Here is a 72,089-nt window from a genome sequence, read left to right as displayed (position 1 = left end):
TGTGGCTGACACTGTTATGGGGGATCTGTGGCTGACACTGTTATGGGGGATCTGTGGCTGACACTGTTATGGGGGATATGTGGATGACACTGTTATGGGGGAATCTGTGGATGGCACTGTTATGGGGGATCTGTGGCTGACACTGTTATGGGGGATATGTGGATGACACTGTTATGGGGGAATCTGTGGATGGCACTGTTATGAGGGCATCTGTGGATGGCACTGTTATGGGGGCATTTGTGGATGGCACTGTTATGGGGGCATTTGTGGATGGCACTGTTATGGGGGCATCTGTGGATGGCACTGTTATGGTGGATCTGTGGATGACACATATAGCATCTTATGCTATGTGTCATCCACAGATCCCCCCCATAACAGTGTCCCTGTGTAGTGTGAATGACCCCCAATACAGAGGGTGGGGGCCGACATCTAGTTTGTAATGGCAGCGGGGCCCGGTGCAGTTACTGTATTCTATTGCACCGGGCCCCGCTCACTGTAGTAATTCTATCTATAACTGTAGGCATTGTTTAACTATAATAATCTTCAGTACAATCCATTAATCTTCACTTACTAACGTCCGTATCAGGCAGGAGGGCGGGCGGGCGGTCACTGGCGCGTAACTCACTACGTCACGCGCCCACGCCTCCTGCTTCATCCATAAAGTGGGCGGAGCAGGCGCGTGACGTAGTGAGTTACGCTGCCAGTGACCGCCTGCCCGCCCTCCTGCCTGATACGGACGTTAGTAAGTGAAGATTATTATAGTTAAACAATGCCTACAGTTATAGATAGAATTACTACAGTGAGCGGGGCCTGGTGCAATAGAATACAGTGACTGCACCGGGCCCCGCTGCCATTCAAAACTAGATGCCGGCCCCCAGCCCCTCCTCCCTCCACACTGATACACCCGCCGACCACGCTTTGCAGCATGCGGTCGCGGGGTATCAGTGTAAACTGCAGCATTCGTCCCATAAGACGCACTGCCATTTTCCCTCCACTTTTGGGGGGAAAAAGTGCATCTTATAGGGCAAAAAATACGGCAAATTGCGTTATGGATTCCGTTACCACGGACCATAACGCAATTCTATGACGGAATGCATAATGGAATGCCTTTAGAGGCATTCCGTTATTCATTCTGTCATAATAATAGAAGTCTATGGGCTGCAAAATGGATCCGTCCCATTTCCGTTATGCAGGTGAGGACTTTGTTATTCGCTCATCTCTAGTAGTGGGAAGTGCATTGGAATTTCTTCATTGTTTATCTTTTTGGATGGTGGATCGCTTCTACAGCCGCTGGCACACCGTAATCATTGGAACCCTGTGCTACTCAAATTATCTTTGTTATCTATCTATCTAATGCTATCTATCTATCTCTCATATCTATCTTTCCTTATCGTCCTACAGGCAGCACAACACAAAGGGTTAATGTCTTGCTCCTCCGATCTAGGACAGAAGATGCATCATTAGTAAATCAGACTAATTAACCCCCCTATAAAGGAGGGCACACCCACTAGGTAGATGTGTTTCTTTCTTCTGTCTAGGATAATTGTAACGCGAACGAGCGGCATTACCACTCCTACGCCCTGCTTCAATCTGTGAATGCTAATATAATGTTATCTTATGTATTTATTTCCAGGTCCCTAGACACTGTGCATTTATAATAATGTTATGTAATTGTTCATGTAATGTGCCTGGTTCACCAGTAGGTGGCAGAAACTATGGCAGAGCTACACTTAGAGAGAATGGAACTCACCATTCCATTCTCACCTTCTTTCTTGGTCAGAAGTGGGCCAGTCCTGTTTTCTACCAGAAGGAGGTAGGCAATTCTGGTTTGTTCTGGTTGAGACTCCATGTTGGAGCTGCCAGGATTCTAATCTATTCCCTGGCATAATCCAGAGTCAGGCTACAGAGAGAAGTTGCAGCATCCTGCAGAAGAAGAGATCCCATTTAAGTTTGTTAGTGCAGCAGAGCCAAAGAGAAACCTATGTAGCAGAGTTGAGATTGTTTGCCTGCCAGAGTTAATGCTAAAACCTGCTGGAACCAAGATAAAGTCTGTAAACCGTTTGGAGAAACGTTTATGCAAAGTAAAGCTGCCATTGAACTTTATCACAAGCTCTGGACTCAAATATTTCTTCAAATCCCTCAATTGTTCACCCTATTTGTTTGCTTCAGAGCCAACGCCGAGGGTTCCAGCATATCCAGATAGGAGCACCGTGACATGTGCACAAAACATTAAGGGACATTATAGGCCACCCTATATCACTCGGCCATTCCTACACCTGGGTACCAACACCATTTCTTAAAGGGACTCCATCCTGTTGTTTCTTCATTGCAACTGGTGTCACAAAACACTTATCTCATCTTAAAGGGACCCCTTGCGGACCTCTGTTGTTGCACAATGAAGCTCACACATACAGAGGCTCCTGCTGCTGTGAAGGTCAGTATGGTTGTTAAGCCTGATATTACATAGCTAGAAGTGGTTTCCAGGATATCATATGAGGTGCTGGGAGAGAGTCCATTGTTATATGCATGTTATAGAGCTGGAGGTGAGCTCCAAAGTTAACTGCAGGTCATTACTGAACTGGAAGTGGGTTCCAGAGTTATATGCATGTTATAGAGCTGAAGGGTTGCTCCAGAATTAACTGCATAACATGACTCATCTGGAAGTGGTTTCCAGGATTTATTTTTCCTATCGGGGGTTTCCATGGGAGGATTGAGCTGAGATTTATCTTGGAGGTTCCTGGTGAGTTTCTCATATGCATCAGGTGTTCCCTGCAAACTTGACGGAGGTATTGGTTATTTGTCACTCGACCCCTCCCCCCACCATCCCAAATACTTAATTGGCCCATGCCTCCCCCACCTGATTCCCACAACCCAGGTTAACTAGCCCCAAGAAGACACGGACTAAATCGGCCACAGCAGCCGTTTTTATTAACATAACATACATATAAATAAATAACCCTTTTAATATTATAACCCAAAAAGTATGTATAACCTATACTCCTCAATCCAGAAGGGGGAGGTCCTTGAAGCCCCAAAATAAATGAGTTACCCCCACCAGCCGTTGACCGCCAGCTCGGAGGCACCACTGACGGCCCCCCAAAATTCAGCCACAACAGACCGCCAACCATAGGAGTCCAGCCCCAAACGTGGAGCCCTCCCATCCTCACCACCTGATAATCTCTCCAACTTCAAGGACCTCCCCCCGCCACCAACGCACAGGCTTGACCTATCAAGCCTGTGCGTCCCTCCACACCCTCAACTTAGTCTCAATACCCTCCTGCAAGGCCAGACACCATATATCTAACCCCACTGCGTTCAGATGAACTCCGTCCGCCCACCAGAAACCACCAGTACCTTTCTCCACGTGCCTCACTGCCACCGCCCCATTCCTCGCCATGAAACGCCTAATTGCCCGATTCACCTTCACCCGGGCCTTGTTCACACCCTCCAACGAACGCGCCCCCCTCCACACCTTCCTCCGACCACACAGTTACCAACTTCGGGAACAGCGCCCACAACCGAAGCAAATCGAATTTTATATCCCGGACTAATTCCCTAAAAGGTCGCGCCCCCAAATCGTTGCCCCCAATATGCAGTACCAGCACATCCGGAGCCCTGTCCTGCTTAACAAACCTGTGGACCTCAGGCAATATCCCGCCCCACACCATTCCCCTGCGACCCAGCCATCTTACCACCGCTACCGAACGAGGAAACCCCAACTGCTCCCCACCGGCCGAACCACTGCCCAGATGGCTCCCCAGAAGACATACGAATGTCCCAGAATCCAAACTAACGCTGGGTCCGCACCTGTAATGAGAGAAACAAAAACACCAAGAAGCAACTCTACCGAATTCAACTCTTTTTTTTATTTTAAATAAACCATTGTTACATACGCTCTGGCCGGATATATGACCTAAACCGAATGGATTCCCATCTGCTAATCCGTTTTATCACATCATCACCCAACCCCCACCGCCCCGCCTCCGTCACCGCCCCAATTTTAAAGGAGTGACTAGAATAACCTGCTTCCCCTATGCCAGTGATAGGCAAACTGCGGCTCTCCAGCTGTTGCAGAACTACAACTCCCAGCATGCAAAGACTGCCTACAGCTTTCAGCCTACAGCAGGGCATGGTGGGAGTTGTAGTTTTGCAACAGCTGGAGAGCAGCAGTTTGCCTATCACTGCCCTATGCCAAACTGAACCAAAAACTTCCTAAAAACCGCTGGAAACTGGAAACAGGAAAGGAAAGACCCATCGCATGAACCAGCAAAGGAGAGACTTCCCCGCGAACCCCCGCTCCATACTCCCGCATACAATGAACCGGACACATTGAGCAACCCTGGATTGCAAACAACACAACCCTGCACCCCTTTCCTTCCACATCAGTTTTTGATCATCTAATGAGAAACTCCACTCGATCTGGAAAAAGGTCCACATCGTCCCCAAACAACCCTTCCCCCCCCCCCCCCCGTCTCCTAACCGTCGGACAGACCAGTTCACCCAGAGGCAAAACGCTCCCAAAAATGCCAGCGAAAAAGCTAGACGAAACAGCCGTAACTCCCACCCTGACCTACAAACACTACCCAACTGTTCCCCCACCCTCAAGAGCAATGCAAACGAAACCGGCCTCCTAGCATCTACCCCCGCCCGCAAACGACGCCAACCTTTTAATGCCCCTACCACTAAAAAAGACTTTGTGACATCCGTCAACTTCTGCAGCCTAAAACCAAACGACAACCCCGAAATATAACAATTAATTTTAGACACTGACCACCCCTCTTCCCTGCAATGCCCTATGAACAGCAACAATGGTATTTCCAAATCATCCGTCTCAACCCCGAACCGAAACCGCCACTCTTCCCAACACTGCAAGGCTTTTAAGTATGTCTCCCACGTACCGGGCGCCAATGAAGACTGGATAAGCCCCGCTACAGTGCCTCCAGAAGTTCCCATAGACAACTCGGGCAGCCAAGCCCAACCTCCTCTGCCTCTGGAGCCAGCCGAGGAAAACGCTCCCACTGTGAACTAGAGAGAGAATGGAGTTGTCAACTGGGTACATGCACAGCTACCACCCACGCATTGAGTGACAGGCACTCCAATACCAACCTTTGTAATAGTCGCACCACTAAAGGCGTCAAGGCCGACAACTCATTGATTGCCTGAACCACTCCCAGGTTGTCACAGTGGAAGCGAAACTTCTTGTTTCGGAATAACTCCCCCCACAACATTACGGCTACTACAATTGGGAACAGCTCCAATAAGGCCAAGTTTTTAACTCAACCTTTTTCTACCCAGCTCTCTGGCCATCTACCCACGAACCATTGACCCCCGCAATAAACACCAAAACCTCCTTCTCCTGCCGCATCGGAAAAAAAGCTAAAAATCAAACAAATCCACCACCTCCCCCATAAACAACGAACGACCATTATAACTCTCCAAATATGAACCCCAAACTTCTAAATCCGCTCCCAATTCCCGCCCTAACCTAATGTAATGATGTGGTGCCGCTATCCCCGCCGTCGCCCCCGCCAGCCTCCTGCTAAAAATCCTACCCATTTGCATTATCCGGCATGCAAAATAAGTTTTCACAGAAGTGACTGGAGCTCCTGCAACTTAATTTTTCTCAACCGCCGCACCCTCGCAACCTCCCCTTTTAAGTCTTCCAGCTTATCCAGGGGGAGCCTACATTCCATTCGCACTGAATCGATCACTATTCCCAAAAAACGTAATTCCGTTGTCGGTCCCACCGTTTTTTCCGCCGCCAAGGGAACTTCAAACGACCCAAACAGCACCCTCAACGTATGCAGCAACAACGAACAAACGCGCGAAGCCGGTGGGCCAATACACAGGAAATCGTCCAAATAGTGAATGATGGATTCACATCCAGACGAGTCCACCAGCGCCCATTCCAGAAAAGAGCTGAACGTTTCAAAATACAACCCATCGGCAAACAACGGTCCACGAAAAAAAAAACACCCCAGCAAATGCAAACTATCAGGATGCACTGGCAATAACCTGAACGCAGACTCAATATCCGTCTTCACCATTAACACCCCTTCCCCGAACCTTTTAATCCACTCCACTTCCGCATCAAATGAGGTATAGACCACTGAACTTAAGCCTGGATCAATACCATCATTGACCGACGATCCTTTCAGGAAAGACAAATGGTGAATAAGACAAAACTCATAAACCTCCTTTTTTGGAACCACCCCCAATGGTGACAACCTCAAATCCGCCAGAGGCGGCTCTAAAAACGGGCCAGGCATCCTTCCTAATTTAACTTCTTTTTTCAACTTCTCCGTAACCACGTCTGGGTGCTCCCTGGCCGACCGCAAATTCTTTTTAACTAACACTGCCCCAGACGGAACAAACAGGATACGAAAAGCCAACGCAAACCCCTCCCGTAACAAATTTGTGGTCCTCTCATCTGGATATCTACCGAGAAACGGTTACATCCTTTCCAGACGGATCGGCGTCTCCCCCCTTGCTATTACCCTCACCCCTTCTCTGCCTGCCCCCCCTGAAGCACCGCATGGCTCCATGGGATCCACCACAAGTGGAGCACTCGTGCTTAAACTTACACTTGGCTCCAAATTTACATCCCCCTCATTAAATAAAAAGCACAATCACCTCTCGGATGCTGTCGCAAAGCCGGATTGCCCCCCGCCTCCTGATTCGCCCCGAAAGGACTGACCCACCCGAACAGGCGCCGTCACCTTCAACCACAAAGAGATGTCTTTGTGATCCCGTCTAATATTCGGGCGAACTGCCTTCCGCTGCCTAAACTGCCCATCATATCGCAGCCAAGCCAGACCCCCATAAACCCGGTAAGCTTCCCTAATGGCACCTAAATAACAAAAAAGCGCTGAGCAACACTCTAGCGATTTTTCCCCTATCAGGCTTGCCAATATCGCAAATGCCTGCAGCCAGTTCTTGAACGTACGCGGTATTAAGTGGTGCCTACGCTTTTCCTCATCTTCCTTGCCCTATCCAATTGAAAAATATCCACATACTCCCCTTTCCAAATCTTCTCTCTCACGTCTTGTTTTAGAGGCGCTCCCAGCGGCCCCTCGAAACAAACATATACTTCTCCCTTCGCTTTATCGTTCACCCGTACAGATTCCTCTTCAACCGAACCCCCCGCCTGCGTTTGAACTGACTTTGTGCTCCCCGCAATCCTAAGATGGCCAAACCTGAACTCCCGGACCCACTAGGGCTTCCCCCTATACCCCATGCCTGTAACGGGGTCGCCCCCCCATGTTCCAATTCGCCAACAGCCCTACCAAACCCCCAAAAACTTCCCTAATCCCCTACTCACGTCCATCTGGGGTCCCCCATCCCCCCACCAGTCGAACCTGCCCCCATCTGAACTAACGGTCCCCATAGCATCTCACCTCCCTGCTGGACGTTCCCCAGCCAAGCAAAGCGAGCCAGCTGGAGCACCTTCAGCTCTGCTGGATATAGAGGCCACAGCTTGGAGCCTCAGAGGCCAGGAAGAAAGTTCCCTGGATTAAGCTAGAGTCAGACTACAGAGAGAAGTTGCAGCATCCTGCAGAAGCATAGATTCTATTTAAGCCTGTCAGCACAGCAGAGCTAGAGAGTGACAGATGTAGCAAAGAGGAGTTTGCCTGCCACAATTTTGTTCATGCTAAAGCCTGCTAGGAGCCAAGATAAAGTCTGCAAATCGTTTGGAGAAATGTTTATTGAAAGTAAAGCTGCTTTTCAACTTCATCACAAGGTCTGGACTGAATTTATTCTTCATCCCCAAGTTAACTTAGCCCCTTTTTCTGCTGTGGAAGACAACGCCTGGGGTCCAGTGTATTCAGGTAGGAGCACCGTGACACGTGCACAAAACATTAAGGGACATTATAGGCCACCCTATACTACTTGGCCATTCCTACACCTGGGTACCACCACAACACCATTTCTTAAAGGGACTCCATCCCGTTGTTGCTTCACTGCAACTGGCATCACAAATATTTCTTATAAAAGGGACCCCCGGTCGCTGTCGGTTGTTGCACATGTTAAGTAAAAAATGACACAAGAGGTTAACTAACTCTTTCAATGTATTTCAATAGTTTGTCAAAATGGTATGAAATAACTCTGTGCCATGTGTTATCAGAGTTGTTTTTATCTCAGCTACATCTGTGGCTCTGCACAGGGTGAGATCATTACTGCAGCAGGGGAATCACAGCAGCTTTAAGGATCCTGTGTCCTGGAACGGCTCATATGTAGCTTGTGTGTATGTGTGAGCGAATTATTATGTTACAATTTCAGAACTCTGCAAAAAATCCCATAAAGCCATAAATGTTAGTGTGTGCACCAAGTGTGGACAATCTAGAAGATGTCTGCACCAACTGTGGACAATGTAGGAAATGTCATCACCAACTGTGGACAATGTAGGAGATGTCTGCACCATTGTCTCCCAGCTGAAGGTCTCCAGTGCAGACATAGTGCAGAGGTTGTGGAATGGTTTACTTCTCAGCGGTCAGAAGCTTTCACTCTCTGGTCTTTTCTGCCCATATATCTATAAGACCTCGCTTATCTACAACTCCTTTACCTTAACTCCTGCCTCATCTCATCTGGATGTGAACTCTCAGTGGCCGGTCTGTCTGGGAAGACTTTTTTTCTGCCTGTCAGGTTATCCCTATGGTCAGAAAGATTGTTTCCTTCTGAAACATGGTAATTCCTTGTCTATAGCGGAGAGCAAAGCTTCTTTGGCTTCAGTTTCCTAGTGTCTTAGGGATTGTTTACCAATGAAGTCTCGCTCAGTCAATAAGATTGGGGGTCCATTCATAGAACCATATCTGAATTTGCGGATCCATAGGACACGGATCTGCAGTACGCAGCCCTGTAGGGTGAGCGAATGTGAGGTCACGGTTAATAGGCAAAACGAGGGTTGTTCTTGGTACTCACAGTTTTTATTTACCCTGGGCAGGCGTACAGCAGTGATGGAGAGGCTGGCACATGAATCCTCTGGGGCACTCTCTGTGTATAGGGACCAGGCCAGGTGGTAGGTGAGGTGCCCTGGGTGTTGTAAATTTAATGTGCTAGTGGCAAGATCCCTTATAGTTCGTGACGCCAGTGCCGGTAACGGTGGCACACCGATTTGTTGTAGGAATAATTGAGGTACACAAAGCTGCAGTGAACCAGAACTTCTTTTTACTGAACAGTTCAACTATATACAGTCCTCAGTTAGTTCCATAGGTATAATGTTGAATACAGGCAGGCTTCATATAAATAGCAGGAAAAGTCAAAAGATACACAGAGGGAATAAACACTTACAGATCAGGCTGTACTTTCCTCAGATCCTGTCTGTCTTCCTCCAAGGCCCATATGCCCTATTGCTGGCTTTATCCTTGGGTAGAGAAACCTTCCTCTGGTATATATCCTCTTGCTGTAAATATCCTTCCGCCCTTCAGCTTTCTATTTGGCTGGGTGAAAATGGCTCTGCTCTGTACTTCTTAAGGTGCTAATTATGTCCTCAGGAGGTAACTTCTTCCCCTGGTGGCAAGCAAGGAGCCTGGGCTATCTAGCTGCATGTCAGAAGCTGCTCCTCAGCTATCCTCTGGCTAAGGTGCACAACTTGGCTTCTGAACACTTCCCCTCTCTCTGGTCTAGACCTGTCTATATATACTAGGGGGTTCCCTAGCTCCCTCTACTGCCTAGGAGGAGGAACTACACCCCTAACAGGCCTGGTACACAGGAGATAACATAAATAACATGACAATATACATTAAAATGCAATACAAAATACAATGACCATGTTCCACAGGAGGTGGGGAACAACGTGACCCAGTTGACCTTTGTGTAGTGCCCACCCTTACGTAGTGAGACTACAGATCCGCCGTGTGCATTCTGCATTGCGGTTCAGAACTTCCTGCCCTATATGGTAATGCACATTCTTGTCGGCAATATGGAAAAGTGTGGGACATTTTCTATCTCTTTAAGGGCCGCAAAATGGATGTGCGGATGTGGTCGACACACTGTGTGCTGAATGGAAATTTGGAACAGGGAAACATCAAATTTAGGACACCAGGCTTCCAGTGGAATTACAGAACCTTTTCTCAAATTGGGCAAGGATTACGTCAGACTCCTAGATAGAATCTTGTACCCAGGTCACTCCCTCAGGTTAAAGAAGTTGCCCCCTAAGGCAAAATGGTCAACCCTTCACAAAGCCTCATATGGTGGTTGTTTCAGGACTTCACAGGAAAATCTTGACCTCTTTCCCAGGAAATCTCTGGGGTCTTTTCAAGAGTGTATGCAGTGCCAAAGCCACAGGTAAGATGGAGGTTAGATCTGACGTGTTTAAATAAATACCTTCTGTAACGCCCCAGAGTGGAATTACCACTTCTTCACCGTGCTACTTTCTTTATTGGTTAACATCATGTCATCTTGTACATTTATTCCAAGTCCTTCACAATGTGCATTCCTATTTCTATGTAACTGTTATGTTCAAATGTAATATGCCTGGTTCACCAGCAGGTGGCAGCAAACACAGCAGAGCTACAGTTAGGTAGAATGTAGCTTTCCATTCCATTCTAACACCCTCTCTGTGGAGGATTGGGCAAATCCCACTTCCTGCAGGAAGGGTGGGGACCAGTTTCTAAAGCAGTCTAGCTTACCCCCTGCTAGGGGAAGGAAGCAAGTGCTGGGCACATCTCTGCTGGACGAGCCCAGGCCAAGCCAGCCAGAGCACCTTCAGCTCTGCTGGATGTGGAGGCCTCAGCTTAGAGCCTCAGGAGCCAGAAGGAGAGTTCCCTGGCATAATTAAGAGACAGACTACCAAGAGAGAAGTTGCAGCATAAAGAAGAAGCTAAGTTACACAGCAAGCCTGTCAGAAAAGCAGACCCAGAGAGCAACAGATGTAGCAGGGTTGAGTTTTCCTGCCAGAGTTTTAATGTTAAAGCCTGCTGGGACCAAGACAAAGTTTTTGAGGAACATTTATTCAAGAAAAGCTGCTATTGAACTTCATACAAGGTCTGGACTCAAGTTACTTCTTTTATCCCTCAAATACTACCCCCTATTTGTCTGCTTCGGAGCCAACGCCTGGGGTTCCAGCTGTATCCAGGTAGAAGCACCGTGACACTCATAGAAAACATTAAGGGACCTTCTAGGCCACCCTATACTACTCGGCCATTCCTATACCTGGGTACCACCACCAATTACAAAAGGGGCCGTGGCCGTTGCCGCTGCGTTGCACTTCTCACAATTTAATTATGTAACATTCACCAGCAGGACAATTTTATATTGCCAACCCATCAGAAGTTCTCAGGTTGGCCATCACTCACCAGGATATCTCATCTTCAATTCAATGGCCGTTGGTTTCATCGCCTGGTGATTTTACTAAGTAGTGGCACTAACTAAGCTTTTAGCTTCCAGTTAGACTCCAGAAACTGGTTGCTTAAGCTTTCACAGGAGCGGATCCAGAAATCAATATGGATGTGAGTTCTAAGGTGCCATCACCAAGTGCCAGTGCAGTAACTAGAAATAACTGGGCCCCACAGCAAATATTGAACAGGGCTCCCCCGCTCCTGTCGCTAGTCAAGATTGCTATCAGATCAAGCCAGGCAGCCACTCTGTCTACAAATATATACTTTCCTGACCTCTTCGATAGAAGCCTTAACATGGGCATTAGTGTAAATTGCAAACCAGCATTGTTTCAGGAGGAAAACAATGTTTATCAAGTCTGGTTCGTCTTGCGGTGATCAAGCCAGAAACTCGGGAAGACCTGTCTTGATGGCTTCGTCCAAAAAAAACTGAACAAAGTAGATTTTTCTGGCCGTTCTGATAACTCTGGTCTGGAAGTACACTTCCACATTCTTTGAGTTCGGGGGAGATTGTCTCCTCAAGAGATGTATCTGTGATCCAATATCAGAGACCTGGGAGCAATATATCTAACTCTTCATTTAGGGCAGGCTTAAGAATCAGTCAGTGGGAGAGCAAACAGATAATCTCCACCATGTGCTATATCAACAATTGGCACAGGACTCGCTCTGATCCACGGTACAGTCAATGCAGTAAAATTATGACTTGGGCAGTGGAATGTCAAACCATAGACAGCCATCCACATTCAAGGTATTCTAAATATTCAGACGGATCTGTTAAGTAGGTCACAGTTGAAGTCTCAGCGACTGTATTTTTAACAGATTGTGTGCAGATGGGGTACCCCATTTAAAGGCAATGGGGACAGCTTCCAATAAAAAGTTCAAGAAGTTCTGCTCCCTGAATCCAGTGGATCTACCAGAAAGAATAGATTTTCCTCAATTTCCTCTCATATCCTGAGTGCTCAGGAAAATAAGACAAGAATCGAAGCCATAGCCATAGTGCTCATCTGGCCAGGAAGGCATGATCCCTCACTTGCTACAACTTTCCAGAGGAAATTATTGGAGATATAGTCCCGCTGAACCTTCTTGTTCAAGCAGGCCTACAGAATCCACCGGAGATGTTTAACCACCTCCCGTCCGCACGTTGACTATAAACGTCCGGGAGGTGGTTCTCTATTTCTGAATGGACGTTCCAGAATGTCCGTTCAGAAACTGCAGCTGCACGCTAATCGTGCAGCTGCTGATCGGGTTGCCCGCTGTCAGTGACAGCAGGGAAACCCAGAGAGAAGGCAGGGACAGGCAGGGACAGTGCCCAGTTGTCCCTGCCTTCTGGATCGCTGCATACACAGTGCTCACCGAGCCCGGCGGTCATGTGAGAGTGCAGGATGTGTGTGAGGTCTTCTACAGACCTCGATCAGCCCTGCAATGAGGCTGTACAGCGCTGTATTGCGCTGTACAGCCTCTCTGGGGGGTGCATTTCTCCTGTAACTGGGGCTACTATGTCAGCCCCAGTTACAGGAGAAATCAACAGTGAAAAAAAAAAGTGAAGTAAATGTCCCCCAGAGGTCTTGTATGACCTTATGGGGGACGAAAAAATAAAATAAAAAAAAGGTTTCACATGTAAAAAAAAAAATCCTCAATTAAGGAATAAAAAAAAAATGTTAAAAATAGAAAAAATAAAATAGACATATTTGGTATTGCCGCGTCCGTGACGATGGGCTCTATAAATATATCACATAATCGACCCAGTCCAATAGACGCCATAAAAAATAAAAATAAATAATGAGCCCCTACATAAGAAATTCTCTCAAAAAATTAAAAAAAATATAGCTCTTAGAACATGGAGACACTAAAACATCATTTCTTTGGTTTAAAAAATGCTATTATTGTGTTAAAGTGAAATAAATTTAAAAAAGTATACATATTAGGTATTTACGCGTCCATAAAAACCAGCTCTATAAAAATATGACATGACCTAACCCCTCGGGTGAACACCGTAAAAAAAAAAAAAAAACGGTGTCAAAACAAGAAATTTTTGTCACTTTACATCACAAAAAGTGCAACTCCAAGTGATCAAAAAGGCGTATGTCCCACAAAATGGTACCAATAAAACCGTCACCTCATCCCGAAAAAAATGAGCCCCTACATAAGAAAATCTCTCAAAAAATAAAAAAACTATAGCTCTCAGAGCATGGACACATTAAAACATAATTTTTTTGTTTCAAAAATTCTATTATTGTGTAAAACTTAAATAAATAAGAAAAAGTATACATATTAGGTATCGCCACGTCCGTAACAATCTGCTCTATAAAAATGTCACTTGACCGAACCCCTCAGGTGAACACTGTAAAAATAAATAAATAAAAACTGTGCTAAAACAACCAATTTTTTGGTCATCTTGCCCCATAAAGTGCTATAATGAATGATCAAAAAATCATATGTATCCAAAAATAGTACCAATAAAACTGGCACCTTATCCCCTAGTTTCCAAAATGGGGTCACTTCTTGGGAGTTTCTACTGTAAGGGTGCATCAGGGGGGCTTCAAATGGGACATGGCATCTAAAAACTATGTGGAGTTCCTTTTCTTCTGCGCCCTGCCGTGTGCCCATACAGCAGTTTATGACCACATGTGGGGTGTTCCTGTAGACCGCAGAATCTGGGTAATAAAAAATATTGAGTTTTGTTTGGCTGTTAACCATCGATGTGTTAAAGAAAAAATTGGATTAAAATGGAAAATCTGCCAAAAAAGTGAAATTTAAAAATTTGATCGCCATTTTCCTTTAATTCTTGTGGAACGCCTAAAGGGTTAAAAAAGTTTGTAAAATCGGTTTAAAAGTAACTTGAGGGGTGTAGTTTCTACAATAAGGTCATTTATGGGGGTATCCACTATGTAGGCCCCACAAAGTGACTTCCGACCTGAACTGGTCCTTAAAAAGTGGGTTTTGGCAATTTTCTTAAAAATTTGAAGAATTGCTTCTAAAATTCTAAGCCTTCTAACGTCCTAAAAAACAAAAATGACATTTCCAAAATGATGCCAACATAAAGTAGACATATGGGGAATGTTAAGTAATAAATATTTTATGAGGTATTACTATATATTATAGAAGTAGAGAAATTGAAATTTAGATTCAACATTTTTGGTAAATTTGGGATTTTTTCATAAATAGAGGTGAAATATATTGACTCAAATTTATCACTATTATGAAGTACAATGTGTCACGAGAAAACAATCTCTGAATGACTTGGATAAGTAAAGGCGTTCCAAAGTTATTACCACATAAAGTGAGATATGTCAGTTTTGCAAAATTAGGCCTGGTCAGGAAGGGGGCAAATGGCCCAGATGGGAAGTGGTTAGGTTTATAGCCTGGAATCTGACAGTTCAGGTCTGGAGAAGGGCTTGTAGGGTGTGGTGGAGGAAACTTTGCAGAATCCTGATCGGTCTGAAGTCTTAGGCCCCTTTCACACAGGCGAGATTTTGGCGCGGGTGCGATGCGTGAGGTGAACTCATTGCACCCGCACTGAATCCGGACCCATTCACTTCTATGGGGCTGTGTACATGAGCGGTGTTTTTCACGCATCACTTGTGCGTTGCGTGAAAATCGCAGCATGCTCCTCTTTGTGCGTTTTCCACGCAACGCAGGCCCCATAGAAGTGAATGGGGCTGCGTGAAAATCGCAAACATCTGCAAGCAAGTGCGGACGCGGTGGGATTTTCACGCACGGTTGCTAGGAGACGATCGGGATGGAGACCCGATCATTATTATTTTTCCTTATAACATGGTTATAAGGGAAAATAATAGCATTCTGAATACAGAATGCATAGTACAATAGGGCTGGAGGGGTTAAAAAATAAATAAAAAATTATTTAACTCACCTTAATCCACTTGCTCGCGCAGCCGGCATCTCTTCTGTCTTTATCTTTGCTGTGCACAGGAAAAGGACCTGTGATGATGTTACTGCGCTCATCACATGGTCTGTCACATGATCCATCACCATGGTGATGGGTCATGTGATGGACCGTGTGATGAGCACAGTGACGTCATCAAAGGTCCTATTCCTCAAAGAAGAAGACAGAAGAGAAGCCGGGCTAAGCGATCAAGTGGATTAAGGTGAGTTAAATATATATACAGTACAGACCAAAAGTTTGGACACACCTTCTCATTCAAAGAGTTTTCTTTATTTTCATGACTATGAAAATTGTAGATTCACACTGAAGGCAGCAAAACTATGAATTAGCACATGTGGAATTATATACATAACAAACAAGTGTGAAACAACTGAAAATATGTAATATTCTAGGTTCTTCAAAGTAGCCACCTTTTGCTTTGATTACTGCTTTGCACACTCTTGGCATTCTCTTGATGAGCTTCAAGAGGTAGTCCCCTGAAATGGTTTTCACTTCACAGGTGTGCCCTGTCAGGTTTAATAAGTGGGATTTCTTGCCTTATAAATGGGGTTGGGACCATCAGTTGCGTTGAGGAGAAGTCAGGTGGATACACAGCTGATAGTCCTACTGAATAGACTGTTAGAATTTGTATTATGGCAAGAAAATAGCAGCTAAGTAAAGAAAAACGAGTGGCCATCATTACTTTAAGAAATGAAGGTCAGTCAGTCAGCCGAAAAATTGGAAAACTTTGAAAGTAAGGGCTATTTGACCATGAAGGAGAGTGATGGGGTGCTGCGCCAGATGACCTGGCCTCCACAGTCATCGGACCTAAACCCAATCGAGATGGTTTGGCGGGAGCTGGACCGCAGAGTGAAGGAAAAAGGGCCAACAAGTGCTAAGCATCTCTGGGAACTCCTTCAAGACTGTTGGAAGACCATTTCAGGGGACTACCTATTGAAGCTCATCAAGAGAATGCCAAGAGTGTGCAAAGCAGTAATCAAAGCAAAAGGTGGCTACTTTGAAGAACCTAGAATATGACATATTTTCAGTTGTTTCACACTTGTTTGTTATGTATATAATTCCACATGTGTTAATTCATAGTTTTGATGCCTTCATAGTCATGAAAATAAAGAAAACTCTTTGAATGAGAAGGTGTGTCCAAACTTTTGGTCTGTACTGTATATTTTTTTAACCCCTCCAGCCCTATTTTACTATGCATTCTGTATTAAGAATGCTATTATTTTCCCTTATAACCATGTTATAAGGGAAAATAATACATCCTACACAGCACCTAACCCAAACCCGAACTTCTGTGAAGAAGTCCGGGTTCGGGTTTGGGTACCAAACATGCCAATTTTTCTCACGTGCGTGCAAAACGCGCATTTCCCCGCAACGCACCCGCATCTTATGCCAAAAGCATGACGCCAAGTGTGAAAGAGGCCTTACATTTTTTTACAGGAAGGTTTCCAGTTTGGGTTAAAATCCAACACTGTAAGGGTCCATTCACACGTCCACAATTTCGTTCCGCAAAATTGCGACCCCCATTCATTTCTATGGGGCAGCACTTCCGGGTCCGCAATTCCGATCCTGAAAAAAATAGAACAATAGAAGCAATTGCGGACAAGAATAGGCACTTTCTATTAAGTGCCGGCGATGTGCGGTCCGCAAAATCTGTGGATCCGCAAAACACACACGGACGTGTGAATGGACCCTAAGAGTGCATTTCATGACCCCCTCTGCTTGCATAGATGGAGCTTTCGTGCATTCATGCTTTTTTTTCAAGTTCTTTATTCAATTTAATTTAATCGGTTAAGCCTCCTATTCCAGACCGGGATCGGGCTGTTCTCCTCAAGGTTGAATCTCTATTTCAGTCTCTTACAGAAGCACCAGTAAGGTTGGTATCTTAGAAGGTTTTATCTCTGGTGACATGTGCATCAGCCAAGAAGGGGATCAGACTATGCAAGGGCCATATCTGAAAGTACATTAAAAAGACTTGATTTTAAGTTTGATGCCCTATATCCTACTAAAGCTCTCATCTGACATGAATGTAAGTTAAGAAATTAATCTGTCAGAATCCTCAATCAGCTGAACAAGACAAGCTTTATCTACTGGTCATTGGAGAACCAAGGTCCTTCAGGTCGGCTGCGCTATTCTCTCCGTCCAAAATTCTGAATCAGTTGCCGGAATTGCGGATCCGGCACAAATTTACATCGAAATGTATTAGTGCCGGATCCGGCATTTAAAATACCGCAATGCCGGACCCGTCCTTCTGGTCTGCGCATGCGCAGACTGGTAAAAAAGTGAAAAAAATATATAACGAATCCGTTACTCCGGATGACATGCGTAGAGACGGATCCGTTCTAGCAATGCATTTGTAAGACGGATCTGCATTCGGATCTTTCTAGTCCTGAAATTTTGTACGATGTTTTGTACGATTCATCGAAATCAAATAGCCAAAACTTCAGCTTCGTTAGAACATTTCGGAAGTTCATAGCGAATTGAATTCCTTTTAGAATAAATTTGTTCACCTGTAGTCCTGTCCCAAAAATATTGAATGAAGTTTAGGTCTTGACTGAGCTATGAAGTTCTTTCGAGAGGGTTAATTGTGGTCACCAGGTATGCAGTAATGAACTCCTTCTCTACCTCAGACCACCAGGGATGTTGCCCTACCCCATAGTACCAGGGATGTGCAGCGTGCCGGACCGCAGGGGAAAACACGTGAGGCTCACAGTAGGCCGATAGTTCATGTACTCACGGTTAGTAGGGTCAGTGAAGGGGAGAACAGCACTAGATTCTCCGGGGCACACTCCACACTACTCGGGGCTGGCTGTCCTCTGGGTGCTCAATTAACCTTTTTGTGAGCTCCTCAAAGTATATCTTGGTGCGATTTGTTTACTTTATCGCAGCTTCGCAAATTTCAGCCATAAGAGCAGGCCATAAAGGGTTTGGTGGGGCGAACCCTCCTTGCGGTCGTGGTGACGGCGGTTCTCTTGCAATAGGCTCATAGATGCCTTGGTGATACGGTAGTTCCAGGGTCCTTCCCGCGGCCATGGACAAGGGTAGGGCAGCAGTCCTTCACCTGGTTTGTATGCAGGCGGTGCACCCATCTCACACTCTGACCCAGACTGTGTTCACAACGTCTCTCTGCAACTCGTCTAGCAGACTGATCCATTGATCACGCAGGCTCCACCTTTCCTCTTGAACGCCCCCTAGGTTCTCTGGCATAGGGGAGGCGGCGCTCATATTGTAATCCATGGTAATGAGATGATGGTGCAGCAGAAAAACTTATCCCGCTCTTTAAAAAGGGGTGGTGCAGCGTACTCAAGTTGTGTGTAATAGGGGTTTCTGGGTGATGTAGTGCAATAGACACTAACCTGGTACGGCTGACTCTCTGCAAGGGCAGGTGATGATATAGATAGTTTGTGACGCCAGTGCCAAGTAAACGGTGGCACGCCGTTTGCGGATAGCAGGAATAAATTGAGGAACACGTGGTATTAAAGCAGAACTCCAACTTTAGTAGTTTTCATGCAGAGACAATATTGGAATCGCAGTTCCTTGGCATACAGTCGATTTTGTAATACGGTTGATGCAGGCAATTACAGCTTGAGCAAGGTGATTACAGAGTGTTGAACACAGGACTTGCAGTACAGGAGCTTGCACTCTATTTCTGTCTGATCCTGGAATATAGCAAATCTTCTCCAAGGCCCATTAACCTAGTTCTGGCTTTATATCCTTGGTTGTAGCTTTATAAAGTACCTCCTCTGTTCTTTTGAGTACCTCTTGCTTTCCTAATCTTTGCCTCTGTCTCTCTCAGCTTCTGGAAACTTCTGAGCTGTGGTCTAGACTGCTTAGACTAACTTTCCTTTCCCTGTCTGGGCCTTATATAAACTAGGGCTCTCTAGCTCCCTCTAGTGACTAGAAGCTGGAATGACTCCCCTAGCAGGCCTGTACTTGCAAGTTTCATAGTAACAGGGAAATACATGCATTACATTACATGACATTTTATAAAACTGACATATACCAACTTCCCCATAATTAAGGAGGGACGACAGCACACCAAGTGACACTTTGTAGTGACGGGCATTACAGTCCCCGTACACTACATACCCCACTGCTTTAAGCTGAGTACGACCTCGTACTCCATCATGGGTCGCCCAACTGGAATCTCTACCTGAAATAGAAAAAGAGACATGCAGGCATACACTCATGTAATTCATCTGCATTTACATTTACATCAGGTCCAATTGGCAAAGGTGCAGGGTAGTGACAAGGGACGTCGTTCTCTTCTCTCAGGATAGTGAATGGAACGGGGGCGCTGACCTGGCACAGCGTAACATTATAACCAGGATAGTCCATGACAATGAATAAGTCCATAATAGAACAGTAAAATGGATAAAACAGTATAACAACGGAACTACCCAGGGGTTTCCTGTGGGTGTAGCACAGGCAAGGGCTCACGTGGGGGAGTCCATTCTTGCGCACAAATGTCCAACAAGGTATTACCGGTAGCAACGGTTTGGGAGGAGACACCAACAGAATAGTCAAAGTCTCCTAAACGGACTGGCGGGCGTCCCCTGGTCATCCGGGTAGACCTTCTCAATACAGGGGTCTCCTCTTCCCTTAGCAACGAGGTAGAAGAGAGAGGAGCAACAGGAGGGTCTCCATCAATGAGACCTTGGTCAGGAACAACAGGAACAACAGGAACAACAGGAACAACAATATCCACTAGAGGGGGAACTGGATCCGGGGCATCTTGAACCGGCTCTTCTGGAGGTGAAGAAACAGTAGGTGCCGGAGCAGGCACCAGCAAGTTCAACCAAGGTGTCAGAAGCCAATGCATGGGATCAGCGTCATACCTTAGATTACTGACAGCCTGCATAGGATCCTCGGGCTGTATTGCTGACTCTGACACAGGATATTCAGATCCAGAACTCTCGGCACTAGGTTCTGGTGTCAGGCAGAGCTTCAACCGGTTTCGGTGTACAATTTGGGATCCCTTGTCTTCCCGGGTGATCTCATAAGTGTGAGTTCCAACATTTGGGATTGCAGTGACAACATAAGGACTTCGCTCCCATTTACTGTCCAATTTACTGGTACGGCGGTTATTCTTTAACCATACCACGGCCCCTATGGTCAAGGGTTCGGCATGGGCTGCCTGATCATAGTCTCTCTGCTGTCGGTCTCTAGCAAAGTCCATACGTTCCTGAACAATGGCTTTGGCTGCATCCAATCGCCTTTGGTGCTCAGCAACCCAGTCGGTGTTAGGTAATGGGTTAATGCAATCAGGTACGTGTATGTCCAATGAATGATCAGCAGGCAATGTCCCTTGGCGCCCAAACATCAAGTAAAAAGGGGTATACCCGGTGGAACAATGTATGGTATGATTGTATGTGAACATGAGCTGTGGCAACAGACTGGGCCAATCTCCTCTGTTTTCAGGAGGCACGGCCCTCAGCATCTCTATCAAGGTCTGATTCATTTTTTCACATAATCCGTTACCTTGAGGATGGTAGGCCGTTGTCCGGATCTTCTTACAGTTGTGTAAGCGGCACAGTTCATGGAACAGATGGGACTCAAAAGCAGGTCCTTGGTCGGTGAGGATCTTTTCTGGACATCCATAGGGCAGGAGGAAGTGCTTCCAGAACATTTCGGCTGTAGTCTTGGCTGTCTGGTCTCTCACAGGCACTGCTACAACAAACTTTGTGAAATGGTCAATAATAGTCATGGCATAAGCATACCCTGAGCGACTAGGCTCCAGTTTTACATGGTCGATGGCGACAAGTTCAAGAGGACGGGTACTTACAATGGGTCTCAGTGGTGCCCTCTGATCATGGTGCTCACTTCGTTTCAAGGCACAGGCTACACACTCTCGACACCACTTCTCCATGTCTTCTCTCATGCCCACCCAGTAAAACCGCTGGCGGATAGTAGCCTCAGTCTTTTGGACCCCAAAGTGACCGGATTGATTGTGGTACATCTCCAACACCATACCTGCATCTCGTCGGGGTATGAGAATCTGGTGTACTCTTTCGTTGGACACTGGGTCTAGGCTTCTCCGTAGCAATAGGCCCTTTTGTATGAAGAGTTGATGGCGCTGTCTCCACAGTTTGATGAGCTCAGGATCTGCACTCTTACGCCGAATCCTCTCAGGGGCTCTGCCACTAGTAATGAAGTCCAACAACTCACCCAGCACTCTACTTTCAGACTGTAGTTTCACCCACCTTTCTTCTTTAGGATCAGGCCTACTGGAGGGTGAAGGAACTGCAGCTCTGTTATTGATAGCTCGAGCCTGATCCTGTTGAGCAAATTTGTTATAGAAAGCCGGCATCTCTACATCTTCCCAAGCATCTCGCACATCATCAGGAGCTGTCTCTGTGGGAAGCCTGGATAAAGCATCAGCATTATCATTAGTACGTCCAGCACGATACTTTACAGAGAAATTATAGTTGGCAAGGCGAGAGGCCCATCTCTGCTCCAAGGCCCCCAATTTAGCTGTATTTAGATGTGCCAGAGGGTTATTGTCAGTGAATGCAATGAACGGGGTGGCGGCTAGATAATCCTTGAATTTTTCTGTCACCGCCCACACTAATGCCAGGAACTCTAGCTTAAAGGAACTATAATTCTGGTCATTTTTCTCAGCTCCTTTCAGGGAGCGGCTTGCATATGCTATCACTCTCTCTTTTCCCTCTTGGATTTGGGCTAACACAGCTCCCAGGCCTCGCTTGCTAGCATCGGTATACAGATGGAAAGGCTTGCTATAATCTGGATAACCTAACACAGGAGGCTCGGTCAGTTTCTTTTTTAGCAATTGGAACGCTATCTCTCTTTCCTCATTCCACTCAATGGGCACAGGAGTTCTAGGACTCTTTTTGGGTTGCCCCCTCAAGAGTTCCTGGATAGGATCAGCTATTTGAGCAAAATGGGGGATAAAACGTCTATAGTAGCCGGCAAAACCAAGGAAACTCCTCACCTCTTTGACGGTAGTAGGAACCGGCCAATTACGGACAGCCGCTAACTTATCAGGGTCAGGTTGCACGCCCTCTCCGCTTACCACATGCCCCAGGTATCTTACTGCAGGTTTGAGCAGGTGACACTTGGATGGCTTTACTTTCAAGCCATATTTGATAAGGATTTCAAATACTTCTGCCAAATGTTTCAGATGGTCTTCATATGTTTTTGAGTACACAATGACATCATCTAGATACAGCAGCACTGTTTCGAAGTTTTTGTGACCCAAACACCGCTCCATTAGTCTCTGGAAAGTTCCTGGGGCATTACATAGCCCGAACGGCATACAATTGAATTCGAACAGGCCCATGGGAGTAGTGAAAGCAGTCTTTTCCCTATCTGCAGGGGCCATGGGTACTTGCCAGTAGCCACTGGTCAAGTCCAATGTGGAGAAATAGGCAGAGGAGCCCAGAGCAGTTAGTGACTCCTCAATGCGGGGCAGTGGGTATGCATCTTTGTGGGTTATTTGATTAATTTTCCTATAATCCACACAGAAACGGATACCACCGTCCTTCTTCTTTACAAGGACCAGGGGTGCAGCCCACGGACTACGGCTGTCCCGGATTACATTAGAGTCTTTCATCTCTTGGATCATTTCCTTTACAGTCTGATATGAAGTAGGCGGTAAAGGTCTGTATCTCTCCTTGATAGGAGGATGAGAGCCAGTAGGTATGGTGTGTTGTATGGCACTCACCTCTCCATAATCAGTGGCATGCTTACTGAAGGCCTGGTGGTGCTCCTTGACAAGCTGAAGAATCCCTTCTTGTTGATGTTGGGGGGTAGTCTCGTCTCCTACATGGAGCTCTTCCCACCAGGGCACTTGTGGCTGGGTCACCGGCGAACGTCCGCTGTCTGCAGCTGGCGGCTTTTCTGTCACTGGAAGACGAATGATGTCTTGGAAGGACACCTGGGACAGCTGGGCAACACGGCAATGCTTAGTAAGCGCAACAGGATGATTACTCAGGTTAATCAGACGGACAGGTACTTTACCTTGGGAGACGTTCACCAGGCACTTGGCAGCTCTCACATAAGGATAATCCTCCATCTGGATTGGTTCCACCAGGGCTGGATAATCTCGGCCTTCGACTCCCAGGACAGCACGACACCATAAAAGAGTTTGAGAATTAGGAGGCAAAGTCACAGGCTTAATATCACGAATCTTGGCAGTACAAATTTCTCCTTTCCCATTAGCAAACCTCTGCTGGGCACTTAACACAGTAATAGTCTTCTGAATCACCCTCTTGGTTGCAGAGGAAGCAGTGGGTAAAGTCTGGTGTAATACGGCCAGTATTTCCGAATAACAGTTTTTGAAGACATTGGTGCCTAGAATGACAGGATGTCCTCCTCTGTCGCCGGCCTGCACTACTATCACCCCCTGTTGTGGTAAGGTTACTTCCCCCACCTGCAGGGTGGGTTCCCAGTATCCGTGAATCCTTACTGGTTTGCCATTGCTGGCGATAATCTCCACCCAGGATTCAGGCGGCTGGGTCAACTGGTTGGTGTCCCAGAACTTTTCAAATGCAGGCAGCTGAATAGTAGTGACTTGAGACCCAGTATCTAATAGGGCTTCAAAGGGGACCCCGTTGATCTCTATATTGATTTTAGGATGGGATCCTACATACCGTGGCATCCAATTTGGATCCTCTGGACCTAGTGTTCTACCTCCCGAGGGGTGGTCCTCAGCCTCAGGGGTTGCCTGTTTAACTGCCAGCACGTGGATTCTGTGTGTCCCAGCTTTTTGCAGTATGTACACACGGGCCGCTTACGGCCTTTATTGCGCCTCCCAGGATCCCTGGGGTGAGTCTCTTGGTAAGGAGGTGGGAACGGCCTAGGAGGTGACAGGAATTCTTCTTCTAGCATTATGGGTTTTTCCCATTCCTCTATTTTTCTGCACACCTTCTCTAGACTTTTAGTGAGGTGATTTACTTGCTCTGTCAGCATGGCAATAGTATCGGTAGCTGACACTTGAACAGCTTGGCCGGCCTCAGCTCGGTTAGTGACAAGCGGTTTCGGTCTGCAGGCTGATGACTCAGGTGGGGTGCTCAACTCAGGAGGTACTGCGGACCCCAGAATTTTTATAGCCAGTTCTTTAAAGTCCAGAAAGGCACTGTTAGGGTGCTGGGCGGACAGCATCTTTAATTGGGTCCTTATTTGCTCACTCGACACCCCGGTTATAAATTGTTCCCTTAGGGTCTGGTCCCGGTTATCGGCCTCTTTGGGATCTATCTGAACTACAGCCCCTAAAGCCTCCTGAAGTGATAGGGCATAGTCACGGAGGGACTCACCGGACTTCTGTTTCTTGCCAAAGAAGTGCATCTTTATCTCTGAGGCAGTCCTAGTTTCAAAAGTGGCTCTGAGGCGGGTGAATATCTGTTCTAGAGTACTCCGCTCAGTAGCAGGCCAGGATAACACTTCTCTGCGGGCAGCTCCCTCCAGTTGTGCCAGCAGGATTTCCATTTGCTGGTCGGCATTTATAGGGTACAATCGGAATAGTGCCAGCAACTTTTCTTTAAAGTCCCTTAAAGTATGGGTCTCCCCCCTGTAGCGAGGGAACCATGGGGCCCCGAAATAATAAGGCATGGTAAAGGGCATCATGCTGGGGGCTGTAGGATGATTAGGAGCCGCAAACTCTCCCGGGGCCGGCTGCTCAGGCACTCCTGGCTCTGACATGGTAGTTTATTGAGAGGTGGCCGCTGGCGACTAAAGGGGCCGGTACACTCCCCTTCCCTCCGGTTACAAGTGCTTACCGGTATCGTCGGGCTTGCGCAGGCCAAGTCTCGCGAGATTCCGGACGTCCTGAGCACCCGATGACGTAGAAGAAGCAGGGCCGCGGCGGTGCGTTGATGAAGAGGGGCGGGACTCTCTGTGTCTTTGCAGGGATCCGCCCACGAAGGTCCTCAGCGGCGCGGGAAACTTCACTCCAGGCAGCCGGCGGCCATCTTTAGCAAAACGCTGTCCATTCACTGACAGCAAGCAGGATTGTAAAAAGTCCACAAAACCACACTCCAATGTGGCGATTTTCTTCCTCTGGGTAGCGCAACACTGCACAGCGCTTTTGAGAGGTTTTTGGTACACTTTGGATATGATTTTCAGTCCACAAAGTCCACTTTAAATAAACAGGAAATTTGTCACTTTGGTCACAGGGCAACTGTATAAGGCACAAAGTTCACGCTTCTTGCACTAGAAAGCGTGCAGATCCTGTTCGTGACGCCAAAAGAGAGGTGCAGCGTACTCAAGTTGTGTGTAATAGGGGTTTCTGGGTGATGTAGTGCAATAGACACTAACCTGGTACGGCTGACTCTCTGCAAGGGCAGGTGATGATATAGATAGTTTGTGACGCCAGTGCCAAGTAAACGGTGGCACGCCGTTTGCGGATAGCAGGAATAAATTGAGGAACACGTGGTATTAAAGCAGAACTCCAACTTTAGTAGTTTTCATGCAGAGACAATATTGGAATCGCAGTTCCTTGGCATACAGTCGATTTTGTAATACGGTTGATGCAGGCAATTACAGCTTGAGCAAGGTGATTACAGAGTGTTGAACACAGGACTTGCAGTACAGGAGCTTGCACTCTATTTCTGTCTGATCCTGGAATATAGCAAATCTTCTCCAAGGCCCATTAACCTAGTTCTGGCTTTATATCCTTGGTTGTAGCTTTATAAAGTACCTCCTCTGTTCTTTTGAGTACCTCATTGCTTTCCTGATCTTTGCCTCTGTCTCTCTCAGCTTCTGGAAACTTCTGAGCTGTGGTCTAGACTGCTTAGACTAACTTTCCTTTCCCTGTCTGGGCCTTATATAAACTAGGGCTCTCTAGCTCCCTCTAGTGACCAGAAGCTGGAATGACACCCCTAGCAGGCCTGTACTTGCAAGTTTCATAGTAACAGGGAAATACATGCATTACATTACATGACATTTTATAAAACTGACATATACCAACTTCCCCATAATTAAGGAGGGACGACAGCACACCAAGTGACACTTTGTAGTGACGGGCATTACAGTCCCCGTACACTACAGTGGCAATTAATTTTTCCCGCCAAGCAGGGCGTTCTGCACAAGGATGGCGCCGTAGATTAAACAAGAAGGCCTCCGGCGGCCATTTTGGATTCAAGGAAAAAGTCAATTCAGTCACAGCAAGCAGGGCTAGTGATACAAAAGTCAGCGATTTCTCCAGTTTTAACAGTGCAATTTTAGAGTAGATTATTGTCACAGCACATAGTCTTCATGCTACCTGAGGCAAATATTGAAACGCCCCCCCCCCCCCCAACCATGCCAAATTCTTGACCTAACACTTTCCCGTCAGCCAGAGGTGTAACTTACCCAGCATGCACTTTCTATAATACCGGTGTCTTATGTGGCACAAGGGTCTTTGGGCCCTCAGACTCCTGGGCCCAGTAGCAACTGCTATCTCTGCACCCTCTATAGCTATGCCCCTGTAAACTACCATATAGACCACCAGTGATGTATCCATTAATACCTTCCTCACTCTAGATCACCAGGTATATACACTACATTAACCCTGCAGAATACCAGCATCCTAAACATCCATCTAATATATAAAGCTGAGTGTATGTATGCGTGTGTGTGTATGTCCGCTAAAGAAGTCCGTACCGTCGCATTTACAATCACGAAATTTGGCACACAGGTACATCAGGTCAGGGGCGTACATAGAAATCACTGGGCCCCATAGCAAGCATCTGAATTGGGCCCCATAACCCCGCCCACTACCCACCCCTGGCCCATCCCACCTCCTGTCCTGGCTCCTCCCATGCCACACCCCCATTAAAGAATCCCTAATGCCCCCCAAAATGCCCGGGGCGGAGGAGTAGGAGAGCACACTGTCCACTATGAGCCCCCCAAACCCTTAATGCCCACCAAAATGCTCAGGACAGTGTGCTTTCCTTCTACTCCTCTCCCCCTGGGCATTTTGGCGTAATGGGGGCATTAGGGGTTGGGAGGCAGGAGGCTCATAGAGGACTCAGGGGGGGCGGAGAGACTCAGAACAGTGTGCTTGTCTCCTACTCCTCCTTCCCCCTGGGCATTTTGGGGTAATTGGGGGGCTCATAGAGGATTAAGGGGGGGGGGCTCATACAGGACAGAGTAGGAGGGAAGCAGACTGTCCTCTATGAGCCCCCCAAACCCTTAATGCCCCCCAAAATGCTCAGGACAGTGTGCTTTCCTTCTACTCCTCTCCCCCTGGCATTTTGGGAGGCATTAGGGGTTGGGGGCTCATAGAGGACTCGGGGGGGGGGGGCTCATAGAGGACAGTGTGCTTTCCTCCTACTCCTCCCCCCCTGGACATTTTGGGGTAATGGGGGCATTAAGGGGGCTCATAGAGGATTTAGGGGGGGGGAGGCTCATACAGGACAGAGTAGAAGGAAAGCAGACTGTTCTCTATGGGCCCCCCCTCCCTATGAGTTATCTTGCTGCTGCCTGGCAATGCTGCAGCCTGCATTAACCTATCTATCCATCCCATTCCTGGCTGGGGACCCTTCCCAATATATCAAACCACCGGCAGTCCGGCACCAACCGTGTCCGGTCAGGAGCGGGCAGGCAGTCCTTCAGTCTGGGGCTGGGATCGATGCAGGGTACAGCCAGGCAGCTGCCTACTTCACTCCTCGCTCAGGTCAGAGAGAGAATGAATGTGTACAGACAGTGTATGTCCGGCGCCCGTCCCTGCTACCCACAAACACTGGCCAATCAGCAGCTGCCTCTGTGTGCTGCTGACTTGCGCTGATTGGCCAGTGTGAAAATTAGAACACACCTGCAGGCTGGCCGGGCGGGAGAATCAAGTGAGGCAGCATGATGAGCAGGTTAATAGGGGAGGGAGGAGGGAGGAGGGAGGAGGGGGCCCGCCGATCAAAGGCAAGTGCCGCGGTCCCTGCGCCGCCCAGTGTGTTCTTCATAATTGTACTAGTGCTGCTTACTACTTAGCTAAAATAAACGGAGGGGGCGGGGCCTTCCGAGCGCTCCGGGCCCCCCGGTGCCGCGGGCCCCATAGCAGTGGCGTACCCTGCCTCTATTGGTACGCCACTGCATCAGGTGTCCGGGAAGGTTTTAGACCAGGTCCCAGCTCTCTAGGATGTACCGTTCCTGAGATATTCCCAAAAAAATGCATTAGCCAATAGAAGGTTGGTCACATGACCCTTATCAGCCAATTGAAGCTCGCAGGTCCTCCAGTCTTCACATACAGTTTTACTCCAGGTTTCCGTAACAACCCAGCCATTTATCTTCACTGCTGTAGTAGAGCTTTAAAGGAAATCTGTCACAAGGATAATTGCTATTGAAGTAAAGCCATGGCCTAATAGCACTTAGTACCTTATTTCAAGATGTGCCTTTGTTCCAGCAAAAGATGTTTTTTATCCTCTGAAAATACAGTTTATTTGGTATGCAAATGAGACAGTGAGGTGCCCAGAGGGCATCACTCTTGCAGGAAGGAGCCCAGACACGCCCCCTGCCACAATGTGCCCACCCTCAAAAGACTTAAAACCCCGCCCCCAGGTCCCGCTAAGCCACAACCATGGTCTGGTTAGGCCATGCTCCCTCCCACTCCTGAGCTGACGGGGATTGAAAAAATGAAGGCAAAAATCAACTTCTGTCAGCTGCAGGGGTGGGAGGGAGGGTGACTTTCTCCCTGCAGCTCACACTCAGATAGCACAGTGCTGCTGTCTTAGAGTGAGCTGTTCAAAAGGACACGCCCCCGATCCGGTTAGGCCACACGCCCGCCCACTCCTCAGCCGACTGAGATTGAAAAAGTGAAGTTAAAAATCAACTTCTAGGTCCTGCTAAGCCACGCCCAAATCTGGTTAGGCCACGCCCCTCCTACTCCTGAGCCGACAGAGATTGAAAAAATAAAGGTAAAAATTAACTTCTGTCAGCTGCAGAGGTGGGTGGGAGGATGACTTTCTCCCTGCAGCTTACACTCAGACAGTACTGTGCTGCTGGATTAGGCTCCATTCAGACATCCGTAGTGCATTGCGGATACGCAATGCACCCGGCCGGCACCCCCATAGAAATGCCTATTCTTATCCGCAATTGCGAACAAGAATAGGACATGCTCTATTTTTTTCCAGAGCTGCGGACCGGAAGATCGGGGCTGCTCTCCGGAAATGCGGATGCGGACAGCACACTGTGTGCTGTTCGCATCTCTTCCAGCCCCATAGAAATACACCCGGCCGGATATGCAATACACCCGGCCTGCACCCCCATAGAAATGCCTATTCTTATCTGCAATTGCGAACAAGAATAGGACATGCTCTATTTTTTTCCGGAGCTGCGGACCTGAGCTAGTCCTGTCTCCAGACTGATAACACCTTTCCACTCCTCCAGTGGCTTTACATCACTCTAGCCTACACCTGGCATTGTGCATGGCGATCCCAGGCTGGTGTGGCTGCTGATCTATAAAGCTCCCTGATTAGAAGGGGTTGTGCATACTTTTGCAGTTCATACATGAAGCTCAACACGTCTCTTCATTATCTAAGGTGTGATCCTGGATTTAGGCTCCATTCACACGTCCGCAAATGGGTCTGCATCCGTTCCGCAATTTTGCGGAACGGGTGCGGACCCATTCATTTTTCTATGGGGACGGAATGGATGGGGACAGCACACAGTGTGCTGTCAGCATCCGCATTTGCGGAGCGCGGCCCCGATCTTCAGGTCCGCAGCTCCGCAAAAGATAGAACATGTCCTATTCTTGTCCGCAGCTTGCGGACAAGAATAGGCATTTCTATAGGGGTGCCGGGCGGGTGTGTTGCGGATCCGCAATTTGCGGCTCCGCAACACACCACGGACGTGTGAATGGAGCCTTAAAGGGACAGAGCTCCACACGCCCTTATTATAATCTGCTGCTTTATGATCTGTTTGGTTATCAGTATAAATTTTTTTCATCGTTTAATCCTTAGCTCGAGTGGATTGGGTCACGCTGGAGTCGTTTTATGCAGCTCCTTGAAACACGTCGTTTAACGCACATTTTTTAAGGGCTTAAAGTTATAATCCTTTTATTGTAATCGGATGAGGGCTAAAAAAAGTGATAAATTCCCTGCAAATTGTGTGCGGAGAAGGGACCTCCTGTTACCAGGAACTTGGGAGAAGAAAATAATGGCTGACAGAAGATTCCACTCAGCTTTCCTAGGTTTCTGAATGGAAAATCATCCTAGTAATGCGCCAATACAGGCTTATAACTAGAGATGAGCGAATTTCATATTTTGAAATTCGTTTGGTGGTAAAAGCAGAATTGCGTTATAAATTCCGTTACCACGGACCATAACGCAATTCTATGACGGAATGCCTTTAGAGGCATTCCGTTATTCATCCCGTCATAATAGAAGTCTATGGGCTGCAAAACGGATCCGTCCCGTTTTTCCATTATGCATGGGAGTCCTCTCCTGCATAACGGAAACAGGACGGATCCGTTATGCAGGCCAAAGACTTCTTTTATGACGGGATGAATAACGGAATGCCTCTAAAGGCATTCCGTCATAGAATTGCGTTATGGTCCGTGGTAACGGAATTTATAACCCAATTCTGCTTTTACCACCAAACGAGGCGTGAACGAATTTCAAAATATGAAATTCACTCATCTCTACTTATAACTGGCTTACTGGAAATCTAGGAAAGTTGTATAATAAGGAAGCAATGGCACGCCCAGGAATCGCGTAGAGCGCTGCACTGAATACAAGTGCTGCAGTCTGGACTACACATCTGGGGACAGTTCTTCCAGCTGGCTAGCTCTGTTCAACATGCTCCCCCTGCTGGCTGCACGCCGCAATGTCTATAGCTGGCGATCTGCCACTCTGCACAGCTTAACGCAGCCTCACAAAGCTCTAGTGGCAGCAGCTGTTTCTTAGCTATATCAGTTCCTGCCAATGCTCAGTGACAACTCCTACAAATCCTAAATACTCTGTGCTGCGGGAGGCCCTGATCATTCTATGATGTAACTATAATCTCCTAGTTTCAAAATGCCATTTTGTCCTCACATGAGTGGACAGGTCACTTTCACCCCACAAAATCAACACAATCCTAAAATACTCTGTGCTCCCGGAGACCCAGCTCTTCCTGCTTTGTGACATCCCCATTTACCTCCTGACATTGTCCATGTCACATACAGCCCTGTGCTGGCTAGGATCATCACATGAGTATGCAGATCACTTTCACCCCACAAGATCAGCACACTCCTCTTCTGCTGCCGTGATGTTTCCGATAGCCAAAAATGATATTCAAAGTGAAGAATGTAAATGCGGCATAAAATATGGTGGAACATGACCAGTAACATTCTGTGGACAAATCCTCTAACTCTCATAGCAAGTTTAATTAATATAATTCAATACTCCCATCAGGTGGTCCAATGTCCTGGCAGCATCCCTTACCACTAAGCCTCTGCTTCCTACAATGCCGCCCTCTTGGCATCTTTAACTCCTTCGCTGGAATAGCCCATGGCACACAAAGACCAGTGTATGCTTCCCCTCCACTGACGACTTGTTGTGGGCACAAGAAAAGGCTGTCAGATGAAGCGTAGCTTGGCCCCAGGCCATGGTTGACCCTATCAGAGCAGAGATGGGTCAGGAACAAAGAGACACTTTATGTGATTAAAGAATAGAGAGAAATGGAAGAGGCAGGGCCTCTGAATATTAACCCTATGGCGACTTTTACATTTCCCAGGGATAGTTATATTTTGCAAATAGAGCTAAATTTCTGAAACTTCTTGCTTTTCAATGTTTTTCCACCTTTCTTTCCCCTTTATTAACTTTCACAATTTTTTTATATTGTTTGGCTGACTTTTTTTTAAACTAAAAGTTCAAAAAAGGACTCTGTTCTGCTGAAGTTGTAATTTAATTCGGCAGTCCCTATAAGGTTGTGTTATTTCCTTTGAAAGTGACCTTCTTCTAATTGTCTTCTCCAGGTCGTCTTCCACCACAGTGGTCTTCTCTTATATGAAGCTTTTTTGATGCTTTCACTGTAGAGGGCTTGATGTTTCCAGTTTTTTCCTGCTTGTCGGAAATAACCTCTTTGCCCCCTTGCCATTTTCTGTGGTTTCATCTTGTGGTATTGTCCAGTCTTTGGTTTAGAGGTTGTCACTCAGTTGCTCGGTACCCAGGTGCAAATGAATACATCCAGGTAAGAAACCTAAAGTTCCTAGGTTGTACCATGTGCATCTCCTTGTGTTGCCAATGAGACTTTCGGCACCTTTACTCATCATGCCCCAAGCGCTACTGTTACATCTACATCCACAAGAGCAACACTGAATACCTCCACAACCCTATAGATGCGGTCCAAAGCTTGACCTACCCAAGAGTGTACACACGTGCAATGATCACATGCGACCCGTGTCTTTTGCATTTTAATGGTGGCCCAAACATACTTTGGGATTTTTGTTTGATTGATCAGAGTCCTCCAAAGATTGCTTCAAAAGCTTTGAGGGAATACTAGAAGTTGTATTTCTGGAGAGTTGGAGAGCTAGGAGATGGTGAACTCTGCTTTACAGACTTCCGTGAAACACCCTTTGGGATCTTTAGTTTGACAAGTGGTCGTAGGACTTTTTATTTCTCATTGAGATGGCCCCAAACCCGTTTAATGAGATTAATGGATGGTAAACCCACAATTTGTTCTCGTAATATACACTAAGGCCTCATTCAGACAGCCCTGGCGGCATCTTATCTCCCTTGAGAACAAAAGAATTACATACAGTATGTTGAAATTCAACTTGCCCAACTCTTCTTTGCCCTAACATATGTCATCAGAGGAGAGTTGGGAGGCAGTAGATAGTCAGACTATTCCTCCAAAAATCAGGTTCAGCCAACATTGGTCTAATGAGTATATTCCCTTATCCCTCAGACCAATTTTGGAGTCAAACGTTATTCTTTGAAATTAAAGTAATTGTCTCCATTGTTAAATTTACCAGGGGGAATTCACTGCCGCACCTCAAGGTTTGTTGTAGCCCATAGCATACCTTCCATCCCAACACTGAACTGCTTCTTCTGTTCCCAACATGAAAACACTTTATTTTTAAGCAGCCACCACTAGGTGGAGCTTAGTGCAAAAAGATTTTTACAACTTTCACTGCAGTCAATGGGACCTGTACAAATTCTGCAGTCAATGGGACCTGTATGGGGGAGATTGGTCAAGCATATTTATGCCAGTTGTCTAGTGTGAATACATTGAGAAATATAGACATAGATGTTAGATAAAGTGGGTGAGGTGGCGGGCAACTTTTTCTTTTTTGCCACTTAAAAAATTATAATCTGGGGCATTACTCTTTGTGTTCTGGGTTGCCTGGGAGTAGTTGAGGCATGCATGCTGGATAACTGGGTGAGGCCAACAGGGGTCCATGCTAAGTTTTACTGTTTTGTGTATGCCCCTGGTTTATTTTATCCACTTATATAGCGCTACTATATTGTGCAGTGCTTTACAGACATTAGCATCAAGCTGTCCCCAATGGGGCTCATCTGGAGGAAACTCGCGCAAACACGGGGAGAACATACAAACTCCATGCAGATGTTGTCCTTGGTCGGATTCGAACCCAGGACCCGAGCTCTGCAAGGCTGTGCTGCCCCTGGTTGTGGCTGGTTCCACGTCCTCAAAATAAATTGTAACTATCTTTTTTTTATTCTTCCTTTTCTGCAGCAAATTCATTGCAGTTGCAAAAATGTCACAAGAGCTTGCGCTGAACAGTTACTAAAAACAACAGTTTAACCACAAGCTTTGACAAACGGAGGAGCAATTTGGCACAAGCATGTTCCAAACACACATCATCCAGCCCTTCCCTCGGAGCCATCCGAAGGAGTCTGTCAAACAACACATTGTGTCAGAGACTGCAAGACACCAACACTCTATAGACAAGGGGGGAAAGTGCGAAAATAGTACAGATATAAAGAGGGAAGGGCACGGCCAGAAAAGAGGGGGGCAGGAGACATATGGAGGAGAGGGGGCGAGGGGAAGAACCAGGACTAGAAGACTTCTCAAGAGAGATCGGATCATAAAACATGATGGAGAAGCCAAGAAAGACGGAGAAAGTTTAAGACAAGACTGGTCCTTGTGCACGCTTTATGTGGTAAGTGATATTTTTATCGTGAGAAGACATTTTTGGATCTTTTTACCATGGTTCTGGAAGATGACTGAAGATGTCGGAGAACTTAGATGGACATTTCCATGAGTAGTTATTGCTAAACCTGGTAAATGACCAAGAGTTTTCTATCTATGGAGCACTCATCTATGTGATATTGTTTGTGCTTTTTACATCAGGTTCATTTTGGAATCGGCTCCTTTTTATGCTAATTATTTAGTCAGCACCTTCGTATTCAGTGGCGCTTTATAAAAGAAAAGAGGCAAATGCAAAAATGGGACACAATAAGACAGCACTGTCCCTTTGAGCTTACAATCTAAACCATAAAAACAAGCCGCTCCTCTTGTCTCTCCCTCTTATCGCCATAGGATTTATAGCCATGGCTGAGCAGTCAGTCATCATTATGACCCCTTGAGGGTATTCTGGCCTTGGCCATTTGTCAGGTTGACTTCCAGTAAAAGTCTGATAGGAGGCTGAAAATGTATTTTTTTTATATTTTTGAGCATTTTTGTACTAAAATATGATGGAACATACTCTGGTCTCTTTAATTAACCCTTGTTTTGCATCTGCACTTCTACTACTTGCCCAAAGTGCTTCCCAGTCTACACCCATTGAGATGTCTGTCCTGTGACTAAAGTTAGCGCAAAGTCCGGGCGTAATTTGATCCACTATGTTATTAATATTAGCCGCCATCTTTACAGTCATAGTCTCTGTTAATATACCCGTTCTCATTACACACCCTATTACATGACATCATTAAATAAATCCGAGTGCCCTGACCAAAAGCTAACCACAGGTACTCCTATTACTGGGATCCTCAGCTGTAGAATGTGGAGAACCCAGCAGAAAGTGTTTGGTTTCCCTGCAGCTCCTCCGCAGGTGAAATGAAGTATTACAGAGTTCTTATTGAAAATAACGAGTTGTTCATATGATACATGGGCATGCTGGGTCCTCCAGAATGAGATACTTATTTGCAGTTGCTCTGTGGTCTGGACAACAGCCTACAGTTCTGAAGGAGTAGCTCCAACCTCCCCCCCCCCCTCCTATTAATTCCAAATTTCCAATTGCAATCCACTGTTGATGGGCACAGTATTCTTCATAGAAATCCTTTATTGCTAAAGTTTCAAAGAACGGTTGGGGAAATTTCACTGATGGCTATTGCTCCAGTGCTGGAGTCGGGGCTGCAAGGTGTCGGACCCCCGACGATCCTATATTGATGACCTATACTGAGGTTAACTCATCAATATTAAAATCTGGCAATACCCCTTTAAATCCACTATAATTTGTAATCTCTCTTCAGATTAGATCAGACTGAAGTGATAACACTGCAGCAGGCAGAGGCAGGAAATGGACGGCTTATCTTTTCCGTATTCGCCACCCTCAGTAATAACGCTCTTTATCCCCCCCAGCAGCCCGGAATTCATACATTCTAGTTAAATTTAGCAGCATAATTGTCTCTCTTTTTCATGGTCAATTACAGTGCCGCTCTGTGCCTCAGGCGGGTGGGTGATTTGTAATGGCATCACCCAGGATCTGCATTAATGTATCGCCTTGTTCCTTTAGGAGGATTCTGCAACAGAAAGAAAGTTATTCATTATATGTAGTGTTGCGTGAATCGAAGTCCACAAAGCCGATTTTCCTCGTGCTTCGTGGTAGCAAATCGATTTTACTTTAAATTGTGTAAAAAAAATCAAAAAAAAAAAATCATACTTACCTAAACCATTTGCTCGTGACGGGCCGGTGGCCGCAATCTATCTTGCTTGAAGATCTCGTACGAAATCCTGTGCGCGGTGATGTATAACGTCAGCACACCAGCCCGGCATGATGACGTCATCACGGGCTGCACGAGATATGCAACAGATCAAGCAAGATGGCGGCTGGCCCTTCGGGAGCAAATGGATCAGGTTCATTTGATTTTTAATAAAAAATGTACACTCTGTTATATCAGATGTATGAACGCGGTATCTGAGAGGTACAATGACGGGGGTGTGGCCCAATTGCCGCTCCCTGTCTTTACACCCACTACTTACAAAGGTGAGGAAGTAATTCATTACGAAGTGAATATTTTTAATCAAATCGAACCAAATCAAATTTTTTTATAATTTGCTCATCTCTGGTTATATGCATTGCCTCCTTCCTTAAAGGGGATTGCTTCCATACATTGGAATTTGGGGTGAGGGGTAACTTATTACTGTAGGGTGGTGATGGAATAACTCTGCTTTGAACATGTCCTGCTGTATTGCATCCTGTGAGATGCAGGGTTGACACAAGGCACTGTATCCCGCATCTCCAAGGAGGGGTTAACAAGCACAGATAGCACTCTCCACATGATTTCTAGGTCCCACTTCTTTTGCATCTTGTGCTCCTTTTCCATGTTGCAAACGAGCCAATATTGCATGGGGGGGGGGGGGGGATGGAGGCGTGCAAAAAAAACTCAGGATGTCTCAACATGGAGAGACAGTCTACTGTATAGCAGGAAGGGTGATCACTGTTTAGCAAGCCAGTATATCATGAAGAGGCAGTCTACTGGTCTATTGTATAGTAGTAAGAGGCTGTTTACTGTATAGCAAGCCAATATAGTATGGAGAAGCAGTCTACTGTACAGTGTAATATGAAGAGGAGGTCTACGGTATAGCATGGGAAGGCTGTTTACTTTATAGAAAGTCAGTATACCCTGGAGAGACAACTTAGTCTCTAGCAAGCTAGTAGAGCTTGCAAACATGTAATCTACCAATATATGATGAATCTCATTAATCACTATATATATATACAGTGAGGAAGAGAAGTATTTGAACACTGTGCAATTTTGCAAGTTCTCCCACTTAGAAATCATGGAGGGGTCTGAAATTCACATTGTAGGTGCATTCCCAATCTGAAAAAAAAAAAATTCAGGAAATCACATTGTATGATTTTTTTAAATAATTTATTTGTCTTGCACGGCTGCACATAAGTATTTGAACACCTGAGAAAATCAGTGTTAATATTTGTTACAGAAGTCTTTGTTTGCAATTACAGAGGTCAAACGTTTCCTGTAGTTATTGACCAGGTTTGCAGACACTGCAACAGGGATTTTGGCCCACTCCTCCACACAGATCTCCTCTAGATCTGTCAGGTTTCGGGGCTGTCGCTGAGCAACATGGAGTTTCAGCTCCATCCAAAGATGTTCTATTGGATTTAGGTCTGGAGACTGGCTAGGCCACTCCAGAACCTTGATATGCTTCTTACGGAGCCACTCCATGGTTATCCTGGCTGTGTGATTTGGGTCGTTGTCATGTTGGAAGACCCAGCCACCACCCATCTTCAATGCTCTGACTGAGGGAAGGAGGTTGTTGCTCAAAATCTCACAATAAATGGCCCCATTCATCCTCTCCTTAATACAGTGCAGTCGTCCTGTCCGCTTTGCAGAAAAGTACCCCCAAAGAATGATGTTACCACCCCCATGCTTCACAGTAGGGATGGTGTTCTTGGGATGCAACTAATCCTTCTTTTTCCTCTAAACACGGCGAGTGAAGTTTAGACCAAAAAGTTCTACCTTAGTCTCATCTGACCACATGACTTTCTCCCATGCCTCCTCTGGATCATCCAGATGGTCATTGGCAAACTTCAGACTGGCCTGGACATGTGATGACTTGAGCAGGGGAACCTACCGTGCAATGCATGATTTGAAACCATGACGGCGTAGTGTTCTACCGACAGTGACCTTTGAAACTGTGGTCCCAGCTCTCTTCATGTCATTGACCAGCTCCTCCCTTGTAGTTCTGGGCTGGTTCCTCCCCTTTCTTATCACATTTCTTATCATTAGTGATACCCCACGAGGTGAGATCTTGCATGGAGCCCCAGTCCAAGGGAGACTGACAGTCGTCTTTAGCCTCTTCCATTTTCAAACAGTTGATCTATTTTCACCAAGCTGCTTGACAATTGCCCCGTAGCCCTTTCCAGCCTTGTGGAGGTCCACAATTTTGTCTCTGGTGTCTTTTGACAGCTCTTTGGTCTTGCCCATGGTAGTAGTTAGCGACTGACTGACTGTGGGGTGGACAGGAGTCTGTAAAGAGCTCAGACAGGTGCTACTAATGAGTGGAGTAGAGGTGGATTTTTTAAAGGCACAGTAACAGGTCTTTGAGAGCCAGAATTCTTGCTGTTTCTCAGGTGTTCATATACTTCAAATTCTTTAAAAATCATACAATCTGATTTCCTAATTTATTTATTTTTTATTCTGTCTCTTAGAGTGGGAATGCACCTACAATGTGAATTTCATACCCCTCCATGATTTCTAAGTGGGAGAACTTGTAAAATCGCAGGATGTTCAAATACTTATGTTCCTCACTGTATAGTGCCAGCACTGGAGACTAGGCCTGAATACCTAGGTCTCTTCTGTGTATGGAGTTTCATCTACTGGATGTTGACAGAGGCTGCATGGTTCCAAAGTAGAAATCTGTAACACCCCCATCTACCATGTGACATTTAAAAAAAATTGACTTTTATTGTGGCCCCCTCATGAAACCCAGTGAAATGCCCTTCATTGTACCTCATATAGCTATATCCCGATCTGTTGGTGGCTCATAGTGTTAAAAAGTCCTACAGCAGCCCTCAGAATTTCAAAATTTTAAGATTTAAGACCCAGCCTTACCCAGAGGAAAATTGAAGCAGAAGATTCATTATTTCTGTTCTAAAATCAGAAGTTTTTCAGGAGTGACTTCATCTCCAGAACCTCTTGACCATTGTGACCCTGCAGGTTACTTCTTTCTCTATATTTATGTAACAAATGTTTTTGGATAAAATGTTTTTGCAACTTATTCCAAAAACAAAACAGTCTACTTTAATAAATCACATTGTGCAACTATTCAAAGTATCATCAGGTATTTCAGAGGTCATGAGGGAGGGAAGGTCTTGCTGCCATCAGATGACCTCTTGCACTTGTAGAATTCTATGACATATTTATAGCACCAGGGTCAAAGGTGCAAACTCTGTATAGATATTGAAGGACAAGACACTTGGGACCATTAAAGTGTCCATACAGGAATGACTGATAGGCTCTGTTATGTCTTGTGATGAGTTTCAAAGGGTTCCAAAGTTGTTGTTTTGCATGCTTTTTTCCCATGGATCATTGCTTGCAAGTAAGTCCCTATACTCAATCTAGAGGTCTTCAATGTAAACCACTTTGTCCCCAAAAGGACACCAAAGATAGCAGTCTTACACTGTCAACCCTAACCCCAAATGTTCCAGTGGCGGATCCAGGGGGGGGGCAACGGGGCAACGGGGCAATTGCCCCGCCCCCCTCCCGAGCTGGCGGCGGCGGGGCACAGGGAGATGAGCGCTTCCATTGTGGAAGTGCTCATCTCCATAGTCATCTGTATCGCCGTCCTCAGGACAGCGATACAGATGACTGTGCTGAGGCAGGGGAGGGAGAGGCGTGTCCCTTTCCCTTCCTCTGATAGGCTGCAGGCACTAGTGCCTGCAGCCTATCAGAGGCCGACGCAGGCGGCGTGATGATGTCATTGCGCCGCCTGAGCCGTACAGCGCGGGACACAGGCCGGAAGAGGCCTGCATCGCATCGCTGACATGGAGGCAAGTACAAGTGTTTTTTTGTTTTTTTTATATATACAATACTTTTACTGGCACATGGGGGGCTGTTATTGCTGGCACATGGGGGGGCTGTTATTGCTGGCACATGGGGGGGGCTGTTATTGCTGGCACATGGGGGTGCTGTTATTGCTGGAACATGGGGGGGCTGTTATTAATATTGGCACATGGGGGGTTGTTATTAATACTGGCACATGGGGGGGCTGTTATTAATACTGGCACATGGGGGGGCTGTTATTAATACTGGCACATGAGGGGGCTGTGATTACTGGCACATGTGGGGTTGTTATTACTGGCACATGTGGGGTTGTTATTACTGGCACATGGGGGGCTGTTATTACTGGCACATAGGGGGCTGTTATTACTGGCACATGGGGGGGCTGTTATTACTGGCACATGATTGGGAGTTGCTCTTGTTACTGGAACATTATTGGGGGCACTATAGGTGCATCTACTGAAGCCACAAACAAGGGGTATTTTATATGGGGTGCTCTGTACAGTACAATTTTATACTGGGACACATTATGGTGGGTACTATGGGGAAGGGGGGAGAGGAGTACTATGGGGTCATCTACGGGGGGCACTAAGAAGGGGTATTTTATACTTGCAAATTATGGGGGACACTGAGGGCATCTACTGGAGCATTTTATACTGGTACATTATGGGGGGGCACTAGGAGGAAGGGGGGGGTGGAGCACTATGGGGGCATTTACTGGGGGCACTATATAGGGGTATTTTATACTGGCACATTATGGGGGCACTATGGGGACATTAGCTCACCTGGGGCATTACAAGGGGGTATGTTTTGCACATTATAAGGAGAATTATTTCTACTGGGGGGGGCATTATGGTGGGCTTTATTACTCCCCCATGGTATGACCCCTAGTAGCAGAACCAGCCTCTCTCTGCTCTGCTATCCTTCTGCCTCTTCTCCAAATCCTTATTATGAAATATTTCTCATTAGGATAAAACACAACATCAGCTCCACCGAGCCCCCGGCCAAAGTGTTGAAGTGGTGTCCGAGATGCCCAAGGGCCAAGCCAAGTAACTGTAAGTTTTCATGTGGAATATGTTTTTTATACACATATAGCATACACTGTGCCCCACAATATACAGTATACCTCTACACTGTGCCACACAATATACAGTATACCTCTACATTGTGCCCCACAATATACAGTATACCTCTACACTGTGCCACACAATATGGAGTATACCTCTACACTGTGCCACACGATATACAGTATACCTCTACACTGTGCCACATGATATACAGTATACCGCTACAATGTGCCACACAATATACAGTATACCTCTACACTGTGCCACACAATATACAGTATACCGCTACACTGTGCCACACAATATACAGTATACCGCTACATTGTGCCCCACAATATACAGTATACCTCTACACTGTGCCACACAATATACAGTATACCGCTACATTGTGCCCCACAATATACAGTATACCTCTACACTGTGCCACACAATATACAGTATACCGCTACACTGTGCACACAATATACAGTATACCGCTACATTGTGCCCCACAATATACAGTATACCTCTACACTGTGCCACACAATATACAGTATACCACTACACTGTGCCACACAATATACAGTATACCTCTACACTGTGCCACACAATATACAGTATACCTCTACACTGTGCCCCACGATATACAGTATACCTCTACACTGTGCCACACAATATACAGTATACCGCTACACTGTGCCACACAATATACAGTATACCTCTACACTGTGCCACACAATATACAGTATACCGCTACACTGTGCCACACAATATACAGTATACCGCTACATTGTGCCCCACAATATACAGTATACCTCTACACTGTGCCACACAATATACAGTATACCTCTACACTGTGCCCCACAATATACAGTATACCGCTACACTGTGCCACACAATATACAGTATACCGCTACATTGTGCCCCACAATATACAGTATACCTCTACACTGTGCCTCACAATATACAGTATACCTCTGCACTGTGGAGTCTGTTCTATAAGCACCATTGTTTTGTGGCGGCGGACAAAAAATACTCTGGAAGTGCCCCTCTCAAGACCAGGCTCTGGATCCGCCACTGAAATGTTCTAGATTTTCTTTCTTTTCTTTTTTTTAAGTCATTGTTGATTATTATATAAAGGCAACAATGTTTTAATGACTTCTGAGCAGTATATACATAGATGATCATCTATTGTAAAAAAAAATTAACCCCCATAAAAGTGTTCATCATGGGGGTCCATCACCCGAGAGTCAATGTCAGCAATTTTTTTTCTCTGCAGTGCCTCTAGAAAAAAATAAAATAAAGCATTACAGTCAGTAAAAGTCCCCAATTATCATATTCCACCTATAATAAAGGTGTCTTCTTATGTTTTTATTGGTCAGTTATATGGACACTTGATAATACATTTGGTTTATGCAGTCTATATGTCTGTGGGGTCTTTGCATCTATGTGGTCATTATGTCAATAGGGTTTTTACATCTACAGGGTCATTATGCCTACGGGGTCTTCATATTTGTGTGGTCATCACATCTACGGAGCCTTTATATCTATAGGGTCATTTCATCTATGAGATCTGTACATCTATAGGATCATTACATCTATGGGGTCTTTTTATCTATAAAGTCATTACGTTCATTGAGTCTTTAAATCTATAGGGTCATTACTTCTACAGGGTTTTTACATCTAAGGGGTCATTACGGCTATAGGGTCTTTATATCTATGGGGTCATTACATCTGTGGAATGTTTACATTTATAGGGTCATCACGTCTATGGAGTCTTTGATGGGTCTTGCTTAACCATACGCTTCATGCTTTATTTTTAATTGTAGATTGAAAATTTCTGTTTTCCAAAAAGACAGAAACCTAACCAAGGCAGAGCGTGAAGATAAACCAAAGACCATGGAACGTGAATGTAAATAAGAGGAGCCAATGGAATGTACAATGCTATAGTCGGTGGGACCTAAGGTGGAATGGTAGAGATGACTGAGAACACTGTGTATAAAGTAAAATAAGAAGATATGATATAACTATGAACATGATACATTAACTGAAGTGAAGACCCAACCAACAATGAGACCATCAATCTGCCTGTCTGTTGCCGTTATATTCTTTTGGGGAATCATTCCCTCTTGTTTGATGAGGGCAAAGAGACCCCAAAGATGGAAGTGTCCAACATCTTGTAACTGTACTATTGATAATGTCCTGTGTGATGGGTCCAGCTACATTCCCAGCAACTATTCCTTGGATATCATCTCCGTGTAAGTAAAACCAAATCCACCAAACTCAATGTCTAACTGAAAGTAGGGTTCTATGAAGTCAATCTTGAATGCCCCACATAAACTAATTACGGTAAAAGTATCATACAAATTTTTCCCAAAATCCTCATTTGCTAACTGTTGGCCACCAAGTCTAATGAACACCAATTTGGCTAAGCTATTTTAGACATATCTGTCAAGGGATGGACTTGGCACCTACAACGAGAACGGAGCCGGGAGAGCTATGGCTGGAGGACCCCGGATTTTCCGGGGTCCGTCCACCACCAAGCGCTGCTCCCATAGAAGTGAATGGGAGTGCACTGTGCACATGCTGCCCCTGCTCCCATTCATTTCTATGGGGCAGACTGAAAGAGCCGAGCCAGTGCTCGGCTATTTTTGGCGGCCCCATAGAAATGAATGGAGGGCGGCTGCGCATGTGCAGTGCGCCCTCCATTCATTTCCCCACTCCGTTCTCATTGTAGGTGCGAGTCCCAGAGGTGGGACCCACACCTATCAGACAATGGAGGCATATCTTAGCAATATACCCCCATTGTCTGTGATGGGAATACCCCTTTAACATTTTTCTAAGAAGGTTGGCCAAAAAATTTACCAAAAGAGTACACTTTGTTGAGGATGACCTTGTTTCTTCCACCAGAACACCTCAATAACATTATATTCTAGAAGGGACATTAATACAACTTCCAGTCTTATTAGTGTGGGTTCATCAAAGGCCTACCTACACTCTAACGTCAATGGGCAGCATAGAAACTATAGATATCCTTGTTCTTATGCTGATTAAATTCCCATCTGAGAAGTAATTCCGAATGTAATTATCCCGCTGGAGCCCTCTAAGAATATCAGAGAACAGCTATTATGCATAGACATTAACTCATATTTTTAACATGTTCTTCACTAAGATGAAGTGGATATTTTTGTAGGCTGGGCCAACATTAATAAAAATGCAGCCTGCCGACTACACATAGGCATAAAGCACAAAGTATTCCAAGTGCATACTTACCATAGTCAGACCATTCAGGACCTATTTCAAAAAGAGTGCATAACATATCTACCCTATTCTACTATGCCATGAGAACTTTGGGACTAACCATAACCCTCCACCCTATAAAAAAAAAAAACAACATTTATCAAAAGGGTGGAACTGAACAGAGGGTCACAACACTCTTTCTTAAAAGGCATTAGAAAAGACGGGAAAGCATCTACCTAAGCAAGAGAAGGCTACCTGACCCTGTCTCAGATGGTTGGAGAGTGGGAACATGTTTAGGGTTTACACTGAGCCACATGACAACGTACTTTTTGTGTATTTTTGTGTGACATTTGGGCAACGTAACCATAATCTTGGGTTTTCAAAAGAAAGAAAGGAGCCACAGAACTCCTATATTAGATTAAGGGGCGGGTGGCATCAAACGATTTGGTAAAAACACCCAGTTAAATTTGCTATGGGGCACATTTCACTCTGTATTCCCTCCCTTGTATCTGTGACAACTCCTTGTGGATTAATGAGCTACATCCAAAGAATGTTTCTGAATCTTAAAAAATGCCCACCTCCAGTCTACATCCTACCATACACATGAGAGAATGGCCACCTTGCGTCGGATCAGTTGCCTGTGGGTTATTTGTATGAACAATCCCACCAGCAATGTGCCAGATTAACGTGACTCCACGGTCCTTGAGCACACTGGCACATGACTGGCCAAATTGGGCAATCATGCAAACACATGTAGATTCAGCCATCAACCATCAAAATTTTACAACCTGCAACAATTGTTTGCATGATTTTTTCAAACAACGGTCAGCCTTAATTGCCAAAACTGTCCATTTCAGCCAACTTTAATCTCATGTGCATGGCCAGTTTCAGAAAGTTAAAGGTGAGGTCCTTCAAAGTCTTGGTCTTGCCTTGGTTTCCTGGCTGATAACCTACTCCTCATTATTTTACAGCTCGTTCCTCAGATGTGGCTTCCATATTATCCCCTCCGACAGCTTCGCCCAATCCCAGACGTTGCAAATCCTGTAAGTGTTCCCATTAGCTTCTAATTGCTTGTGACAAAACTGAACTGTCTCATTGCTTTCATTCTGCGTTAGTATAATCGCTGCAGGCGCCGGTATAATCCCACAAATGAGCGGCGGTGATGTCTAATTTCAATGTTTTGTGTTTCTATTTTTGCAAAGAAAGATGATAAAATCAAATGAGCAGTGCTTGTAGAAAGGACTTCCTGCGCTCAAGGATATAACCAGGAACGTGTCCTTAAAGAGCACCTGTCCGCAGGATCAACCCTATTAAATGAGACATCCTGCCTGGAAGGGCTGATCCTGCTTATTAAGATGATGCCTAATTTGTGGAAATTAGTTGTGGCGTTCCCAAGAAGAAAGACTTTTATCCTTTTATGGAAATAAGGGCTTGGGTGCACTGATGGGTGGGGCCTAGCCGCTTGGTGCACTGATGGGTGGGGCCTAGCCGCTTGGTGCACTGATGGGTGGGGCCTAGCCGCTTGGTGCACTGAAGCCCTAAGTTGCATAAACAATAAGTCTTATTTCTCAAGAATGCCACACCAAATTTTTACAAAGCAGAATAAACCCTACCAGGTAGTATGTCTGTTTAATAGGGGTTATTGTCCTCACAGGTGGTCTTTAACTCAATGCCACACATTTGGGTAACCTAATATTTGAAGCCATCATGCAAGAACAAGAAGTAGGCATCCATCTTGAGAGCCTTTGAGGAAGGGGGACAAATTCTGAATAAAAAAATAAAAAAGACTGGGCCCTGTGTCCAAGATGTGGTAAAATGGTAGGTGCCGAGATACAATGAGTGCTTCCCTTTATGCACTGATGAAGAGATCACCACCGGTCACACAGGAGTAGACAGTAGACCCAAAGGCAGCCATGCACATTCAGTAGCTGTCGGCCCGAATGGAAGAGAGCCATCAGCGCTCACCAGACAGACATATAGGCCTATTTATGCCAGAAAAGTGACGCAAATCAATTAAAGGGTCACTCGAGGCAAGACTAAAAATGAATACTTTGGCCAAGTTATGGAGCTGAATATGCTCCAAAAGTTTCATTCACGTGGAATGCTGCCATTTACAGAGATCCCAGCTGTCTCCTACTAGGCCGCAGCTGAAGCCTGTGCTGCCATTGCTACAGTGTATGAGAAATATTCCCTGCAGGATACAATACTGTGGACCACAATACCAAGCACAGCCACTATACAATGGACGGCGATTTGCTCGGTGTGCTGTGAGAAAGTCACAGCAATCACCAGAGAGCCACAGCCTCTTCACACAGGAGTTGGACCACCACTGATAGCATATCGATGACCTAGCTTGAAGGATAGGCGATCAATATTGAACTCCCAGAAAACCTCTTTAATGGGCAGATTTAGTACTGAGCCAGAATATCATAATTATCGAGAGTTCGATTGCATTTTGTATTCTGTAATGAATATCTGTGCATTAGAGAAAATGGAATTCAGTCTATTCCAATGCAGTGCTGCCACCTGCAGGCTTGCATTGGAATATACTAGTAATCGGCCTGTAAGCCTTTTACAGCTTAGGGCTATTACTAGCACAGGGAAGGCAGCCCGGGCCGGGAACGCACAGTTCCTGGTTTTGCGCACCCAGATGCCATGGCATCTGAGGGGTTAAATGTCCACGAATGGCACTACCGTAAATCACAGATATTAGCAGAAACCTGGCAGTTATGGCGCCCGCAGCCCCTGCAAGCGGGCACACTCTTTAAAGACCGGATTGCTACATGTATGGCAGAGGTTAACCAAAAAGTTCTATTTTGGTCGCATTCGACCCACAGAACATTGAGCCAATACCCTTCTAGCTTGTCCATTGATCTTTAGCAAACTGCAGATGGTAAACAATGTTCTATTTTGGAAGCTTTTACTTTTTCCTTGCAATCCTGCCATGCACACCATTGTTGTTCAGTGTCCTCCTGATGGTGGACTCATAAGCATGAACATTTGCTAATTTGAGAAAAGCCTTTAGTTGCTTAGAAGTTACCTTGGGTTACTTTGTGACCTCATGGACACTCCAGGGGAGGGTACTAATGGTCTTGCATTTCCTCTATTTGTACACAATCTGTCTTTAGAGAAGGTTTTATAATCTTTTCCAGCCTGATGAGCATCAACAACTCTTCTTCTGAAATCCTCAGAAATCTCTTTTGTGACATGCATGATACACTTCCACAAATGTGTTGTGAAGATCAGTCTTTGATAGATCTCTTTTCTTTACATAAAACAGGTCGCCCACTCACACCTGATTGTCATCCTATTGAAATCCCCTGACTCTAATTCCACCTTCACATCTGCTAATCCTAAATGTTCACTATATTTTTACCACTAACAGACAGGTGATATAGGATAATTTTCCTCAATAAAAAAAAATTACCAAGTCGAATAGGTTTGACTCACTCACTGATTTGGTTCTTTATTTACTTTTAGGACTTCTGTGAAAATCTGATGTAGTTTTTAGGTCAGGTTTACACAGAAATATAGAATACTTTGAAGGGTTCACAAACTTCCAAGCACAAACTGTATATATCAGAATGAGGAACCCACAAAGTTTGCAAACTCCAATAGTGTTTTTGCTTTAAGCAACGATGTAGCTCATGTAGAATGTTTGGTCACTTTCATATGGGTTGGAATTGGTCTGACTTTCTACCATTGCCCCTTGTGCAGGGGAACATGTATATTTACTCATACAGTATATCTCTGTGTGGTCAATTCAACAGGCACCATAAAGATCTGGACCAATGTCTTGAGTTGATTGTCTTTACTTCCCATCTTCTTGGTGGATTCACTAAACTGACTTTGGTCTTTTTAGGCTCTTCACATCTTGTTCCTTTGATGACATTTCTGACAATGCCTTTCTGAAGCTGAAACACTTGGAATACTTGTAAGTTCTGCACGAGAAGGACTGTGCACTCACATTTCTACATGATGGTCCCTGTGAGGACTATATATCTCCTGCCAAACAGATGCTATCGGAAGATGACTTTCCTTAGTGGTGATCTGATCCAACTTTGGAAAGAATGCTCAGGTCCTCACATAAACCCTTCATACAAAAGTGCCAAGTTAGCTTTGGAAGAAGACCCATATATTTGACCCAGTCTGTTGCCACTGTTTTATGGAAATGAATATTTTGGGGGTCTTCAGATTCTTGTGATCTTTTCCCCTAAAAATCATTGCACATTACAGTATAAAAATCTATTGCTATGCATAAACTCCATTATTAGACACAACTGTAATTATCCAGAGGTGGAAGACATGGTTTTTGACTGTTTTTGACCTTGGCCAACAAAGGATGGCCAAAGAAGAACTAAAACACATATCAGACATAGTTTCTAGAAATGGATAACCCTTTACACCCTACTACTAAGGGCTGTTCTGTGTGCACCATCCAATACACAATCTAGGTTGACTTCCAATAGCTTGTTGAAGAGAGCCTCCCTATTAGGACTCATCTTCATCCTCACCGAAGCAAAATGGCTGATCTAAACCATCATTTTGGAGACCATTTGGCCACAACACTGAGGCAAAATGTCAAGTGACTCCAGATCTCCAAACAATTGATGATTTCACTCCAATAAGGGAATTATGGGGGTCATGTGGACTGGGAAGGGTAGGGGTCAAAACAAGTCAACATGCCTTGAGTTCTGGTTATAATACCTTGTTGAAGTCCCTTCATGGCCATCACAGTTTCAAAAATCCAGCTCCTACCATTAACATCTCTCCTTATTTCTACATTCCTATAGATTATGTCTAAATAAGTGTATTTAACTTCTTCAGGTTCATTGAAAACAACAATATAAAGAGATTTCTGGAAACGCGTTAAGAGGCCTGAGGTCGCTGATACACCTGTGAGTATGAACTTATGAGGGATATGATCTTGACTGAGGTTCTTGAGAAGATCATGACACTATGAGCCCAGTCTTCTTCATAGTGAGGACTGTTCTGTTGGGTGATGTGACCTCTTTAAGGCGAGGATGAGGGTTTGCGAATAATTTCTGCTTTCTTTCCCGTATAGGAGTCTGGCGAATAATCACTTGAATCTCTTCCCAGCGGATTGTTTCGGACACTCACAGCCATCAAACACATGTAAGGGGTGAACTCAGTGTGGCAGTACCAGGAGGGCACCGTCCTTAGTGATACTGGTTTTAGGCTTGTCTTCTCCAACCTCTGTTTTCCACCCGTTGCAAGAACTACTCAAAGACTACTCTTTGTACAATGAGAGGGGGGATGAAGGGAGTTTAGTTTTTCAACAGCTGGGGGAGTCAAGAAATGAGAGCATCCGTCTTAGACCATCCCAGTATGACAGAGGAAGATGGCCAAGTTGACTACATCAATGTATACATATGCGGAGGACATATAGCAGAGGGCTTCTTGCTCTTCAGTAACTCTTCGTAGAGCACCTCCTATATGTTAACCCCGGCAGTACAAGTAGTAGTCTCTTAGGCCACTTACCTACTTACAAATACAGTATATTCCACCTGGGGGATACGAAGCATCTTCTGCTCCATCAAGAGGTTCTACCACTCCGGTAATGTCAAAGATCAGGGCTGTCAGCTTGGGGAAGTAAACCTTAAAAGTTCTGTGTTTGTTTGTCACTAATGTCAATATCCCTGCTTGCTGTCAGTGAATTTTGTTTCATTGTATTTACCTCTAGAAGACAAAAATACCTAACATTTTATCTGGTCTAGACAATCCTCTGTGAGATCAAAACGCTCTCGGCACAAAAATATCTCCCCTGTTCTGACAGTTCGTTACATGCATCAGTGCAGATAAAATATATCAGACTGTTGATCTCATGCAGGATTGTCCAAACTGGACACAGCTTTCGCTGCATGCATATAAACAATGTTGTCCCACTCATTGACAGCAAGCAGAGATCTTCTGAGTTATTTGGAGCTCAAATTTTATTAGAACTCTGCAGACCTTCTCATAGTAAGTTGATTGAAGAGGTTGTTTCAAGATTTAAACATATCCCCTATCCATGGGTGGGGGTCCGACTACTGCTGGTCGAGCATGCTCACTGCAGCTCCATTGATCTGTATGAGACTGCCAGAGACAGCTGAGCGCTTTATCCGGCACTTCTTTAGAGAGGACTAGAGCGCCAATATACAAGCTTGATCAGGACCCCATTTTATATGGGGGTCCCCAATTCTTGTGCTCGCCAATCAGACGGGTATCCTCTGTCCTGTAGATGGAGAATAAGTTTAAATCTTGGAAAAACCCCTTTTAGCTTTATTTAAGACTGGACAGCCCCTCTAAGAGATTTAAATGATGGAGCTGAGGAGGGGGTCTTTAACTTTTCGACTGTTCTTGCAGAGACCTGCGAGGGAATCCTTTACACTGTGACTGTCAGATAAAGTGGCTGGTGCAGTGGGTCCATGGAGCGGGGAAGAACGTGGCGGTGTGGCCTCCGTTACCTTGTGAGGAACCAGCAAAGTTCAAGGGCAAAGGCTTACACGAGCTCGCCGACACGGACTTCTACTGTGTGAGCAGCAGTGAGTGCGACCCTCTTATCAGCAAGCGACATCTGTGGCTGGGAAAGCTGTGTGAGAACCAATAGGATCATCATTACGGGTATCACCCAGCTTTCCCAGACTCCTTAATGGCAAATTCTCTACTAATTGGAGCTCATGTACATTGTTTCCCCTCCAGCAGGGGGCAGTAGGAAACTGTTTGCTTTGCGAAGGCCTTTGCTGTAATTCCTACACCCCGCCACTCTAATACGGCTGCGTCACCATTGATATTTCATATTTTGGGGATATTTATTATTCTGGACCGGTGGTGGACGGGTAAGGGGGAGTTTGCATCAGCGTTCGTAATTCCGTTATAACGGAATTCTAGGACGGAACGCAAAACGGAACCCTTTAAGAGGCATTCTGTTATATGGGCACAAATAACGGTTCTGTTTGTGTGATTTTCTTTTCCGGCCTGGATAACGGAAACCAAACGGATCCGTTATTTTTGCCGATAGACCTGTATTATGATGGATTAAAGCAGAATGCCAATTAAAGGCTTCCGTTTTACATTCCGTCCTTAAATTCCGCTAGAACCCTCTTATAACGGAACAGTATAACGGAATTACGAACGCTGATGCGAACCCACCCTAAACCGCGTGTAACGAGCATCTCTCCCCCCCCCCCCAGGCATTGTACAGAGATGGATGTTTAAGCTTCCGTCCTTGTCCGTCAAGGCCTTTGAGTACAACTCGGAGGCAGTAAGCCAGTCACGTCGGATCACGTCACCGTTCGAGGGCAGGATGCACCTTCATTGGAGTGGGACCATGTGGCGTATGAATTCAGATACTACGACAGTATCAAAGGTAAGCGCTTCCATCCAGGGGTCACTAGACAAACCCTGTGGAACAAGTAATTAATATTTGCTAAAATAATAGTAAGATCTCTGCTTGCTGAGCGGTCTAGTCAGATCTCCTACAGCTGAAAGTTTGTTACAAATGTATCCATTCTAGACAATCCTCTGCACTCCAGACTGATACATGTTACCTGCACCGATACATTGTAACAACCTATCGGGATAGGAAAGGTTTGTGCTGCCAAGAGGATTTTGTAGACTGGATGCAACTGTAGCAAACCTTCAGCAGAGATAAGTATTAGGATCTATGCAAATGTTCAGCCTCTGGATGTAACCTGAATGAAAAAAAGAAAGCAGAGATCTTGAAAAGAGTGCAGAAGTGAAACACAAAGTCCATACATAAAATGGACATCCCCTTTAAGGGGTTATACTCACTAGACATTTCAGGTGGTGTGTGCATTGCACAGAGCGGAGGTCAGTGACTCTCCAGCGCTTCAACTGTTGTGAAACTGCAATCCCATCATGCATACTTTCTTGGCTGTTCTCGGGACTCCCATGAAAGAGACTGGAGCAGGCTGGGAGTTGTAGTTTCACAACAGCTGGACGTTGCAGACCTATGCCGTAGGGATACCCATTAGAAATCTGTACTGGAATCTGCTGACTTCCGCAGGGTACTTTAAAGGGGTATTCTTATGTTATGCTATTAGGGCATATCTCTAGCATATTCTGATCAGTTAGGGTCAGGGGCGTAACCTCTGGGAGAGGATAGCCATGGTGCCGCTGTGCAGGAAAGATCCACTCGAGAGCTTTACTCAACCAGCGCTGCGGCCCCTTCATCCTGAACCTCTGCCCTCCACCCATTAGGATGTCGTATGTCATCACTTCCTCTAGTGGGAATACCCTTTTAATGCTCTACCATCCTCTAGACCAGGGCTGGCCAACCTGCGGCTCTCCAGCTGTTGTAAAACTTCCACTCCCACCAAGCCCTGCTGTAGGCTGATAGCTGTAGGCAGACTGGGCATGCTGGGAGTTGTAGTTTTGCAACAGCTAGAGAGCCGCAGGTTGGCCATCCCTGCTCTAGACCGGTTTTCCTTCAGTCCTCAGGGCTCACCTGGCGGCCATGATTTCAGAATATCCCACAGAATAAATACCTGTGGTAAGTCCTGATGCACTAATTATATCACCTGCTCAATACGAAGGAGATTCTGAAAACACGACCAGCAGGTGGATGACTTCTGCTTGTAAATGTATTGACTCCAGCAGGAACTTTATGTGGAAGAACTGCTTACTACAATGCAACTTCCAAATAGAAATGAGATTTTAAAGTGCAACCTTGACCAAAAACTCAAAACTGAACTTTCACTTTGATTTATGGAGCTGTAGATGCCCCCAAAGGCTTACTTACCCTCAACAGATTACCCAGGGCTCAGCTGAAGCTTGTGTTGGGCCATGTCTCCCTAGGGTTTGTCCTTTGCCACCCTGAATTGAAAAACTCCCACACTAGCCAGCAGAGGGAACATTTGCCCTGTAGACACCAAGGCTTCCATTCGTGGGGCATGTTAAGCTCCATACCTGATCTGCCAGGAACACCAACTTTGTAGTTTAATTTGTATAATTAGCATCCCCCATTTGCTTCATGCCACTGGACCATTCCACAAAAACTGAGATGGCTGGGTGGTATGGACAACACTGCTCAGAGTATAGGCCAGCACAGGCTTTGTCTGCGAAATAGATGAGGATGATGAAAGACCTTGGGTGAGAAGGCAAAAAAAACTGGTGGCATAAACAGGAAGATGTGCCCAAGATCAAACCGCCTTCTAAAAATTTCTGAGGAAATCTACACAGACCACGTTATATGGTTATGATCCTTAAACCTACACAGACCACGTTATATGGTTATGGTCCTTACTTGTCTTCATGCTTTGAACACTCAGGTATCTCTGTGGTCTCCTGCCTGCCGCTGGTAATTGGTAAGCAGCTCTTCGTTGTGGTGGCTCAGCTGTATGGTGGCACCTCAGTCTACCGCCGGGACGCCTTACCAGGGAGCCCATCTGCCTTCCATCGCTTCCAGCACTTTCCAGATATCCGAAAACCCAACGACATAGAAAGCTTCACCTCAGCAGAAGGCGAGCACTACTTCATCATAGCCGATAGTGCCAAGTCTGGAGCCAGCACCTTGTATCGGTGGGATGGCCGTGGGTTCTACCCTCAACAGCAGCTACCGCGGTGGTACCGTGACACCGATGCCGAACCTCTTATTCTCTCAGGTTCTCCACACCTCATCATGAGCAGTGGTTCCCAGAGGCCTCTTGTGTATCGATTCGAGAACAAGCATCTACAACGCCTGACCGATATTCCAGAAGCTTGGGATGTCTATGCAGTCAAGCACTTCACTGATGCAGAGGATGGCATCTTCGCCTGTTTGGTTCGGTATATGGGTGACTCGTCCCTCGTCCGCTGGGATGGCTCCATGTTTCGACAACTCCAGCAGTTACCCTCCAGAGGATCTCACGTCTTTCAGCCTCTGTTGCTTGGCCAAAGATGGCATGCCCTTCTAGGAAATGACTTTGGCTATACATGGGTCTACCAGCTGGAGAAATGGAAACATTGGGAGATTGAAGAGTCCAATGACAAGGAGGGGCCGATAGGACCTTTGGTGCCATTGCAGGAGCTCAAAGTCCTCGAGGCTCGAGCTTTCACCTCTCTCCGGGTGCGGGGACGGCAGTTCATATTTGTGGCCAGTTTTGGAGGGGACACGGTCGTGTTTGAGTATGTGGAGAAAAAGTGAAGGATGCAAAGGAACTGGAGATGCTCCTCTAGGGCTAGACCAAAGAACTGAAACAATGAATGGTGGGAAAAAAAACTATTTTACAATATTTTTGTTTTAAAGGGTAAAACTGAATAAAACCCCAGATTTACGAGGTGGTGATAGAGACCGATGATGTCACTGATTATGATTCAAGTATAAGGACAGGACTGGAGCTCGAATAATTGGTAAAAAAAAAAACCTTATGAACAAAAATGTAAACTCATCCCTATGACTGTATGAGCCTCTCACCTCTACATTGCAAATCATGAGCCCTCTGCAGACATAGTATGGCTTCTACATGATAGAAGCTTTTGACTTATGTCCCTGACACATGATTTTCCACTAGGTGTTAGGCTCCAACCTTATTTTCCCTTCAGTTGATAGTTGCACATAGTCATGTGACAACTAAGCTCCACCCAGGAGGAACAGGAGTGTATCATTATAGGGTGACAGAAGGGTTTCTTTGAACATGGTGATAAGGGCTGGCATCAGAACAAATGAGATCTCATCATTCCCCTTACAGGTTAACACGCTATTCCAATGTAAATGTAACAAACGATCAGCTGTGAATGTAATATGTGAATGAGGAGAACCTGTCATAGCCGTAAAATAAACCAGTGTAAACCAGGTACATGAATCCAGCTTATTATATCCAGTCACACGGACTAAGCAATAAAAAAAAAAAAAAAAACACGGGGTAACTGTTCCATGTCAAGTCTTATTGGTCAAGTAGCTCTGGGTTAGTCACATGATATGAAGTCGCTACCACTTTTTGAATAATTTGTATCCCAACCTCTTTTGCAGTAGGAGTAATTTTTCCACCAGAGGGCAGTGTCCTCATGTCTTACAATAGGAATAGGCACATTTATAAACTGAGAATTCACTGTAGTTCTCTCAACAAAAGGGTGACATTATCAGAAGTATTTTATTCACAAAATGGGAATCATCAATCAAGCCCTGTATATCCCCTAAAGTGTACCCCCCCCCCAAAAAAAAACACAAAAAAAATAAACAAACACTAAAGCCAGAAAGTTGATTCCAAGCAAAATAATGCTAAAGGCCCACCAGATGGCACAGGTGGCTTTAGACATTTTTTTCGAGACACTACCACTAAATGACCACTAGGTGGCACAACTTATATGTTTTCTGCAGTAGTACCATTGATGAGCCCCAGGAGCCACTGCACAATTTCTTTTTTTTTTTTTTCTGTAGCAGTATGCAAAAGTGAAAAAGTTCTCACGCCTTCAGCAGTGTAAACATTTCTGCAAATATTTACTGTATATGTAGCTTATGAAATAGACCTCCTGCAAGAATCAATATAATACCCAGTACATCCAATCTAAATTACATAGGGTGTGTTGTGTGTGTGTGAGTGAGTGTGTGTGTATATAGATATATAATTTATTTATTATAGTCCTGGGCATCACATTCCTTCCAAAACACTTGAGGGACACAAAAAATGAGGGATCCAAGGAGCCAGTGATCCAAGTCTAGCACTGAGTATGTCTTCAACTTTCTCTTGTCGCCTGTAGATAAGGACAATTTAGTGCCTAGTGGTGCTGTGAACGTCTGTTAGAAGGTTCTCAGGTTTCAGTCAGTCCTCAAGACTTTATATTATGTTTTATACTCCATTCACATCCAAAGCTGCATTCAGATTTCTGCCTGTAATCCAGTCCATTCCAAGAAGGAGAAGAAAAAAAAGGAAGGGGGGGGGGGAGGGTGTTAAAAAAAGGGGAAAGTAACATTTTATATGAAGTCCATGGGATATGGTGGGAGGGGGCATCACTTACTTTACATGGCTCCTTTTTCTTCTTTTTAAATAGGTTAAAATCAGCTGAAAAACAAACAGAAAATTAAGGGCATAGTATGTATGTGTGTATATGTGTAATGTACTGTATATATGTGTATATATAATGTACTGTATATATACTGTAAGGGGTTGCTCTCTCAAGCAGGGTGGCAGTGACAGATTTGTTTGCAGACAACAGGATTAAAGTCCAAATTGATGCTTTATTTTATGACACTCCGGCAATTTACAGGCAAACCGAGTTATAATTCACTAGGTACGGTGAAGTTCCAGCACCACAAAACAAAAGCCAAGCAAAATAAACTCCTGCCCGTCTGGGCTCTAACTAATACAGATTCGTTTCTAGCTCACCTATTGAGTGCAGTTCACACACAGAGACTCCGGCATCTCTAGCCAGCAAGGCAGCCAGCTTCCTAGATTTCTTCCAGGCATAACTCTCCCAGACTGACAGCCTGGGATGTGCTTTTATTTCCCCCTAATGATCCCAGCTGGCTACACCTGGGGATCCCTCACGCTAGAGGAAAACCTGCCCTGGAATGGAGGTGGACTGGGGAGGTCCCACTACCAAACCTACCTTCCCAGTCCAAATAAAATCCAGCCCTTGAGCTTTTAACAAAACTGTGTCAGCAACCTACACCTTGCTGAAACCACTTTAGCTTTTCTGGATTTTACTTAGCTCACCCAGTTGAGGAACCTGGGTGAGATATACACCCCTTCCAAGACTTTTCCATACACTTTACCACAATACTGTATGTGTATATATTTACTGTACATATGTATATGGATGTGTGTACTGTATATATATTTACTGTACATATGTATATGGATATGTGTACTGTATATATATTTACTGTACATATGTATATGGATGTGTGTACTGTATATATATTTACTGTACATATGTCTATGGATGTGTGTACTGTAAATATATCTATATAGTTACCACATAGCTGATGCTACTTACTCAGCAGGATAATAACCCCAATAGTCAGCATGACACCAGCAAAGATCAGACCTCCCATCCGGAGCCTCATATAATCTGAGAAGAGAGCAGGACCCATCTATTACTGATGAGGGCAAATGCAGACCACTGACAAAATTATGAAGTGTATACTGAGTCTGTGTATTCTGGCCAAAGCAAAATAGTAAGTAGATTCGCCCAGACCAGCTCCCCACCAGATACAGTGGGAGGAGGAATAATTTGGTGGTAAGTACCTGATGTTGTTGATAGAGTAACTGTTTAATGGCAAAATGACTCACCATAGTGAAACTGATCTTGTTCTGCTGCAGAACCTGTGGGGGGTGGTAGTGAGTAAGAGAATTAGCCAGGCCATTGATTATACAGAACATGAGCTTACAGTCATCCGTCATTTATCTACTGGATAATCCACCGCTTGATAAAGGGACCCTTCATAATAAGGTGATCAGCAATCAGCTGTGATCTGTAGGGAAACCTGGCAGTAAGTGTTTAGTTTCCCTGCAGCGCCTCCGCAGGAGACATGAAGCATTACACAGAGTCCATTCACATCAATGAGCTGTCTGTGTAATGCAGGACGGGACAGGTCCTCCAGTGATGCCCATTCTGGTCAAGAAATGAGGATCTTGTTTTAAAGCGGGTATCCCAATGAGACAACTTATCATCTATCCACAGGATAGGAGAGGTGTCCCATCCCAAGGACGTACAACAGCTCGGATGGAGTGGCAGCCCCATAGAGCCGAATGGAGTGGTAGTGTGCATGCGTAGCTGTCACTTCATTCAAGCCACCGTTCTCGTGATCAGCGTGGACCCCAGCATTCGGACCCCCCTGCAGATCAGACACTTATTCCCTATCCTGTGGATAAGGAATACGTTTTTGTAAGGGGACAATCCCTTTCAAACTCAAATAGGAAAGAACAAAAAATCTGCTGTTCCACTGATGACTACTAGGTGGCGCTAAGCAAACTTTAAAATAGTAAAATGTGAGGATGACCATTTACCTACCTCTAATCAGAAATGCACTGAGAATCACTAGACAGCACCAGACACCCTGAAAAGAGGCAAAAAGGAGATATTAATGTATGTCCTAACTATTAATACTCATAGATTGTACAGCTCAGGTATGAAACCTATGATGGATATTAGCGGCAGGGGAGGGGTTGGGATATTCTTTCAGAGCTGATTGACAACAGGCATCGGGACACTGTGGTAGCACAGGGACACCTCCTGCCATATTACCCCTGTCCCAGGGCCCTTCTTACATTTCATGCCGGCATAATCCTTACAACCGCCTCATCTCAAACTCTTGTGAAACCCTGAGATTACACAGCGGTCTAAGAACAGATCAGGTTTCTGGACTGCATTTCTTTAGTCCGGAGCTTCAATCTTCAGTTTCCTTAATGTTCTGGGGGGGGGTACTGGTTCTCATTGAGGAGATGAAATTTTACAGGCAATGCCCCATGGGAAAATATGCAAATTAGCTCCTCCAGAACCACAGCCTTCTCTTTAGTGCCACCTAGTGGTAGATACTCTGTAGTTCAACATCTCATCCATTAAAGGGGTTTTCAGAGACTTTTCTATTGATGACCTATCCTCTGATCAGTTGGGGATTGACATCTGGGACCCCCGCCAATCAGCTGTCTCAGAAGGCCCCGGCAGGGGTGCACCTAGCCTTTCTGCTGCAATAGGAAAAAACTAAAGGGCGCCCCCCCCCCCCATGCCAATTTCTTAACCTAATCCCTTTGACACAATGAAAGCACCCATTGCCCATGGCCCTCCGCTGCTCCCCCCAGTTGCCCCTACCTGGTGCCAACCTGAGTCGATCACCTTACCTGGCCTCATTGGTGGTGCACCCCTGGGCCACGGCCCTTACTGTAGCGAAGCAGCCTTCTGTCTGCTCACCAAGCACAGCGCCGTACATTGTATAATGGCCATGTTTGGTATCGTAGTTCTGGCCTATTCACTTCTATTGGGCTGAGCTGCGCCTCAGCCATGTGAGGTGGTGGGGTGACTGACTCAGAGCGCTAGTGCCTTCTCAAACATCTGATCGGTGGAGGTCCTCATACAGATTGTCCCCTAGTGATAGCAACAGGCAGTCAAATATGGACGGGTGAAGCACAGCTCTTGTGCTATGAAGCGTAACAAGAATATGCTCTAAATTAGTGACCTCGCATACAATTTAGGACTGTGAACTGAACAACTCATCCACAGAAGCTGTAAAACAAGTGTTAAGGAACAAGGAATGAAATATGCTGAAGGCCTGATGTCTTGAGAGGTGACAACGTTGCATTTCTGGTTGGGAAAGTTCAGTAAGATCCACAATAACAAGGGTTCATAAGAACATGATCTCAAGAACTGGCCGGGGATAGAGACGTCTGGTATCTGAGGACTGTCTGACAGCTGAATCATCATCCTCACTACCTGTCTGCACTTCTGTCTTCTACCACTAGAGGGAGCGAACTCCTTTCATGGACAATAACATTACAATTATAGCTTTACAGTTCACAGATTTACCTTCAGAATTAGAACCTTAAACTATTATTCCTATGTGGTGACAGGAAACATGACTGGCCAGCAAGGGTCTAGAGACCAGTCTGTATCACATCAATGAGAGGCAAGAGGAAGTGTCATTGTGCCGTTTTCCTTTTGCCCCGAGCAGGGCCAGCTCCAGGTTTACGAGGTCTGTTAGGAAACAGAGTCACATTGAGCCCCCTCACGGCTTAACTATGTTCAACCATCCAGTATAATGGCAGCGGTGACTTTTCTATCCTGCTTTTTTTCCATTGCAATTTGCACCAAGGAACATCAAAACCCCCACCCCACGTGAATGGACTCCAGAACAAAAAAGAGAAGCCGCTGTATGCCGCAAAGTGTCATATTTTGTATCAACTTTACTAAGAAGCAATTTTCATTTGACCTGAATTCGATGCTCATGAGTCATGACCAAAAATCACCTTTTTCTGTGTCATACTGTTGTTTTACTTTACGTGTTCAGTTTAGTTGTTTTTGTGCCTTTCTGGTTTTACTAACTTTACGGACAAACTGGACAAACAGGTACATACAGAGATCTCACATAAGTAAAGAAGGGGCGGCACAATCCGCACTGTAGCGAGATCCGTGATTATCTGGACTGATGAGGATCTACACACTGCCGGTGGTGCACGGCCGATCACAGTAGGTTCAAGTACATATAGTCACGATGTGAGAGGAGAAACATTCAGCGGCACTCGCCAGTGTGTTGTATCAAAGCGGTGCTTTATTCCATAGACAAGATGTAGCAGGGGGCAGACAAATCTTTACCACGTATCAAACAGCGACGGCCGTTTCGCGCTACATGCGCTTCCTCAGGCTGTGCGTCAGCGCGTACATTCGCGCCACCCTTTTAACTATCGGCGCTGTCTGTTGTCATGGTAATAGACAGCAAAGTTGCGCCCGCATAAAAGGTTAGTGAAAAAATATATACAGTACATATAACGTAACAAATATAAATTCCACGTGTTTCAATACCACATGACAGCATCGTGTGCAACACATATCTATAAGAATGGACTCAACTCATTCCTATCATTTAATCCAAGCTCACCCAGAGCCTGAGTACGCAAAATCCACCTTGCTTCCCTCTGCAGGAGGAGGCGATGTCTGTCCCCCCCCCGGATACAATCTCTAGCCCTGTGAAAGAGATACAATCCACGTTACCTCCATGAACACTTCTTACGTGGTCTATGAATTTTGGGCAACCTTTTCCAGTTTTTACGGAATTGAAGTGCTCCCTCACTCTTTCGAACATGCCCCTGATTGTCTTCCCAATGTAGAATCTCCCGCAGAGTAGTAGATACACTACATACGTGCTCCTGCAGTGGATGAAACTTTTGATTCTATGTTGGGTGCCTGCAAACTCAATATACTTCTTTTGGGAATTATGTTGGCAAAGTGAACAACCGCCACATCGAAAATTACCCTTTGGTATATTATTTCTAAGCCAATTATTGCCCTTGATGGGATGAAACCTGCTTCTCACAAGTCTGTCTTTAATCGTGTGGCTTCTTCTAAAGGATACGAGTGGCTTCTGCTCAGTGAGTTCGCTCAGGGTTGCATCCCTCCTCAAAATGTCCCAATTCTTAAAAATTACTGAACGAATGTGTTCTGCCATGGGGCTATATTTGAAAGAGAATGCAAACCTAGTGGCCCCATTCTTGGCCTTCTTCTGTTTATTTCTACAACCACCTGCTCGTAAGTAGAACGTTCTGGGGAGAAACCCTCCTCTACTCTCTTCATATCCTTATTAAGCAACTCTTCTGGATATCCTCTCTCTAACAATCGCTGCTTTAGCTCTGATGCCTGTCTGTGGTAGCCACTATCCCTACTATTTATTCTCCTCAATCTGACAAACTGGACGTAGGGTACGGCTTTTTTCACATTTCGTGGATGGAAGCTGTCATGGTGGAGCAAGGAGTTGGTCGCCGTGGGCTTACGAAAGCCCTCCGTGACCAGCTCGTCGCCCTCAACCAAGACAGACACATCCAGAAATTCCAAAATTGAGGGTGAATGTCATTCCCATGTCATTTGCCTTTAGGTATTTTACAAACTCGCTACACTCGATCTCTGTACCTTCCCATACTATGAACACGTCATCCACGAAACGTAAATACGTTTTCAACCGGGGTAAAAACGGATTCATAGTGGAATAAACAAACCTATGTTCTAATCTGGCAAGATACATATTTGCGAATGTGCAGGAGACGGGGGTCCCCATAGCCGTACCCAGCTTTTGCCTAAACCACTCGTTTCCAAACTGGAACACATTGTTGGTTAAAATAAATTCAAGTGCCTCACCAATGAAATCACAAAAAATTGGGCTTTTTCCCAAATTAGTTACAATGTCAAGGACCGCCTCCACACCGCACCATGAGGGATGCGGGTGTAGAGGCTTTCCACATCGAGGGATACCAACTGGCACCCTTCCTGCCAATGCAGTTCCTTTAAAGCCAACAAAAAAATCATTGGTGTCCCTGAGATAAGCAGGCCTCAAAAGCCAGTCTACATACTTAGACAAAGGCTCCGTCACTGAGCCAATCCCCGCCACGATAGGACGTCCCGGGGGGTGGCTCAGCGACTTATGTAGATCTCTCGACAGAACAGGGATCAGCCACCTTCGGCACTCTAGGTGTTCTGAAACTACAACACCCAGAGGGCTCCATTCACTACTATAGGAGTTAGAACAGCTGAGCATGTTTCAGTGGCGGATCCAGGGGGGGGGGGGCAACGGGGCAATTGCCCCCCCCGAGCTGGCGGTGGCGGCGGGGCACAGGGAGATGAGCGCTTCCATAGTCACCTGTATCGCCGTCCTCAGGACAACAATACAGATGGCTGTGCTGAGGCAGGGGAGGGAGAGGTGTGTCCCTATCAGAGGCCAGAGCAGGCGGCGCGATGACTGAGCCGTACAGCGCTGGACACAGGCCAGAAGAGGCCTGCATCACATCGCTGACATAGAGGTAAGTATGTTGTTTTTTTTTTTTTTTATATATATATACAATACTTTTACTGGCACATGGGGGGGGGGCTGTTATTGCTGGCACATGGGGGGGGGGCTGTTATTGCTGGCACATGGGGGGGGCTGTTATTGCTGGCACATGGGGGGGCTGTTATTGCTGGCACTTGGGGGGGCTGTTATTGCTGGCACATGGGGGGGCTGTTATTAATACTGGCACATGGGGGGCTATTAATACTGGCACATGGGGGGGCTGTTATTAATACTGGCACATGGGGGGGCTGTTATTAATACTGGCACATGGGGGGCTGTTATTATTACTGGCACATGGGGGGGCTGTTATTAATACTGGCACATGGGGGGGCTGTTATTAATACTGGCACATGGGGGGGGCTGTTATTAATACTGGCACATGGGGGGCTGTTATTAATAGTGGCACATGGGGGGGCTGTTATCATTGGCACATGGGGGGGCGTTATTACTGGCACATGGGGGGCTGTTATTACTGGCACATGATTGGCGGGGTTGCTCTTGTTACTGGAACATCATTGGGGGCACTATAGGGGCATCTACTGAGGCCACAAAGAAGGGGTGTTTTATATGGGGGGCTCTGTACAGTACAATTTTATACTGGGACACATTATGGTGGGTACTATGGGGAAGGGGGGAGAGGAGTACTATGGGGTCATCTACGGGGGGCACTAAGAATGGGTATTTTATACTTGCAAATTATGGGGGACACAGAGGGCATCTACTGGAGCATTTTATACTGGTACATTATGGGGGGCACTAGGAGGAAGGGGGGTGTGGAGCACTATGGGGGCATTTACTGGGGGCACTATATAGGGGTATTTTATACTGGCACATTATGGGGGCACTATGGGGACATTAGCTCACCTGGGGCATTACAAGGGGGTATTTTTTGCACATAAGGAGAATTATTTCTACTGGGGGGGCATTATGGTGGGCTTTATTACTCCCTTATGGTATGACCCCTAGTAGCAGCACCAGCCTCTCCCTGCTCTGCTATCCATCTGCCCCTTCTCCAAATCCTTAATATGAAATCTTTCTCATTAGGATAACACAACATCAGCTCCGCCGAGCCCCCGGCCAAAGTGTGGAAGTGGCGTCCGGGATCCCCAAGGGCCAAGTAACTGTAAGTTTTCATGTGGAATATGTTTGTTATACACATATAGCATACACTGTGCCACACAATATACAGTATACCTCTACACTGTGCCACACAATATACAGTATACCTCTACACTGTGCCACACAATATACAGTATACCTCTACACTGTGCCACACAATATACAGTATACCTCTACACTGTGCACACAATATACAGTATACCTCTACACTGTGCCACACAATATACAGTATACCTCTACACTGTGCCACACAATATACAGTATACCTCTACACTGTGCCACACAATATACAGTATACCTCTACACTGTGCCACACAATATACAGTATACCTCTACACTGTGCCACACAATATACAGTATACCTCTACACTGTGCCACACAATATACAGTATACCTCTACACCGTGCCACACAATATACAGTATACCTCTACACCATGCCACACAATATACAGTATACCTCTACACCGTGCCACACAATATACAGTATACCTCTACACTGTGCCACACAATATACAGTATACCTCTACACTGTGCCACACAATATACAGTATACCTCTACACTGTGCCACACAATATACAGTATACCTCTACACTGTGCCACACAATATACAGTATACCTCTACACTGTGCCACACAATATACAGTATACTCTACACTGTGCCACACAATATACAGTATACCTCTACACTGTGCCACACAATATACAGTATACCTCTACACTGGGCCACACAATATACAGTATACCTCTACACTGTGCCACACAATATACAGTATACCTCTACACTGTGCCACACAATATACAGTATACCTCTACACTGTGCCACACAATATACAGTATACCTCTACACTGTGCCACACAATATACAGTATACCTCTACACTGTGCCACACTATATACAGTATACCTCTACACTGTGCCACACAATATACAGTATACCTCTACACTGTGCCACACAATATACAGTATACCTCTACACTGTGCCACACAATATACAGTATACCTCTACACTGTGCCACACAATATACAGTATACCTCTACACCATGCCACACAATATACAGTATACCTCTACACCGTGCCACACAATATACAGTATACCTCTACACCGTGCCACACAATATACAGTATACCTCTACACTGTGCCACACAATATACAGTATACCTCTACACTGTGCCACACAATATACAGTATACCTCTACACTGTGCCACACAATATACAGTATACCACTACACTGTGCCACACAATATACAGTATACCTCTACACTGTGCCACACAATATACAGTATACCTCTACACGGTGCCACACAATATACAGTAAACCTCTACACTGTGCCACACAATGTACAGTATACCGCTACACTGTGCCCCCCAATATACAGTATACCTCTACACTGTGCCACACAATATACAGTATACCTCTACACTGTACCACACAATATACAGTATACCTCTACACTGTGCTATATAATATACAGTATACCTCTACACTGTGCCACACAATATACAGTATACCTCTACACTGTGCCACACAATATACAGTATACCTCTACACTGTGCCACACAATATACAGTATACCTCTACACCATGCCACACAATATACAGTATACCTCTACACCGTGCCACACAATATACAGTATACCTCTACACCGTGCCACACAATATACAGTATACCTCTACACTGTGCCACACAATATACAGTATACCTCTACACTGTGCCACACAATATACAGTATACCTCTACACTGTGCCACACAATATACAGTATACCACTACACTGTGCCACACAATATACAGTATACCTCTACACTGTGCCACACAATATACAGTATACCTCTACACGGTGCCACACAATATACAGTAAACCTCTACACTGTGCCACACAATGTACAGTATACCGCTACACTGTGCCCCCCAATATACAGTATACCTCTACACTGTGCCACACAATATACAGTATACCACTACACTGTGTAGTCTGTTCTATAAGCACCATTGTTTTGTGGCGGCGGACAGAAAATAATCTGGAAGTTCCCCTTCCGAGACCAGGCTCTGGATCCGCCACTGGCATGTTTGCAGGCTGGGAGTTGTAGTTTCATAGCAGCTGGTGTGCCGAAGGTTGCCGATCCCTGCGATAGAACATCACTTAGGGCTGTTTCACAAGAGCAAGTCCATTGTGGGAATTAGAGATGAGCGAATCTATTCGGAGATTCGTTCCAAATCTCCAATTTTTTAGGCTCAGGATCGAACCCAAATCTTTTCTGGTTCGATTTGGACAAATCTTATAAAACGGCGCCCAGCGTATAAGGAATCGATAGTCACGACCAGGCAGAAGCTAATTGCAGTCAGTTGCGGTCAAGCAATAACCGCAGTTTGTGGCAGCAACAATAAAAGTAGATACAGTTACACCTGACGCTGTATCAGACCGATGGGACGGGCGGGGGAAAATTTAAATTTTTTTTAAAAAATTCATGAAACGAAATGGGAGCTTTTCATAAAAAAAAAATCTTTGTTATAGAGGACTAGAGGGAGTTATATAACAATTCCCAGGGCAACTGGAGCAACTTTGGTTCGGAACGAATAGATTCAAACCCGAACTGAACTTTTTGAAAAATTTGGCAAATCCGAAACTAACTGAATGTTGGAAGATTAGCTCATCTCTAGTCATCATGCTCCGTGTGTGAGTGTGATCCTCCACTCTGGACCTGTAGAAGTTCACGGCATTGTACTGATTTATAATGCTGTGTGCCTCTGCTTCACCTTACTTCTACAGAATCATACTGACACAAAGCTTAGCATTATAAATCAGTATAACGTTGTGCGTTCCTGCAGGTCCAGAACAGAGGATCACTCTCACATGGAGCACGATTCCCGCAATGGACTCACTTATGGAGGCACCTCCAAAGTCATCATCGGGAGGGTCACTCCTCCAATGACCTATGCTGGAGGTGCTGAGTCTTCAGAGGAGAAACTTCCCAGGACAGAAGAGAGTAGAGCATTAGGCACCAGCATTTGCTCCACCTTGTCGGGTGCGGACTCCATAACAGTCCCCAGGGTCATTGATTGTCCTCTACCCCAAGTGTCAATGTAAAAAGAAGGGGCGCTCCGTATGAACGAACAGGGCAGTGTTCTCCAAACAGAGTTGTGCTTATTCGGGCACAATTCTGAGAAGCAAATGGAAGGAGAGTCATCGCTCACAGGTGAAGAAGCAGGCTGAAGGAGCCCAGGAAAGCTTTAGTAATAAAACGTAACATGTTTCAAAGGTGTGCGGCCTTCTTTATCAGACACATTCAGAACGATAGTTGCAGTTTTTATATGTTTTGATTTTTTTTTGTAATTGTCCAGTCCGTCACCAAACTGAAGACGGTGATAGGGTTGAATTCAGGAGGGCACCTGAACAGATACATAGATAATTACATAGTCACAGATACCATTAAACCAGAACCATTCCTGACAAAGGATAGCGACTCTATCTGAAACGCGTCGGGGTTTAGTGGTATCAGTGACTACCCGTAGTCACAGTAGTGACATCCCTCCTACTCTGTACGAGCGTGAGCCACAAGATTGAACTAAATGAGCCGCGCTGCCGGCCGGGGCGCGTCTCCAAGTTCAAGACACTCTGACCTGACCTGTGCCTGCAAAAAAAGCTCCAAACACATCCCAAAAGGCCTTAGGACTTGGGAGAAAAACATCTAGAGTAAAGGTAACTCAGATTTGTGACATCCCACAGCTTAGTCCGCTTAGAGCGCTACTAGAATAAACACATAGTTGATACAGTTGAAAAAATACATACGTCCATCAAGTTCAACCAGGGGATAGGTGGGGACGCGAATCCCAGAAGGAATTGATTTCTACACGTTTTCCTAAGCATTAATGTTTTTTACTTTTAAGAATTCATCTAAACGCTTTTAAAACCGTCCACTGTTCCTGCTGTGACCACGTCCTGAGGAAGTCTATACCACAGCTTCACAATTCTTACAGTAAAGAAGCTTTGACGCTTCTGGAGAATGAACTTTTTTTTCTCCAGTCGGAGGCAGTGCCCCTATTTTACATAGAACAGCTTTTCGCCGTATTTTTTTGTATAGCCCATTTATATACTTGTACAGGTTAATCATGTCCCTCCTTAGGCGTCTCTTCCCAAGACTAAATAAATTAAAATCTTTTAATCTTTCTTCATAACTAAGACCCTCCATGCCCCTTCTCGGTTTAGTCGCTCTCCTCTGTACTTTTTCCAGCTGCAGAGCGTCCTTTCTATGGACTGGTGCCCAGAACTGAACTGCATATTCCAGATGAGGCCGCACCAACGCTTTGTAAAGTGGTAATATTACATCCCTGCCCCGCGAGTCCATGCCTCGTTTAATGCATGACAATATCCTGGTGGCCTTAGAAGCTGTGTCATTATCCTGTCCCCAAGTGTCAGTGTCATTATCCTGTACCACAAGTGTCAGTGTGTCATTATCCTGTACCCCAAGTGTCAGTGTGTCATTATCCTGTACCACAAGTATCAGTGTGTCATTATCCTGTACCCCAAGTGTCAGTGTCATTATCCTGTACCACAAGTGTCAGTGTGTCATTATATTGTCCCCAAGTGTCAGTGTCATTATCCTGTACCACAAGTGTCAGTGTCATTATCCTGTACCACAAGTATCAGTGTGTCATTATATTGTCCCCAAGTGTCAGTGTCATTATCCTGTACCACAAGTGTCAGTGTCATTATACACTGCGTGCAGAATTATTAGGCAAATGAGTATTTTGACCACATCATCCTCTTTATGCATGTTGTCTTACTCCAAGCTGTATAGGCTCGAAAGCCTACTACCAATTAAGCATATTAGGTGATGTGCATCTCTGTAATGAGACGGGGTGTGGTCTAATGACATCAACACCCTATATTAGGTGTGCATAATTATTAGGCAACTTCCTTTCCTTTGGCAAAATGGGTCAAAAGAAGGACTTGACAGGCTCAGAAAAGTCAAAAATAGTGAGATATCTTACAGAGGGATGCAGCACTCTTAAAATTGCAAAGCTTCTGAAGCGTGATCATCGAACAATCAAGCGTTTCATTCAAAATAGTCAACAGGGTCGCAAGAAGTGTGTGGAAAAACCAAGGCGCAAAATAACTGCCCATGAACTGAGAAAAGTCAAGCGTGCAGCTGCCAAGATGCCACTTGCCACCAGTTTGGCCATATTTCAGAGCTGCAACATCACTGGAGTGCCCAAAAGCACAAGGTGTGCAATACTCAGAGACATGGCCAAGGTAAGAAAGGCTGAAAGACGACCACCACTGAACAAGACACACAAGCTGAAACCTCAAGACTGGGCCAAGAAATATCTCAAGACTGATTTTTCTAAGGTTTTATGGACGAAATGAGAGTGAGTCTTGATGGGCCAGATGGATGGGCCCGTGGCTGGATTGGTAAAGGGCAGAGAGCTCCAGTCCGACTCAGACGCCAGCAAGGTGGAGGTGGAGTACTGGTTTGGGCTGGTATCATCAAAGATGAGCTTGTGGGGCCTTTTCGGGTTGAGGATGGAGTCAAGCTCAACTCCCAGTCCTACTGCCAGTTTCTGGAAGACACCTTCTTCAAGCAGTGGTACAGGAAGAAGTCTGCATCCTTCAAGAAAAACATGATTTTCATGCAGGACAATGCTCCATCACACGCGTCCAAGTACTCCACAGCGTGGCTGGCAAGAAAGGGTATAAAAGAAGAAAATCTAATGACATGGCCTCCTTGTTCACCTGATCTGAACCCCATTAAGAACCTGTGGTCCATCATCAAATGTGAGATTTACAAGGAAGGAAAACAGTACACCTCTCTGAACAGTGTCTGGGAGGCTGTGGTTGCTGCTGCACGCAATGTTGATGGTGAACAGATCAAAACACTGACAGAATCCATGGATGGCAGGCTTTTGAGTGTCCTTGCAAAGAAAGGTGGCTATATTGGTCACTGATTTGTTTTTGTTTTGTTTTTGAATGTCAGAAATGTATATTTGTGAATGTTGAGATGTTATATTGGTTTCACTGGTAAAAATAATTAATTGAAATGGGTATATATTTGTTTTTTGTTAAGTTGCCTAATAATTATGCACAGTAATAGTCACCTGCACACACAGATATCCCCCTAAAATAGCTAAAACTAAAAACAAACTAAAAACTACTTCCAAAAATATTCAGCTTTGATATTAATGAGTTTTTTGGGTTCATTGAGAACATGGTTGTTGTTCATTAATAAAATTAATCCTCAAAAATACAACTTGCCTAATAATTCTGCACTCCCTGTATTGTCCCCAAGTGTCAGTGTCATTATCCTGTACCCCAAGTGTCAGTGTCATTATCCTGTACCACAAGTGTCAGTGTCATTATCCTGTACCCCAAGTGTCAGTGTCATTATCCTGTACCACAAGTGTCAGTGTGTCATTATATTGTCCCCAAGTGTCAGTGTCATTATCCTGTACCACCAGTATCAGTGTGTCATTATATTGTCCCCAAGTGTCAGTGTCATTATCCTGTACCACAAGTGTCAGTGTCATTATCCTGTACCCCAAGTGTCAGCGTGTCATTATCCTCTACCCCAAGTGTCAGTGTCATTATCCTGTACCCCAAGTGTCAGTGTCATTATATTGTCCCCAAGTGTCAGTGTCATTATCCTGTACCCCAAGTGTCAGTGTCATTGTCCTGTACCCCAAGTGTCAGTGTGTCATTATCCTGTACCCCAAGTGTCAGTGTCATTATCCTGTACCCCAAGTGTCAGTGTCATTGTCCTGTACCCCAAGTGTCAGTGTCATTATCCTGTACCCCAAGTGTCAGTGTCATTATCCTGTACCCCAAGTGTCAGTGTCATTGTCCTGTACCCCAAGTGTCAGTGTCATTATCCTGTACCCCAAGTGTCAGTGTCATTATCCTGTACCACAAGTGTCAGTGTCATTATCCTGTACCCCAAGTGTCAGTGTCATAATCCTGTACCCAAAGTGTCAGTGTCATTGTCCTGTACCCCAAGTGTCAGCGTGTCATTATCCTGTACCACAAGTATCAGTGTCATTATCCTGTACCCCAAGTGTCAGTGTCATTATCCTGTACCCCAAGTGTCAGTGTCATTATCCTGTACCACACGTGTCAGCGTCATTATCCTGTCCCCCAAGTGTCAGCGTCATTATCCTGTCCTCCAAGTGTCAGTGTCATTATCCTGTCCCCCAAGTGTCAGTGTCATTATCCTGTACCCCAAGTGTCAGTGTCATCATCCTGTACCCCAAGTGTCATTATCCTGTCCTCCAAGTGTCAGTGTCATTATCCTGTACCCCAAGTGTCATTATCCTGTACCACAAGTATCAGTGTGTCATTATATTGTCCCCAAGTGTCAGTGTCATTATCCTGTACCCCAAGTGTCAGTGTCATTATCCTGTACCCCAAGTGTCAGTGTCATTGTCCTGTACCCCAAGTCTCAGCGTCATTATCCTGTACCCCAAGTGTCAGTGTCATTATCCTGTCCCCCAAGTGTCAGTGTGTCATTATCCTGTACCCCAAGTGTCAGTGTCATTATCCTGTACCCCAAGTGTCAGTGTCATTATCCTGTCCTCCAAGTGTCAGTGTCATTATCCTGTACCCCAAGTGTCAGTGTCATTATCCTGTACCCCAAGTGTCAGTGTGTCATCATCCTGTACCACAAGTGTCAGTGTGTCATTATATTGTCCCCAAGTGTCAGTGTCATTATCCTGTGCCACAAGTGTCAGTGTCATTATCCTGTACCACAAGTGTCAGCGTCATTATCCTGTGCCACAAGTGTCAGCGTCATTATCCTGTGCCACAAGTGTCAGTGTCATTATCCTGTGCCACAAGTGTCAGCGTCATTATCCTGTAATTCTCTTACCTGGCAGGCCATGGTGGAGACTTCTGCCGGTGACCGCACAGAATGAGGCTCTAAACAGTCCGTCCTTGGACCCTTTATAGATTTTCTCTGTTTTGACTCCAAACATCACACAAGATGGAACAAGACAGAACAGAGACAAGAGGAGCAAAACAAGCAGCGGAGTCACCAGGCTTATGGTCTGTATTAGATATGGAAAGCGTGGAGGGTCCTTACAGTAATACTGGAAAACTGAATAGCAATCAGTGGCGGATCCAGAGCCTGGTCTCGGGAGGAGCACTTCCAGATTATTTTCTGTCCGCCGCCACAAAACAATGGTGCTTATAGAACAGACTCCACAGTGTAGAGGTATACTGTATATTGTGGGGCACAGTGTAGAGGTATACTGTATATTGTGGGGATCAGGGTAGAGGTATACTGTATATTGTGTGGCACAGTGTAGCGGTATACTGTATATTGTTTGGCACAGTGTAGAGGTATACTGTATATTGTGGGGC

The 72,089-nt window shown here is 45.4% G+C and overlaps 1 protein-coding gene and 1 long non-coding RNA gene across 2 annotated transcripts; one reads left to right on the top strand and one right to left on the bottom strand.

The window, feature by feature from the left end:
- The first annotated feature begins 34,037 nt into the window (after window positions 1-34,037).
- Window positions 34,038-54,420, top strand: LOC120993621 (leucine-rich glioma-inactivated protein 1-like). The gene is given in 12 exon segments (XM_040422099.1): window positions 34,038-34,270; window positions 42,733-43,161; window positions 45,115-45,186; window positions 48,006-48,077; window positions 48,971-48,993; window positions 48,996-49,041; window positions 49,209-49,225; window positions 49,228-49,279; window positions 50,510-50,688; window positions 51,337-51,449; window positions 51,452-51,512; window positions 53,437-54,420. Coding segments are annotated over 11 exon segments (1,677 nt in total). The 5' UTR covers window positions 34,038-34,270; window positions 42,733-42,973; the 3' UTR covers window positions 54,291-54,420.
- A 1,681-nt stretch (window positions 54,421-56,101) lies between these two features.
- Window positions 56,102-71,721, bottom strand: LOC120993676. Its single transcript, XR_005777310.1, has 5 exons — window positions 71,596-71,721; window positions 58,100-58,145; window positions 57,379-57,411; window positions 57,083-57,157; window positions 56,102-56,145 (listed from the first exon to the last, which is right to left on the bottom strand). It is a non-coding gene; the product is annotated as an uncharacterized LOC120993676 (long non-coding RNA).
- Between the last annotated feature and the right edge of the window lie 368 nt (window positions 71,722-72,089).

Source organism: Bufo bufo, chromosome 1 (genome assembly GCF_905171765.1).
Source record: "Bufo bufo chromosome 1, aBufBuf1.1, whole genome shotgun sequence".
NCBI lineage: Eukaryota > Metazoa > Chordata > Amphibia > Anura > Bufonidae > Bufo > Bufo bufo.
This window is presented reverse-complemented; position numbering and strand designations above follow the sequence as displayed.